The 72,089-nt window shown below is 37.2% G+C and overlaps 3 protein-coding genes across 3 annotated transcripts; 2 read left to right on the top strand and 1 right to left on the bottom strand.

The window, feature by feature from the left end:
• Window positions 1-3,628: 3,628 nt before the first annotated feature.
• On the top strand, window positions 3,629-19,357 carry LOC117971257 (L-asparaginase 1-like). The gene is made up of 11 exons (XM_059016415.1): window positions 3,629-3,695; window positions 4,298-4,391; window positions 8,624-8,750; window positions 10,064-10,189; window positions 13,662-13,757; window positions 13,963-14,089; window positions 14,667-14,827; window positions 17,276-17,455; window positions 18,132-18,242; window positions 18,702-18,750; window positions 18,866-19,357. Exons 1-11 carry the CDS (start codon window positions 3,629-3,631, stop codon window positions 18,880-18,882), a joined length of 1,155 nt encoding a protein of 384 aa, XP_058872398.1. The 3' UTR covers window positions 18,883-19,357.
• Window positions 19,358-20,403: 1,046 nt separating this feature from the next.
• Window positions 20,404-43,408, bottom strand: LOC117432910 (membrane-spanning 4-domains subfamily A member 8-like). The gene is made up of 7 exons (XM_059016788.1): window positions 43,324-43,408; window positions 29,157-29,312; window positions 25,459-25,569; window positions 24,978-25,034; window positions 24,014-24,124; window positions 21,464-21,582; window positions 20,404-21,200 (listed from the first exon to the last, which is right to left on the bottom strand). Coding segments are annotated over exons 2-7 (555 nt in total). The 5' UTR covers window positions 43,324-43,408; the 3' UTR covers window positions 20,404-21,199.
• A 7,019-nt stretch (window positions 43,409-50,427) lies between these two features.
• Window positions 50,428-57,946, top strand: LOC131723211 (membrane-spanning 4-domains subfamily A member 15-like). Its single transcript, XM_059016741.1, has 6 exons — window positions 50,428-50,588; window positions 52,302-52,406; window positions 53,360-53,416; window positions 55,386-55,496; window positions 56,386-56,502; window positions 57,559-57,946. Exons 1-6 carry the CDS (start codon window positions 50,457-50,459, stop codon window positions 57,586-57,588), a joined length of 552 nt encoding a protein of 183 aa, XP_058872724.1. The 5' UTR covers window positions 50,428-50,456; the 3' UTR covers window positions 57,589-57,946.
• Window positions 57,947-72,089: the final 14,143 nt, after the last annotated feature.

Genomic DNA, 72,089 nt, shown 5'->3' on the forward strand with positions numbered 1-72,089 from the left:
CTCCTCTAATTAGTACTTTCTGTTTTCTACATGTTAACCACTCTCTAATCCATATGCATTCATTTACTTGAATCCCTACTGCGTTCAGTTTGAGAATTAATCGTTTATGCGGGACTTTGTCAAAAGCTTTCTGGAAATCTAAATAAACCATGTCGTATGCTTTGCAATTATCCATTGTCGATGTTGCATCCTCAAAAAAATCAAGCAGATTAGTTAGACATGATCTCCCTTTCCTAAAACCATGCTGGCTGTCTCCCAGGATATTGTTTCCATATAGGTAATTTTTCATTTTAGATCTTATTATAGTTTCCGTAAGTTTACATATAATAGAAGTCAGGCTTATTGGTCTATAATTACCTGGTTTGGTTTTGTCTCTCTTTTTGTGGATCGGTATTATGTTTGCAATTTTCCAGTCTGTCGGTACAACCCCTGTGTTAAGAGGCTGTTGCATGATCTTGGTTAGCGGTTTGTAAATAACTTCTTTCATTTCAGAGCCAATCTAAAATTTGTGGCATTACTTGAAGATTGCGGTCCATCAACGCTCCCCAAGGAACATGACAGAGCTTTAACAGTTTTGTAAAGAAGAAAGGTCAAATATTGCCAAATCTAGGTGTGCAAAGTTGGTAGAGACTTATCCCAACAGACTCACAGCTGTAATTGCTGCCAAAGGTGCTTCTACCAAGTATTAACTCAGGGTCGTGGAGACTTATCCAATTATGATTTTTCAGTTTTGTATTTTTAATATATAATCTTTTTCTCAATAAAAACTTTTTTCCCCTTAACCGTGTGGAGTATGGTGTGTAGATAAGTGGAAAAAATTCTCATTTAAATGCTTGAAACTCTGAGGCACTGACACACAAAATGTGAAAAAAGTTCAAGGGTGTGTAGACTTTCTATAGACACTGTATATATTTTTTAAAATACAAATACCCCCCCCCCCCCACCCCCTTAAGTGAAATTATAAAAAAAAAACTTACCTTGAAAAATGTCTGTTAATAATAAATCTATATACTAATACTGTCTTCTGTGTGTAACTGTCGCCAACTTCTGTGACTTCGCTCGAGCACTTTTTTTATTTAAACACTGGAGTCTTGTGAGTTTCTTTTTCTTTCTTTTTTTATATTGAATACTTTGTAATTAATAATATTTAATATAGCCGGGGTTAATTTCATTATATATAAAATATTATTGTATACTGTTATATAATAATAACAACAGCACATACATAATCAACTCCTCACTAATGTTGTTGAAGCTGACACCCTGGGATACTTCAAGAAGCTGCTGGATGATATTCTGGGATCAATAAGCTACTAACAACCAAATGAGCAAGAATGGCCAAATGGCCTCCTTTCGCTTGTAAACTTTCTTATGTTCTTATGTTCTTATAATGATCGTATATAACAAAAATAAACAAACAATCTAAAATTAATTAATTTTTCGAATGCTGATTGTACATAATTCCTTCTTGCGACAGCTGTCTTTTAAAAACACCACCACCACACCTCTTCTCCATAAAATAATAACTACATCTTCAAGGAAAGTTGTGAAAACGTTGGTGCAAATTTATATCTGACATAACCAAACCACAACCTAGCAGCAACGTTGTCTAAATGTTGCTAAGAAGTTGCAGTTGACCAACCAAATACACCTTCCAGCAACATTTTTACAACGTTGCTCCAAAGTTACGTTTAACCCAATCAATTCACACCTTGCAGCAACGTTATGAAAATGTTGCCTCAAAGTTATATCTGGCATAACCAAACCACAACCTATCAGCAATTTTGTGAAACATTGTAGCACATTGTGTGCTAGCTGGGTAAATACTTTCTATTTAAACCATTGATTATTAGGCTACTAAACTGACATGAAGAATAGTTTATTTATATAAACATTATGATTTGGTTGCAGCAAGTAACTGAGCTTAAACAACACAGTTCATCTCCAGTGTTATTAATAATAATAAAGTGCAGGAGGCAACGTACGGTTTTTTCTTATCTGCTGTGCTGAGATATTTGTCAGTAACATGGTGTGGCAAAGTGCCCACCCCTTGTGTATTTATTTATGTATTTTTTCATTATTATTATTATTATTATTATTATTATTATTATTATTATTATGGGGTGGGGGACACAGCTGCTGTACCCTTGAGCAAGGTACGTTACCTAGATTGCTCCAGTAAATGCCCGACTGTATAAATGGGTAATTGTATGTAAAAATAATGTGTAAAAAATAATGTGATATCTTGTAACAATTGTAAGTTGCCCTGGATAAAGGTGATGCTAAGAAATAAATTATTATTATTATTATTATTATTATTATTATTATTATTATTATTATGGGGTGGGGGACACAGCTGCTGTACCCTTGAGCAAGGTACGTTACCTAGATTGCTCCAGTAAAAGCCCGACTGTATAAATGGGTAATTGTATGTAAAAATAATGTGTAAAAAATAATGTGATATCTTGTAACAATTGTAAGTTGCCCTGGATAAAGGTGATGCTAAGAAATAAATTATTATTATTATTATTATTATTATTATTATTATTATTATTATTATTATTATTATTATTATTATTATTATTATTATTATCATCATGGTTTGGTCATGTCAGATATAAATTTGCAGCGATGTTTTCACAACTTTGCTAGAAGGTGTAGTTATTATGCAGCCGGACATGTTTATGTGTGGGCAGCGAGCACCGTCCGTCTTATTATTTACTGTTTGAGACCGGCGAAAAAGCCGGTCTTATAATGTGCAGTCAGTGGGGATGGGGTTAAAACCCCTTCCCTAGAACCCTCGTGGGAATGTGGCTGGAGCCTTAAGGTAATTATTGTATGAAATTAGGTAACTAGAACATAAGAACATAAGAAAGTTTCCAAACAGGAGGAAGAAAAAAGATTGGTGTACACGACATTAAAATAATAATAATAATAATAATAACTTTCCCTTGGTACTAGTGTCAGCTTGTCTGGAAATGCTGGTGATTGATGTGTGGGGGTGGGGAGGGGTCTGAGGTAGCCCAATGTAATAATAATAATTATTATTATTATTATTATTATTATTATTATTATTATTATTATTATTATTATTATTTATTAGCAGACGCTAATCCAGGGTGACTTACAATTTTTACAAAATATACATACAGTATTTTCAAGAATTACAGCACAATAAGAGCAAATACAATAACTTCAGGCCGAGCAAGAGCAAGTTTCAAGCAAGTACAGGATGCAGTAATTATTAAATTAGGGGGCAGAACAAATTAGAGCAGATAATATGCCAGTAGTTACATCAGGGTTAGATAAGAGTGTAGTGGGGTGAAAACAGGCACAATTAAAAGTAACACATACAGTTAACTGATAAGTCAATTTACGTGCAAGATTTAAATACAGATATAATAAGGAGCAGCAAGGTGGTGAACAGCTAAGTGCGGGATAAAAGTGTATTTAAGGTTGGGTGCCATAATGTCCAGAAGTTAAGAGTTAAGGTTTACATGTGCAGTCTAAAGAGGTGTGTCTTGAGGAAACGCTATAAAAGCCGATAGGTTTAAGATTTAAAATACACACACACACATACACATTCGTACATACACAGAGACATTGCTGCCAGCGAGAGAGAGAAAGAATGAATGAGACCAGAGTGTTTGTCTACTACACGGGAGGGACGATCGGCATGGTGCCAGGGAAAAATGGTGAATTTTATTATAAATACTATCATATTATTATTTTTTATGTTTTTTTCATTTTATTGTTATTATTTACACATTTAGCAGACACCTGTATCCAAGGTTTGTTAAACAATTAAATACAATGTACGCTAAAACACTACAGTATAACAACCTCAACATCACTAGAACACATTCATCCACACACAACAGTGAACGCTAAAAGTACAGCGTTTATAAATAAATAATTAGAATAGAAAATATAAAAATATGCAAGCAGACTAAATAGGACAGTTGAAGAATATGATAAAAAAAAACGTAGAAGAGAGGTTTTGCAGGATTTATAAGTGTAGTGTGAGCAGGTGAGTTCTGAAGAGGTGTGGGAAAGTGATGAGACACGATGTAGTCCTGATGCTCACAGGCAGCTGGATCCACCGATCACAAGAGAGGATAAGGAATAAGGAATAAGAATAAGAATAATAATAATAATAATAATAATAATAATAATAATAATAATAATAATAATAATAATAATTTATTTTGCTGTTACGGAATAGGGGTTATTATTATTAGTGTTATTTATTTATTGTTATTTGAATGAATAATTGGTGTGTGCGTGTGTATTTGAGGTGAGGTACCTGCGAATCCGGGAGACTTCACCGCAGAGCTGCGCAGACACCCAGAGCTCTTTGACAAGGAAGATGGGGACTGGTTTGTGCTACCGTGAGTCACACACATATACACTACCACTACTGTTAGAATTTCAAAATATAAAATAAATATATGGATTACAGACTAGCATATATACAAAATATATGCCAAATGCACCATATATTTGTTATGTATTTTTTATACATTACTAATACATTTTATTTACAATGCTCAAAATATATTTACAATATATTTATATAAATATATATTTGTTTTTGCCTTACATTTGTCATACATTTTAAATACATTATTTAAATATAATTAGCCATATATTTTAAATATATTTAATGGATTTTCTTTAAATATCTAAAAATACATATTTAGCAACAAATTGGTGTAGACATTTTGGAACATTAACCAAATGTAAATATTGTAATAACCTAGCATACAACTTTATAAACTGTGCAATGCGTTTGTACTATTATATATACAGGTAGCCTACGTTATCGTTTTATTAAGTCTGCAATATGAAGACATTTCTGTGTGCAAGCTTAAGCCACGGAGTTTATTTGAGGACGGTATGTTGTATAATAATGATGATGATGCTTATAATAACACTACTGTAAATCTAACATCTTCAAATGCAACATTTGCAAGTTAGGTTGGCTGCTGATTCACTATGTAACACAATTTTTGTTCCTGGGTAGTAAGTGTTATTTCCTAATTGCTTATGCCTCAAAAGTATAGAAAATGGCTATTATTCCCCACAAACTTTGCTTTTGTGACCAGGAAATGGAAAAAAAGTGGCGGTACTCTAAGTACTCTCAGGATCCCTGTCCAGCTCTCTCTCGCTGACTCCCTTTCCACCTCTATCTCTGTCTCCCTGCCCAGCTCTATCTTTCTCCCTTTCCATCTCTATGTCTGTCTCCCTGTTCAGCTCTCTCTCAGGCATCCTGTCCAGCTGTCTCTCTTTCCCTCTCCTTGTCCAGCTCATCTTGTCTAATCAGTACTGCGTCTAATCGCGACTTGACCTGGAACATTCAAAATAAATTCCCCCACTCTGTTTTGCAATGCACTCTGGGAGTTGCAGTTGTTTTGTAATGCACTCTGGGAGTTGCAGTTGTTTTGTAATGCACTCTGGAGTTGCAGTTCTTTTGTAATGCACTCTGGGAGTTGCAGTTGTTTTGTAATGCACTCTGGGAGTTGCAGTTGTTTTGCAATGCACTCTAGGAGTTGCAGTTGTTTTGTAATGCACTCTGGGAGTTGCAGTTGTTTTGTAATGCACTCTGGGAGTTGCAATTGTTTTGTAATGCACTCTGGGAGTTGCAGTTGTTTTGTAATGCACTCTGGGAGTTGCAGTTGTTTTGCAATGCACTCTGGGAGTTGCAGTTGTTTTGTAATGCACTCTGGGAGTTGCAGTTGTTTTGTAATGCACTCTGGGAGTTGCAATTGTTTTGTAATGCACTCTGGGAGTTGCAGTTGTTTTGTAATGCACTCTGGGAGTTGCAGTTGTTTTGTAATGCACTCTGGGAGTTGCAGTTGTTTTGTAATGCACTCTGGGAGTTGCAGTTGTTTTGTAATGCACTCTGGGAGTTGCAATTGTTTTGTAATGCACTCTGGGAGTTGCAGTTGTTTTGTAATGCACTCTGGGAGTTGCAGTTGTTTTGTAATGCACTCTGGGAGTTGCAGTTGTTTTGTAATGCACTCTGGGAGTTGCAGTTGTTTTGCAATGCACTGGGATTTAATTAAATATAATTAAATATCCCACGTTTTTTTCCCACATGTGCTTTATTTTAAACTTACCTCTCTCCTACTGTGCTTTATTAAATATAAAGGAGATTCAACATGGAAACCGTGGTTAATATTTATAAATGACCAGCGCAGGATCTTTTCTTTAGAAAAACAAGGGAGTTCTTGTTATGTACTGGTTGGTAAGGACAATTTGAAAGTTAAGTATACCGTAGGTTAAGCTACAGCAAAGAAAAAGAGAGGCCTTGTCAGAATTGCATTGTAATGTGGTTTCTTCAAAACGAAAGTACAGTTATGCTAAATGTTTTTTTTTTTACTATGATGGTTATGGTTATTTTATTTGTATACCAAAACAGGAATTTTTATTACAAGGGAACCATTCTTGATATTGCCATACTGTGCAAATCCAGGTCACAAAATTAATATTTGTATAAATTGTAGTAAACAGATAATATATTAAATGAATTTAACTCAATGTTAATTTTTATTTAAAGACTGTAATGTTGTTGAAGCTGACACCCTGGGATCCTTCAAAAAGCTGCTTGATGAGATTCTGGGATGAGTAAGTTACTAACAACCAAACGAGCAAGATGGGCCGAGTGGCCTCCTCTCTGTAAACTTTCTTATGTTCTTATGTTCTTAACTAACACAGTTTCATTCCTGCTTTTTTCAAAGGCATTTTAACTGGATAACATTTTCAACTTAAGTTTAAACTGCATCAATCATTAAATCAGCAATTTTCCTAGCGTTACCCTAAGTATTACTGATGTAAGTGTTATTACTGTTTCATAAGTTGTATTGATACCTAAATATTGTGCAAAGTGTAATATGGCAAAGCTGTTGAAAGTATGCCAATTTTAAAAGATTGTAAATCTTGATACAACTGCTATTCAGTGAATGTTTTGCATTAATATAAAATAACAAAGAAACACAGAAAATAAGTCTTTTATTTCATACCACCACTCACTTACAGCATAACAAACCCGGCAACAGCAAGCATGACACAACACTCCACAGCATCAGGCAACATGTAACCCAGCAACCACAACAGCACTGAACTGTGGTATTGCTTGGCATGTTGAAAAATACGGGGGTCTGTTCAGCATTTCCGATCTGTCCAAGCTGGTACTGTTTGTTAGATATTCTAAAATTGTAAATGTTTCTCTTGGAATTCCTCAGGAAGCTTGGTTTGTCTTTTCACAGCAGTCAGTCACGTTGCTGTTGTCTTTTGTTGTCTTTTGCTGGCTTGGGAAGCCTATTGTTATTGTTAATGTTTTTTTTCTTTTTTTTATTATTATTTTTTTTCTTCCGTCAACGTCAAACTGCTCCTGCTTGACCACAGTAGAACTGAACAGGGTCTAACTTGGCTGGTATCAACCCAGCTAGACTGCCATTCAGATGCTAAAAACCTGCGCTCCTACGTCAACCAAAATGGCCGCCTGACACATTATTTTGAAAAAGCTATCAAAATCTTCTTCTTGGGAACCGGTGAAGCGATTGATCTGAAACTTGGCATTATGTCATCAACAACCAACCCTTCCTCAAGTTTGCAAAGCATAAGTTGCTGCGATAAATCTGAGTATCAAAATGGCCAAACATCAAACTTCTTTTGTTCGAAAACTGTGTGCCAACTAGCTCCGAACTTCATAGGCATCATCCCAGGAACAATAAAATACAAATATGACAAAATGGTGCTCTTGTGTAAAACAAGATGGCCGCCACACCTACATTTTCTTCTTAAATTTAAAACTGCTTCAGTTGAAAAACGGTTTACTTGATTATCTCCAAACCATAGAATCATCATCCTTGTTGCAATACAATTGACTAACTGAACAGAAAAATAGTGTTTGTCTGGAAAACCAAGATGCTCGTCGATGCATTTTTTATAAAACCTTTCAAAATCCTTTTCATAGGAACCGGTGATGAGATTATTCTGAAACTTGGCAAATATCATCAACATCCAAACCCATTTGAAGTTTGCGAAGCATGAGTTGCTGGGATAAATTGATGTATTAAAATGGCCACTACCAAATTAGCCGAAACATGCTCCAAACACGAAACTGCATCTGTTCAAAAACGGTGTAGCCAACTAACTCCAAACTGGTGGACATCATCCCGGGAACAACAGAATACAAATATGGCAAAATATTGTTGTTTTGGAAAACAAGATGGCCACCAGACCTACATTTTCTGCTTCAATTTAAAACCGCTCTAGTTGAAAAACAGTTTAGTTGATTTTTAACTTGACAAGCATCATCCCTGTGTCAACATAATTCACATTTTCAAAAATGGTGTTTGTGTGATAAACAAGATGGCTGCCTCAAGATGCAGCCCAAACTTCAAACTGGTTCTGTTCACAAACTGTTCAGCAAATTAAGTGCAAGCCTGGTGCGCATCAATAGAATTCATAGACTCTTCCTACAGTTTTGGAACTGGTACTGGTACTGAGCTAGGAAGCCATAACACTGCCTGGCAGTTCTAGTTATTATTATTATTATTATTATTATTATTATTATTATTATTACAAATAATAATAATGACCCTTCTATCCTCAGTTCAAAGGCCACAGCAGATTGCCCAGAACAATTCATTGTGAAGTATCAAGTGGAAGAGGTAAAGAAGCCCATCGACTCTTCCAAAATCACTCCAGAACACTGGGAGCACTTCACCAATAAAATACTGGTACTGTATTCTACTGTGCTGTACTGTATTCTACTGTACTACACTGTACTGTATTCTACTATACTGTACTCTACGGTATTCTACTGTACTGTATTGTACTCTACTATACGCTACTGTACTGTATTCTACTGTACTACAATGTACTGTATTCTACTATACTGTACTGTACTCTACTATACTGTACTGTATTTTACTATACTGTACTCTACTGTATTCTACTGTACTACACAGTACTGTACTCTACTATACTATATTTGTAATTAAGTGAAATCAAGGAGGCTGTGTGGTCCAGTAGCTAAAGAAAAGAGCTTGTAACCAGGAGGTCCCTGGTTCAAATCCCACCTCAACCACTGACTCATTGTGTGACCCTGAGCAAGTCACTTAACCTCCTTGTGCTCTGTCTGGTACTGTATTCTACTGTACTACACAGTACTGTATTCTACTGTACTGTATTATACTATACTGTCCTACACAATACTGTACTCTACTATACTGTATTGTACTCTACTGTACTGTATTCTACTACACTGTGCTGTATTCTACTATACTGTACTCTACTTAAGCAACAGAGCCTGTCGATGAAGGCTCTACCATGTGGTAGATGACCGTGACGAGTTATGTGTCCCGAGCCGTACAGTAGGTGAAACTCTAACAAAAGTCACGCTCATCTACCACACTGTACAGCCCTCGTCGAGAGGGCTTTATTGCTATAGAAATACATTTATTTCTTTAAACTATTTACCTTGAACTAATGATATTTCGTCGGATGAGGAAGAGTCCCTAACATAATTATACAATGCTGTACTATACAATAATATAATATACTCTACTGTACTGTACTATACTGTACTCTACTGTTCAATACTGTACTCTACTCTACTGTACTATACTGCTCTATACTGTACTGTACTCTACTGTTCTATACAACACTGTACTATGCAATACTCTACTGTACTATACTCTAATGTACTATACTGCTCTATACTGTACTGTACTCTACTATACTCTACTGTTCTATACAATACTGTACTCTACTATACTGTACTCTACGGTTATATACTGTACTATACTCTACTATTCCATTCTATACTCTACTGTCCTGTACTATACTGTTCTATAGTGTACTGTACTCCACTCTACTGTACTTTACTGTTCTATACTGTACTGTGTCTATACTGTATCTTTGTCTGCGTCTGTCTGTTTTTCTGTCTGTTTCTCTCTCTCTCTTTCTTTAACTGTGTGCAGTTCATGTATGGTAGATACTGAATTAACCTCTCTCTCCCCCCTCCCTCTCTCTCTCCCCCCTCCCTCAGAAGAAACAAACACGCTACGATGGTTTTGTTCTCCTCCATGGGACGGACACGCTGGCCTACACCTCCTCTGCTCTCTCCTTCCTCCTCAAGGACTTCAAGAAGCCAGTGGTGATCACAGGAGCGCAGGTACCACAGAGCAGCCTCAAGGGGGGGGGGGGAGACCTCGGGTGTGTCTCTGCCTGTGTCTGCACTGCACAAAATTCATATCTTAGAATTGGAACATATATATAAAAACCTAGTCATATCCAAAATAATATAAGCTAAATGATCTGCCAATGGGATAAGATAATTATCTTAATAAGATTTTTAAAAATAAGAAAGTTCAGCTTATTTTGAAAAAAATGTGGATCAGAAGTAAGAAAACTAGCCCAATATTCTTAAAACAAGAAAACTGAAAATTCAAATTCCTAAAATTAGACTTCTGCTCTTATTTTTTTCAGTACAGATCAGTTTAATTGCAAAACAAAACTCACAAAATAAGAGTTAATATCTTACCAAGATTGTTCTTAAATTTGAAGGGGCTCTTATTACCCCTTATAATGGGAGTTGCCTAAAATCAGAAATTGGAGCTAAGCAGGGTTTTATTTTTTGCAGTGTGTGTGTGTGTGTGTGTACAGATATTACTGTCAATGTGGGGCCAAAATTTGACCAAATGTTCCCCACAAAGATAATAACTCCTGACAAAAAGGCAATGTAGGGACATTCCCACTTTGTTAATTCCTTCTTTTTTTCAAACTAAATGCCACTGCTGCTGGAGAAGCATACTCCTCCTCCTCAAGGTGTGTCACTCCTCCTCTCTCCACGAGTCATTTCAAAATACACCCTCCATGAATCAACCCTTGCTAGGACGTATACTATCTGTACCAGGAGTCTCTAACCCTGGTCCTGGAGAGCTACTGAGGCTTCTGGTTTTCGTTTCAACCAATCTCTCAGTTACTTAATTGAACCAATTTTTGGCGTAATTAGTCAAGTTTAACCATTGATGATGTAAAGACACCTATAAAACCTGCTGGATAGGGCTCTCCAGGACCAGGGTTGGAGACCAGATTGAAAATAAATGTGTATATACTGATCGATACAGTACCTTAATTTCAGTTATGCTACTCACCTTGCACTTTTCTGTAAAAATACAGTATCTAGTAATTATTTGTCTCGGTGCGATAGGCTTGTAGAAGGGTGTGGTAAAACACAAGGCAGACACAAAGTTTGAATATGAAACGCCAGCACAGGTGCCCAGGTTTGTTATTCCACGCTCATTTGGCAGATGCTTCTGTGACAGTTCAGTGGCACTCTTCCAGCAATGCTATTGTGCCCCATCTTCATGAATCACACACGCAGGCATGTAAACCAAAAAAAGAATAAGCAAAAGGAAAAAAGGAAAACAAAACACTCTAAGGAAAAACTACAAAATAAAGTGTGCTGGTTTTTAACCATGGCTCGTTGCTCCCTCTAGCGGTGGAAGCCCCGAGAAACAGGCACTGCTCAGTATCCTCTCTTATATACTGTGGGATGGCTCAGTCCCACTAAGCTAACTATGTGAGATAGTGAAAAGAAAACCGGTGCTTGGCTTGCTTGCACCACCGGGTCTGTCTGACGCTGGAGATGTCACACTGTCTCCCCGACTCGCTGCTCCAGAGTTTCTGTTTTGCTTCAAAGTCTCAGAATCCTGCCCTGAAGTCACACTTCACTAGACTTCCTGGATGAGCCAGAGAGGATACAAAACATTGCCTTTTTATTCATTCATTCACCCCATGTAGTCCCACCCCCCCAACCAATGACAGCCGATTCCTTCAAAGCTGACTCCTGTCAATAAGACATTGCCTGACAGCGTGGGAATACATGGGTGTCCTAAACTCCTACAAGCTCACGCCTGATGGCCAGTCAAGATCCCTCCCCTCTCACATACCCTCCCCCTCAGAATGGCACCACCGGTACTCCTACCCGATACCCCAAATACTCTGACTCACTCTTCCCAATTGCACACTTCTTTGGGTTAGCAGTGAGCCTGGCCTCCCGCAAGGATTGCAGCACTGCCGCTACCTTACACCGAAAGCTTGGCCAGTCCTCACTGTGGATAACCACATCATCTATGTAAGCAGCGGCGTACTGCTGATGGGGCCACAAAATGCGATCCATCATCCGCTGGAAAGTGGCTGGCGCTCCATGCCACCCAAAGAGCACGGTAGTAAACTGGTTAAACTCGAAGGGTCAATAACACTGTTCTCTCCTGTGATTCTGGGGTTAGGGTACCATTGATATTTTTAGTCTTTCTTATGCTTTCCTTGTGTACACGCTCAGGTGCTTTATGTGTATATTAGGCCACTGTAAACTGGGCCACATTTCACTGAATAAAAAATGTTTTTTTTCATGTTTCCAGTTTATATAGATTACATTCCACAGTACTGTAATCTGTTTGGAATACATATGTAGTATGTTAAACTTGTTTTAGTCTTGTTGCGAATGTTGTGTTTTATTTCTTTCTCCTGACTCAACCAAGGCACAATTACCCCTCGCATTCAATTGTTGTGCACAAGCTTTCACTTAACTGCAATGATATTAAACTAATCACGTCGACGGAAGAGGAATGGAGTGAAATGTATGTGGGCGGTCATCAATCATCGATATTTATTAAAACAATTTTATTTTGTGATCCCCGGGTTTGTTCCGAAATAATAGTCTTGTTCTTTATACACCCACACAAAACACAAAACACATACACAAGTCCGTTAGTGCGTGAATTAGTGCTCGTGGTGCAAATACAAGATACAAGTGCAGTGCTGTTCTGGGTTTGTGCTGGACCTTGGCAACAGCTCCGGAACGTGTTACTAATAACAAGACACAATTAGAGACAAACAAACAAACACTCACGATATGGATACACAAAACACAGGTCCTTCCAGGTTCTTTTCTCTAACCAAAACAAAGGAACAGATTACGTCGCTCTGTCCCCTACTGTCCCCTACTGTCACTCATGACCCCTTGGTAAACGATTGCAGTGGCTCCTCCAGTCCACGGCTGCCACATCATTCCCCTTTTGGGTCGATGAGTTAATGTACTGAAGCTCCGCCCCTTTTCTAAATGACAACTTCCTTTTAACCCTAGGAACAAAGTGTCAGGCCAGACAGTCCAGTGTACTGCCCTCGCAGTGCAGTGTGTGTGTGTGTTAATGTACTGTAGTGCAAAATGAGGAATATTGTGACAGTATATTTTTTTCAGTGAATAACTTTTATGATTTTGATTATTATTAGTTTAGCCTGTTCAAAAACAAACGTTTTTAAAATGCACATTTCTTTTTTGCATCCTTGTGCCACCTGGCGGTTGACTAGCGAAGGGCACTTTTTTCGATGATCGTCAAGAAAAAGATGCTTTTAAGACTGCGTTATGTTTGCGTCATTGCACCGCAAGCACGAAAACGATTAAACCAAAAAGTTTAGAATAAAATCCAGAACAAAATCAAAATGAGCAAATACAAATATCAATCATTGCAGTGTGAGTGTTAATGTACTGTAGTGTCCCATCAGTGTGTATACACTGTATTAACATCTCTCTCTCCCTCTCTATCTGTCTCTCCCTCTCCATCTGCCTCTCTCTCTCTCAGCGCTCAGTGTTTGAACCTCGCAGTGACGCAGTGGAGAACATCCTGGGATCTCTCCTCATCGCCGGCTGCTATTGCGAGACCCCTGCACTACAACTGGTAAGACTCTTTCTCTCTCTCTCTCTCTCTCTCTCTCCTCTCTCTCTGCTGGACCCCTGCACTACAACTGGTAAGACTCTCTCTTGCTCTGTCTCTCTCTCTCTCTCTGCTGGACCCCTTCACTACAACTGGTAAGACTCTCTCTCGCTCTGTCTCTGCTGGATCCCTCCGCTACGACTTACTCCCCCTCTCTCCCTCTCTCCAGGTGTCAGTGTTATTTGACAACATGGTTTTTCAGGGGAACAGGGTGACGAAGATTGACTGCTCTGCTTTCCATGCCTTCAGCAGCCCCAACAGTCTGCCCCTGGTGGAGCTGGGAGTGACTATCAAGGGTGAGAGGAATCCCCTTCTCTCACTCTCTCTCCTCTTTCAAATAGGAGCTTTTCATTTGTTTACAATTTGGTTGACCATAATTGGCATTGTTGTAGCAGTGCTGTTCTGAAGCTGGTAAGTGTTAGTGTGTGTTAGTGTAGTGAGCTTCAGGACCAGCTCGCTGAGGGGACTCTTTTCTGGGCTGAGCTCTTGGGTTTGAAGGGCCTTGTACTGGAGGGAGTCTGATTCACATTTGTTTAAATGCATCCAGAATTTTCGTGCTCTTTTTTTGAATGTTGATGAGCAGTGGATAGCAGCCTAATTCAGCCCTGCATGCATTGTTAGGTGTTTTTCGTTGTACTTGCAGTATGATTTTACAGAATTCAGCATGCAGGGTTTCCATTGGATGTTTATCCCATTTCGACAGGTATATTTATTTTATAAAACCTACTTTTGATGGCATTAAAAGCTCTGTGGACTTTCTTTCTCTTTCTCTCTCTCTCTCTCTCTCTCTCTCTCTCTATGTGACAGTAGTGCAGTGTATCTGTATTAACTCTCTCCTCTCTCTCTCTTTCTCTCTCTCTCTCTCTCTCTCAGTCAATGCAATGTCCTCTTCACCTGTCCCCTCTCCCTCCCCCTCTCCCTGCTTCTCTCCCTACCTCCCTACCAGCCTCTGTCCCCTTCTCTGTTCCCTCTCGCTCTGTGATGTGTCTGATGTCCGAGTGCTGAGACTCTTCCCAGGAATTAAAGAGGAATACGTGAGTCTCAATTTCTTATTTTAGGCAAATATCTTACATTATCTTGGCCAGATATTTGCTCTTATTTCAGGAGTTTTGTTTTACAATTAAATATATATTTTTTAACTCACAGGAAAACAAAAAAGCGTCTGGGTTGATTTGCACTGAAAAAAATAAGAGCAGATTTTTTGTTTAAAGAATATAATAATAATAATAATAATAATAATAATAATAATAATAATAATAATAATAAATTGTTTTAAGAATATTGCACTATTTTTCTTAATTCTTGCCCATATTTTAAAGTTGGTGATTTTCTCAAAATAAGCTGAACTTTCTTATTTTTTAAAATCTTAAGACAAATGCTCTAACCCCATTGGCAGATCATTTTGCTTAAATTATGTTAAATTATAATTTAAAAAACTCCTGCACACTGCATTCTGCAAAATCTTTTTATTATTAAAACAAAACACGAAGGTCTGATGACTGAAACGTTAGTTCTTTTCTATTGTTTTAATAATAAAAAGTGAGGTTTTGCAGAATGCAGTGTGCAGGAGTTTTTTTTATTTATTTTTTATAATTTTTTAATTGTTATGTGATCTTCAAATATACAGATTTCTTGCAGTGTGTATCACTGTGTTTGTGTGTGCATCACTGTGTGTGTTTGTGTGTGTACTATACTTTCTGTTCTGTTCTGAATGTCCCTTTATCTAATCTCTATTTGTGACCCCTGGTCCTTGTTTCTTTTTTCAGGTCGATAAAGTCCCCTGGCTCGACATTGTCTATACCTTTTAGGATTTTGAATGCTTGAATCAGATCACCGCGTAGTCTTCTTTGTTCAAGACTGAACAGATTCAATTCTTTGAGCCTGTCTGCATACGACATGCCTTTTAAACTCAGGATAATTCTGGTCGCTCTTCTTTGCACTCTTTCTAGAGCAGCAATATCCTTTTTGTAGCGAGGTGACCAGACCTGGACACAATATCTTTTTCATAGTTCCCTTCTTCAATTTCAGTATCTCACATATTATATTTATAATGCACATTTTTATGGCCTGTGTGCAGTACCTTACACTTTTCTCTATTAAATGTCATTTACCATGTGTCTGCCCAGTTTTGAATGCTGTCTAGATCATTTTGAATGACCTTTGCTGCTGCAACAGTGTTTGCCACGCCTCCTATTTTTGTGTCGTCTGCAAATTTAACAAGTTTGCATACTATACCAGAATCTAAATCATTAATGTAGATTAGGAATAGCAGAGGGCCTAATACTGATCCTTGTGGTACACCACTGGTTACCTCGCTCCATTTTGAGGTTTCTCCTCTAATCAGTGCTTTCTGTTTTCTACATGTTAACCACTCCCTAATCCATGTGCATGCATTTCCTTGAATCCCTACTGTGTTCAGTTTGAGAATTAATCTTTTATGCAAGACTTTGTCAAAAGCTTTCTGGAAATCTAAATAAACCATGATCGGTATTACATTTGCAATTCTCCAGTCTGTCGGTACAACCCCTGTGTCAAGAGACTGTTGCATGATCTTGGTTAGCGGTTTGTAAATAACTTCTTTCATTTCTTTGAGTACCATTGGGAGGATCGGTCCAGGGGATTTGTTTATTTTAAGAGCTCCTAGTCCCTTTAACACTTCTGCCTCTGTTATGCTAAAGTTATTTAAAACTGGATAGGAACAGGTCGACATGTGGGGCATATGGCGCTCAATTGGCTGCGGGCCGCCCGGGGGGAGGGAGGGTTAGGTCGGCCAGGGTGTCCACGGCTCACCGCGCACCAGCGACCCCTGTAGTCTGGCCGTGCGCCTGCGGGCTAGCCTGTAAGCTGTCCAGAGCTGCGTTGTCCTCCGATGCTGTAGCTCTTAGGCGGCTGCACGGTGAGTCTGCAGAGTGTAAAAAAGCGGGCGGCTCTGTTTTAGTTATTCTGTCTTCGTTATTTGAAAAGACTAAATCAACAGTGTGTGTGTCTCACTGTGCGTGTGTGTGTCGTGTGTGTTTGTGTCACTGTGTGTTTGTGTGTGTGTGTGTCTTGTGTGTGTCTGTGTCTTTCTCTGTGTGTCGCTGTGTGTGCCTGTCTGTCTGTGTTGTGTTGTATAGTACAGGACAGAACAGTACAGCACATTATAATATAGTACAGTACTACATTACTGTATTGTATAGTAGTGTGGAGTAGTGGTTAGGGCTCTGGACTCTTGACCGGAGGGTCGTTGGTTCAATCCCAGGTGGGGGACACTGCTGCTGTACCCCTGAGCAAGGTACTTTACCTAGATTGCGCCAGTAAAAACCCAACTGTATAAATGGGTAATTGTATGTAAAAATAATGTGATATCTTGTAACAAATGTAAGTCGTCCTGGATAAGGGTGTTTGCTAAGAAATGAATAATAATAATAGTGTGCAGTATAGTACAATATAATATAATGCGAAAACAATTACAAACAGGAGTGTGTTGTGTGTCGTGGCAGGTGCGTAGCGTGCTGTCCGGGGCGGGGGGTGTGATTTTGGAGACCTACGGGTCGGGGAACGCCCCAGATGATAAGTGGTTCCTCGAAGCTCTGAAACAGGCCAATAGGCACGGCGTGTTTCTGCTCAACGTCACCCAAGTACTCCAGGGATCTGTCATGCCCATCTACCAGACCTCGAAGGTAATACATCTACCTCTGTGTGTGTGTGTGTCTCTGCCTCTGAGTGTGTGTGTGTGTGTGTGTGTGTGCGTCTCTCTCTCTCTCTCTCTCTCTCTCTCTCTCTCTCTTTCTTTCTCTCTCTCTCTCTCTCTCTCCTCTGTGTGTGTGTGGGGGGGGATTCACTGTAAACAATAAAATCTTGCTAAACTCTGATTTCTTATTTTAGGCAAATAATTCCCTTAAGGGTAATTTAAAAAGAGGCCATTAAAATGTAAGAAAAAAATGTGGATATAAAGAAAAAAATATCTTGCATTATTTTGGCAAGATATTTGCTCTTATTATGGGAGTTTTGTTTTAGAATTATTTTTTTTGTACTTGCAGAAAAACAAACTGAACTGAAACAAATGTGAGCAGAAGTCTAATTTTAGGAATTAGAATTGAAATGCCATTGGCGGATCATGTTGCTTAAATTAGGTTGGAAATGACTAGGATTTTATAGATTTGTTTTCTAATTCTAATATACAGTGTTTTTGCAGTGTGTGTGTCTGTTTTTACACACTGTCTGTCTGTTGGTAAATCTTATTGCAGTGCTGTGCTCACCCTTTTTGTTTCTCTCTCCTATCCCTCACCCTCTCCACCCTCCCTCACTATCCCTCTCCCCTCTCCCTCCCACCCCACTCTCCTCTCTCTCTCTCAGGGTCTGAGAGAGGCTGGGGTGTTGTCTGGATATGACATAACTTCTGAAGCTGCTCTTACCAAGATGATCTGGACTCTGAAGAAATACACGACCCAGGAACAACGCAAGAAAGTCTGTCTGCAACTCATATTATATTTATTATTGTTAATGTTATTCTATGTGACACAAGAACCAACTCATTATTCCTCTTCAAACACATTTATACAATATACTTATTATTGTTGTTGTTATTTATTATTACTCTCTCTGTGTGTCTGTATTAACCCCCCACTTTCTCTCTCTCTGTGTCTGTATTAACCCCACTCTCTCTCAGCCTGCATTTGCGTATTGCACTCTCTCTCTCTCTCTCTCTCTCTCTCTCTCTCTCTCTCGCTCTCAATTCAAAATTCAAAAAGAGCTGTATTAGCATGACAAGGTTGCACTGGTTTTGCTTAAACGTTTACAGAGCAGTCCAGTGCAAATACAGTAGAACAGTGCAATGGGCAGTAATATAAATACAATAAAAGTTACATTACAGGAACATTATATTAACAGACATATACAACTCTCTCCCTCGCTCTCTCTTTCTAGGCATTAGAGACCAGTGTGTGTGGGGAGATGACAGTGACAATAAGCCCAGGTGAATACTCCACATTACTCTCTCTCTCTCTTTGCACTGGTAATGTACTGTAGTATGCAATGTCTATATATTGCATTAACCCCCCCCCCCCCCCCCTCTGTCTCTCTCTCTCTAGACCCTCCTCTGATCTGAACTCAGGACCTCCCTCCGCACATGCTACCCAGCATTATGCAAACAGACTGCACCCAACCCATCCCTGACACCCCACTCCCCCTTTCTGCCTTGCCTGTGGCCAATAAAGCTTAGTTTGCAGTATAATCTGTCTCTGTCGCTCTCTGTGTGTTTGTTTCACTAATACGACTGGAAGTGAATGATTATTTCTATTTGCAGACTTTTAAAAAGGTCTCCCAGCTATTATTAGGGGTCCAAGCAACACTATTGTTATGGTTAGGATTATTAGACTTCCAAGCCCATGTCCATTTGCTCCAGGCAAGGGAACCCAGATTGCGTGCAAAAAGGAAGGCATGACCGCTCTATTCACATTAATACGGCAATCTCAATTATTAATTTGCAAGTCATACTGCGTGAAATGCTGTATGTGTTACACACACTTTATTTTAGTACAGGGCACTCCAAAGGACAGGTATAAGTCCGGCGCCCACTGCCAGATGACCAAAGTACAACGAATCAGAGCTTTTTAGTTATTTTAAACAATTGGAGATTTCAAGTTAAGTTATAGGAACTTGAATTCTCCAACTTTTATAAGCTACACAATTTACAAAGTCAAATTAAGCAAATTATTATTTTAATTAAGGGTTCTATTAGGTAGAGCTCGGTTGGAACAAACCCAGCAGGGCAGGAGGTGCTCCAGGACCAGGCTTGAGAACCACTGTGTTAGACGGGCAAAGCAGAGAAAAGAATTGTTTAACTCTGCAAATAAATATTTGTTTGTTCACCTTTAGCTCCCTCTGGTTTATTTTGTAATATCAAACGTTACTGAAACACATCACAAGCTCCGTCAATTTAAACATTTTAGTTTTTCACTACTTTTCACTAGTTTTGTTAATGATGCGATGTCGTTTAATTTATTGTATTTATGATTGCACCTCAACTCCCACGCTTTGTACTTTAATATATCATTTTTGGACCTTTACAGTTTCTATACTTTGTATAGATGCGATTGTAAGCATATAATATCATGTTTATAGGAAGGGAGTGGTGGGCTGGTCGAAATACCTTGTGGGAAAGTGTATTTCCAATACAAAGTATGCAGAATGGTGTCAAAATATAAATTTCTTTGGAAACATTGCATTGAAATACAAATTAGAAAGGGGCTGTTTATGTGGAAATTAATTTGCAAGTGATAACATCAGCATTACTGTGTGTTCATTTAAAGAATGTAAAGAAAGGAATCACATCAAAAACAATACTAGCCAGCAAGATATTTGTAATGTGTGAGTGTGGTAGGGCTGTGACCCTGCACGTGTGATTTTGTATATGTTATGTGTGTGTGTTTATTTTTTGTTTCGTGATAGTGCCCGTCGATGAAGGCTCTACAGTGTGGTAGTTGACCACGACTGGAGTTATGCGTCCCGAACTGAAGGCAAAGTCACAGTCAACCACACGGTAGAGCCTTCATCGAGAGGGCACTATTGCTAGTAGAAAACTATTTTTCACGTTATTTCTGTAAAAATAAAAAAAAAATTAAAACATAGATTTACCTTTAACTTGTAATGATTCGTCAGGTACCCTTCCGCTGAGAAACGTTTTAGGAAAATAGTCCCAACAATGTTGATAAAGAATGACATACATAATTAGAGAAAAAAGAAATAACTTTATTGAATATTTTTTTTTACTTGTCAGAGCTGTTTGTAGTTTATCTGGACAGTGGCAGATATCTAAATGGAGCTTTAATACTGAACTGTTCATGTCTCAGTTTATTGAAAGATGCTGTCTGAGCTCCAGGCGAGCTGACAGTCTGTGATTGGCAGTTTTGGGTCCAGGATTGGTTGCTTTCGTCGGTGCAAAGTATTGATTGGCTGGTTTTGGTGGATAATAAAATACTTTTGGACCATTTGTGTCTTTGTTTAGTATTTGCTTCCAATGGATGTGAACTGAGTTTTCAACACAGCAAGAAAAATTAAAAAGTTTGTACTTGCACGGACTGATTATAAATTCTCACACCCAGAGATTTTCATGCAGGTAGGTATATAAGGCTACAAATTATACATCCTGAGGTGTTTTAATAAATTTGCACACTGCTTTATCACTGAATAAAATACAAAACTTGGAAGCAATGTATGTATTTCATATGCACATACATATACACATGTCTTCAAACATTACAGCATCTACAATCTTGATACATTAAACATGTAAATACATTATTAGGTTACATTAAATCATATCACATATAATAGTTTATTATTATTTGGTTTTCTGTCCAAGATTAAGACAATGCAATTCATATCTCCAAACAAATCCAGTTGAAGAGCCTGTGAAGCAGTGATCTGTAAAATGAATACATGCACACATTAATTCATATTGAGGTGGATACTAATGCTTTATTCTATGGTGTCATTAAATCTCAGTACATATTGTTATTTTTCTTAATTTATGGAATTATATATTTTAGGTTATTGTGGGCAGGGCATGATTCTATTTTCAATGTGCTTCAATTTAATTAACTTTAATCTAAATAGATTGAATCTAAACCATCACAACCTACAGTACAACTGGGAGCCAATAACTGTAATCCTGTATACAAGCTTACCATTCTCTAGTGCTGCTGCCATGCAGAAACCTGTACCCCTGAATAATTATGGGTAGAGTGATGCATATCTCCAGCACAGTAAAACTGAGAAGAAGGCCTTTAATCCCAGCAGTCATGAACTGTTAAAAACAAACAGATTTGAATGTATTTGCAGTTTCAAAATAAGAGGTTTAGCTCAACAATCAGCACTTGACTGATCCCTCACACTCAGTTCTACACATTGTCCAATAGATGGAGCCAAAGGACCACAAATACGAACAATGGTGTTTAAAATGCAATGCAATTGTCAGCAGGGAAGGTCACACAAATTAGTCTCACTCTCTAACCTGGATAAATGTAACAGACCCTTGTGGGATCCTGAACTAAGGCTGTTTGAAGTGGGCTTCAGCAGCCAGGTCTGTGGCTATAAACCTTCCTCAGCTTCAACTTGTAAACCTTTAAGGTACAAGGACATGTGTGTCCCACTAATAAAAATGCAACGAGGTGCACGAAACAGGCTTAAAATTTACTGACAGGTTGGATCTGATCATCCAAATTGCCAGTTTTCTTGTCGTGATACTTGAGTCACTCTCAAATGCATTTTAATTAGACACCGCTTGAAAAGCAGCTCAATTCCTTGTGTACCTCAAGGGGTTAAAACAAATAAATTGATGTGATTAAGAACAGACACAGGACTTGGATTTGAAATCAGACAACATGAAGGACATGTGGGTAAGAGAACAGTCCATCACTTTCATAACCCTTTCCATTCTACCTTTAAGGAAGTTTTCACTAGGGGTGTGCCCAAAACTGAATGCAGATTCCTGAATGTATTCACTAGAGGTGTGCCCAAAACCGAATGTAGATTCTTGAAACATCAAGAAAATGTGTTTCTTTATGTCAGTCTTTAAATACATCTATTGTTAGGGGAGACTACTGGGTAACACTTTACATGAAGTGTCTCTAATTACTGTGTATTTACATAGTAGTTAATTAGTAAATACATATGTACTTACACATCATTACAATGTTATTACTCATCGTTACAATGTACTTAATGTCTACATTTTTTGCATGATATAACTATAATCCTAGCTTTAACTCTAAATCTAAACCTAACCCTAGCTATATCCCTAACTCTAATCCTTTTCTGATACAAGTGTGTACTTAGATATAGTGTGCATTGTAACTATGCAAAATAGCATTGTAATAATGTGTAAGTACTTGTGTATTTACTACATAACTACTATGTAAATACACAGTAAATAGAGTCACTTAATGTAAAGTGTTACTGACTACTTTCCTGGCTGTAAGTAAATATTCTTCTGTTGGAATTGTAAAGTCAGTATCAATCAGAACTTGCAAAACAACTGTGGCGAGACAGTGTAGATTGCAGGGAGAATACAGTGAGATGGAGTTGGTAAAAGTGTGTGATGGATTTCTTCAATATTTTTAAATGGGATATAGTGCTGACCATTGGTTTAACAGGAGCAATAGATTCATTGAGCCTTTATACCACCAGGTAACCCCCCCAACCATGCAGATTGGATCAGACCTTTATTCTTAGTGTGTGTGTGGGGGGGGGGGGGGGGGGGGCAGTGCTGTAAAATGCTCTAAAAATCCAGCTGTGGTTTATCCAGCAGTATATACATTGATCGAAAACTTTGAGATAATGCCTTTATCAGTGAATGGGTTTAAAAGTACCGTGGTGTTGTTTTTGAAAGGAGTGGATGAATAGGGTGTAGAAGACATCACCAAGAAAATGAAAGCTAATATAAAAGCAAGTAATACAACCTTGAAAGTGGAAGAGGAGTAGATGAAATCAAGTGGGGTTAGAATTCCCTGCTTAGTTATTTCAAAAGGGATAACAGTCAAACTGTATGATTAGTTCCAGCTCTTTTTGTTTATTCGTATAATTCATAATTTCACTATATTCAATCATATTTCGAAAGTAAAACTAAAAAGACAGATGATTCAGCGAGGGCCTTCTTCAGTGTACTGCTATAGAGAGTTTGCATTTACTGCTGTGCTCTGCCCCACGAGGACAACTGAGGATCGGAAACGAAAAGAACGGGAAATAATCAATCTGCTTATGACTCATTATCCCTATGGAATTAACACAATCACACTGCATTAAAGAAAGATATTCCCAACCTAACTTAATTAACACTTTTTTCATTTCTTTACTTTCTTATTTCCATCTCTCCTTTTTTTCCCTAAAGTTTGTAGAATGTATACATTTTTTATAGTTTGAGACTTTGTAGAGAACAGAAATTAACAAAAAAATAATAAACACATAAAAGGGTAACACTTTATATGGTGTCTCTAATTACTGTTTATTTACCCTACCCAAACCCTAACTCCCTAAACCTTAACCTAACCCTTTTCTGATACAATTGTGTACTTACATATATGGTGCACAAAGATTTACACATTAAGTTTATTGTAACTGTGCATAATAACATTGTAATTATGTGTAAGTACACATGTATTTACTATGTAACCACTATGTAAATACACAGTAATTAAAGACACTTCTGTAAAGTGTGACTGAAGAAAGCTTCCACTTACACTTAGCTGATCCTTGTTGCTGTATGAATTCCAAAAGGACAGATCCACAGAATACAAAACTATTCCGATTCCAGCAGAAAGAGAACTTCCTAAGCTCATTTTTAAACAGACCTGAGCAAAGAGACAATAGTATATTACTGTGACATAATTTTATATAGGAAAATCCTACAGCTGACCTGGACCTTTGTGATTGTTAACAGCATACTGATCAGAATATTATCAAGGACTGTTATCCAATTAATATGGATAAGTAGTTAGACAACTAGCAAGTTGTATACCCCCCCCACCTGAACTGCAATATATTCCCACTTATCATATCTCATTTTACTTCACAATTCTCAAAACATGTGTGAAACAGACCCCCAGAGATCTTACTCCTGAGGCACTTGTGAAACACAGGCCACCAGAGGTTTAAGTCAAGGTATTTGTGAAACACAGATCACCAGAGGTTTAAGTCAAGGTATTTGTGAAACACAGGCCCCCAGAGGTTTAAGTCCTGAGGCACTTGTGAAACACAGGCCCCCAGAGGTTTAAGTCAAGGTACTTGTGAAACACAGACCCCCCAGAGGTTTAATTCCTGAGGCACTTGTGAAACACAGGCCCCAAGAGGTTTAAGTCAAGGTACTTGTGAAACACAGGCCCCAAGAGGTTTAAGTCAAGGTACTTGTGAAACACAGACCCCCCAGAGGTTTAAGTCAAGGTATTTGTGAAACACAGACCCCCGGAGGTTTAATTCCTGAGGCACTTGTGAAACACAGGCCCCCAGAGGTTTAAGTCAAAGTACTTGTGAAACACAGACCCCCCAGAGGTTTAATTCCTGAGGCACTTGTGAAACACAGGCCCCAAGAGGTTTAAGTCAAGGTATTTGTGAAACACAGGCCCCAAGAGTTTTAAGTCCTGAGGCTGTTGTGAATTTCCTTGCTGTGCCACCTGACCCACTATTCATACTTAATAATCCACTTACCCATAATATTTTTGGATACTTCTCTACTGCAGCATATAGAGATCCACACACCAAAAACTGCCAAAAAAATACATTTATTTATTTTATATTTTATTATGTATACAAATACACAAATACAAGTAATACTTTAGCTCACAAACAAGCATTAATGCAGAATGCAATGGAAATTGTCCTGGCTGACTGCATTCTGTAACCTAAAAATGAGCTTTTCAACATAAAAATATACTGCATGTGTACATATGTTTTAAATTATGAAGTTTAATAATAATAATAATAATAATAATAATAATAATAATAATAATAATAATAATAATAATAATAATAATAATTGAACACATCATTGAAAATAACTTGCTCTGCCGAGACTTAGAAAATGCATTAAAACATATATAAAAGATATGGACATTTATATGGTAAAATTATAAATACATTTGACAGGGATATTATGTAAATATTTAGAAATAAAAAAATATATATTTACCAAGAAACCAGTCAAAAAGGGTAATTTGATAATGATAATAAGTGAAGGGGGAGACATCGCTAGAACGATGCCAAGTCCAATGGTTATCAACCCGATCACGATCTGAGCAGCCTTTAAGAGAAAGAACAAGCAATGCAATGAAGGGATGAAGACAGAGTACCAATGCTGAACCAGAAGGTAACCTGCTCTCCTGAGGGTCCCTGACATTAGAGACGTTCAATAAAACTCACAATAGCATATCATGTGATCCACTGAACCTATATAACTGTTTGAGAGCTGTGTGCAACTATTCAGCAACAGGGAAATCAGAAAGATCTCAGTGACTTCACAAGGGGCAACCAGCTCTTCCCTCAACACAGAGGCTGCATTGACCAACTGATTAACACTAGAAGGACAGGAGATATATTCATACATAGAAGCCCCGCAGCAGTATTTCTGACAGCTGTATTCAAAACACTGTAAATAGTATTATGAAAGGAGAAACAGTCAGATGTAATTCGTTTTTTTTCATATTGAGTAATCCACATTAACATCTGAACAACCGAAGCATATTATATATATATATATATATATATATATATATATATATATATATATATATATATATATATATATGAACATTTATTTTACAAATCAAAACACGAAAATGTAAATAAATAAACATCTGAACAGACATCGGTTTACAATATACATATTTATAAAACTGAAACTATAGCAATACATTTTTAACTTTTCAACAGCAATCAGTTTATTATCAGATGAGCAAAAGCAACTGAACAACGTAGATAAATAAACTTAGAAAAAAACATTTTACAGAAGTGCACAGCACAAGAAGTTAGAATAACAAGTCTAATTTCTTTTTGTTTTTTTTGACAAAAGGGTATTCCTTTACCTTGAGTCTAAGGCTCAATCAACACAGATAATGCGCCTCTCCACGCCGTCTTTCTCCACAGGACACAGCTGTCCAAAGTTTTATTTTTATTGCACTTGCCAACCTGGCATTGGCGTCTCTTGCTGCTCTTAGTGGGTTTGCCAGCTTCAGCTGTGGCTACATGCTTGGCAGTCTCCCACTGTACCAAATGCTTCTTGTGAAGTTGCTGTGCTAACTGTAAAATATATTATCTCCTTGGTAAATTCTTCTCCGTGCATTCTTTGTAAAGTATCCAGGAGTTGATGGCTGCGAGGTCCAATACATTGTAAAACACTTGAACGGACCACCGTCGGGAGCCAGCTTTCACGGAATACTTCCGTGCCATTTGATCCAAAACATCAACTCCATATTTTTGGTACTCTCCCGCCTAGACTACTGCAACTCCCTCCTGGCTGGCCTCCCTGCGCCCGCCACCCGTCCGCTCCAGCTCATCCAGAACTCCGCTGCCTGCCTGGTGTTCTCTCTGCCTCGCTTCTCCCATGCAACTCCACTACTCCGCTCACTCCACTGGCTCCCGATCACCGCTCGCATCCAGTTGAAGACTCTTGTACTAGCCTACAGATGCCTTGACCAGACTGCACCCAGCTACCTCCAGACCCTCATCTCTCCCTACACCCCCACTCGACCTCTCCGCTCCACCTGCACTAGAAGACTGGCTCTACCTCATCTACGCTCCCCTGCCTCCAGAGCCCGCTCCTTCTCCACCCTCGCTCCGCAGTGGTGGAATGACCTTCCTACAGATGTCAGGACTGCCCAGTCCCTGATCACATTCCGGCGCCTCCTTAAGTCTCACCTCTTCAGACAACACCTGTAGAACTCCTGTTTTTCCCCTGGGACACTTATCACCCTTCCTTAAATGCGCTTTATTTGCTCTTATCTGCCCCCTATTTTACTGCATTTAATCCTGTACTTCAGAGTACTGTAATCTGCCAAGTGTTTAATCTGTAGTATTTTGTATTTAATCATATCCTGATGTAACTATCACTGTTATCTGCTGTATTATTGAATTGTATTTTGTCACACTTGTACTTGCTTGAACCAAAGTCATTGTATTTATCTTGCTCTTAATTGCATTATTTCTTGTACTGTAACACTTGAAATGTATTTGCTTACAATTGTAAGTCGCCCTGGATAAGGGCGTCTGCTAAGAAATAAATAATAATAATAATAATAATTTTGTTGCATTATCTCTGGTATTTATTTTCACTAGTCCCTATGCTAACTGACTGACCAAAGCAGCGCAGCTGGCAAGCAGGCGCCAGCCTTCAAAAGGCTGATTGAAAACAATAGACTGTCAGTCATTCACTCAGGCAGAGAGTAGAGACTAATCTGATTACAGTTAAACACATTGCGGACTGGTAAATAAAAATAATAAAGTAGAATACCGTTCTGTATAATCACAATATAATTGTTTTCTGTGTGGCCGTCAATGTGACTGCTCCCGGGGCTTTTAGGTATAATGTAATATATCTCCTTCATTTCTGCACTCCTGCTTTTCATGCTTTGTGAGAATATTTAATACATATGGACAGAAAGGTACACGAACGCACAGCCCCATATGTGTTACACAACTGGAGAAAATTACATTTTAAAACCAAAAACCGCCAAAATGACTGCCGCAAGGCTTCTAGTGTTAAATAATACCCTTTTAATATTTAAATATCAGTTAGTGCTTTAAAGGAATCAGGGTTCCATAGATCAGAACCATGCTGAACTCCCTCTAAACCCAAGAGTTATATAGATCAGAACCGTGCTGAACACTCCCTCTAAACCCAAGAGTTACATAGATCAGAACGTGCTGAACACTCCCTCTAAACCCAGTCAAGAGTTACTTAGATCAGAACCGTGCTGAACACTCCCTCTAAACCCAAGAGTTACATAGATCAGAACGTGCTGAACACTCCCTCTAAACCCAGTCAAGAGTTACATAGATCAGAACGTGCTGAACACTCCCTCTAAACCCAGTCAAGAGTTACATAGATCAGAACGTGCTGAATAATCCCTCTAAACCCAGTCAAGAGTTACATAGATCAGAACCGTGCTGAACACTCCCTCTAAATCCAGTGTTAAAGGTTCTCCCTTTAGCAATGCGGTAGGGCCTCTTTAGTGAAATGCATCAAAGCTTGTATTATAAACTGTTTAGTGGTCAAAGTTTGCCACCTAACATGCTAACAGTATTGTAAAAATGCTGGTTGTATATATTATTTTCATATAGAAGAGCACATATTCCTTTTGGCATTACAGTCAGACAGGTTTTTGTGAATTTATCACAGTACCACAACTGTCAAACAACTTAAAGAATTGACAGGGAAAAAAACAATACTGTGTAACACTTTAGAAGAAGTTGGTCTTTCTCTTTGTAAACATGTTCTCATTAAATTAATGGATAATTTATTATCCCCTTTGCTTCAGAATATTAACTAACATTAAATACCATCATCTTGCTGTTTTTAATTTGGAGACTTCGCCACTAAACCCATGACCCAAAAATAATGGGTAACTCTTTACAATAAGTGTCTCTAATTACTGTGCATTTACACAGTGGTAATATAGTAAATGTATGTACTTACACATAATTACAATGTACTTAAAGTGTAACTCTTTTTGCACAATATATGAAAGAATACAATTGTATCAGAAAAGGGTTATGTTTTGGGTTATATCATGCAAAAGTACATTTTAACTATGCATAATAACATTGTAATTATGTGTAAGTACTAACATAACATAAAACGTAAACCATATTTAAAAACAGTGGGTATCTTACACCCAGGGCTGTTGGCTCCACCTTGAGAAATTTCCCCAATGTTGCTGGTTTCTTTGGAATCAAACAAGCTGGTTCATATCGTTTCAGTATGTTCTCAGAATCTTCTTCATCCTGGGTATCAATATCGATGCTGCTGTCCACGAAACTTGCCATCATCTGAAAAAAAAGCTGTTTTATTCTATTGTAATTTCATGAGCTCTCTGTTAATTCAGGGATCATGAAAAGTGAGGTGCATTGTTTTTACTCATCTCATTGTAGAAATCCACTTTGCTCAGTCCCCTTGCTGGTGACTATATTAAATCTGACAAACATTCAAAACTGTCAAATGATTAAAGAATATGTGTTAAACAACAAACCAATTCACCCCTTGAGTTATTTATACAGCTTACAGTGTTACAAAATACCCTGCAAAGTATACAAGAAATGAAATGCGTTACCTTTGCTGTGTTGTCCGTATCACAGAATTATACTTTTAAACATATTGCTGACTCTTTTTATATTGTCTGTGACAAAGTGTTTTGCAGTGTACAGGTGCAGGAGTGATGCGTGCGTAATTAACAGACAGAGATTTATAATCCAGTTGGAAAGTGGTTTCTTTTTATTTTATAAATTCCAGGTCTGGTGACCAAATAAAGATCCCCTCAATACACAACAATGTGTAATGCACGGGGCAAATAAACACGGGTATGCAGTCCCAAATAATAAACACACGTATCCTTCCCACAATGTACTAACACAGTCACCAGTCCTGGGTGCGCGCTGTAGTGCTCATGGTGGGTGATACAAGTTTATACGTGACAAAAGTGCAGTGCTGTTCCGGGTTTGGTGCTGGCCCTTGGCGACAGCTCCGGAACGTGTTAGCCGTCTAATAATAGCAAACAAGAACAATTATAGACAAAACAACCAAACACTCACGATACTTTTATCAAAGGGTTTAACGGTCCTGTTATATCTCTTAACCAAAGCGAAGGAACAGATTGCGTCTCTCCATCCCATTTTTATGCCGTCACACATGACCCCTTGGTAAACGAGTGCAGCCGCCCCTTCAATCTGCGACTGCCACATCGTTTCCCTTCCGGGTCGATGAGTTAATGTGCCGGAGTTCCGCCCCCTTTCTAGCTGGCCGACTTCCTTTGAACCCTGGGAATAAAGTGTCTGGCCAACTCGCCCAAGGTACTCTGTTCTCTCTACTTAGTGCCATCGCAGGTCGGGAGGGAGATTTACCACCAAGAATCACTGTATTTCTGTCACATGTCCATATCACAGAATTATACTTTTAAGCCTTTGCGGTCCTATGTCGGACCTGGTCCGACATTGCAATTATTCCTATCCGGTCCAATGTCGGACCCTGTCTGACATCATCAAAAAGACGCAAAAAACGGGTTTCTAGTCGTTTTTTCTCTGGAAAAAGCTGAGAAAACCATTCAATGGCTGAGTGGGAGCGACAGGAGCCGAGACAAAGAAAACAAATAAAATAAAATAAAGGACGTATCTCATGAATAGTCATACTTGCCCCCGGCATCAGATAACGGCGGCCATAAGGAAACAAGCTGGCTGTAACTGCATCGGCGCTCAGAGAATTTCACAGACATTTGCAGAGCTGTTTTGAGATGTTATAGTAATAAAATAATGACTTGGATCGCATTATTGAGGCGTTTGGTGATAAAACAAGTGATCAGGAGATGATTGATCGGTATTTACGACTATTATTATTATTATTATTATTATTATTATTATTATTATTATTATTATTTATTTCTTAGCATATGTGAAAGCTATAGCGAACGAAAGGGTGGAGCAGGACTGGAGATGCCTAGTGAGTGCTTTTTTGATATGCAGGGCCTTTTAAACCCGTTTGACTGTGAAAAAAAAATACTTTTAAACAGCGTGTCTAAAATTAACTGCGCGTGTGAAAATAAATTGGACCTGACACGCACTTAATAAATGGACTGCAAAGGGTTAAACATAATGCTGTCCCTTTTTATATTGTCTATATCACAGAACTATACTTTTAAACATATTGCTGACACATTATGGGCCCGATTTTGGAAATGTTTTTCATTTTCGGTGGAAACAGCAACATATGCAGAATTTTTCCACCTGTTAATCCATTAAAAAATGCCCTCCTATTTTCTCTGTTTTATCCACTGGCAGATTGCATTTCATGCATCATTTTCTGTGGTTCTCAGGAGCTTTAAATGAGTAAGTAATGACCATTGAAGCGGTGCAATCCGCCAAAGAAAAATGCTTCTGGTTCAAATGTTATACAAGCACAATCGAAACATGCCCCTAAACAGCAGGGTAAAAAAATCAAAACGCAAATGCAAACATATATATTTTATTAGTTTATTTTTGTAGTATTATTTTTCTTATTATTTGTGTTTGTAAACTGTTAAAATAATCTGTGAAATTGCAGGACAATGCAACAGTGTAATCTTAACAGAATGTTTGTAGTAAATGTAAATGGTCACATATATAATATACTGGCAAATGTACTGACATTTACCAATGACAATGTGTGTGTGCATTATATACAAATGAGCATTGCTGTTCATTACTCTGGCAGCCAGAAGCAATGTTGCAATCCACATTAACAATTACAAAACAGTTACAGTATTTTAATCAAATGAAGGGTGCAAATATGTCAGGTAGCAATATTTGTCTACATTTAAAATATTTAGGTTGTTAACTGTGCAATATTTAAAATTAAAAGTGTGATCGTAAAGCAGCTGCTTTCACTCATTCCTGTCAAAATTACATCTTGTTCAAGTAATGGTTATTAATTTAGATGCACCAAGAACCAAAAAGTTATGTTTCAACTTTTCTACTAAATACAAATAAAATATGTAGGAAGACTGTATACACATATTTGCATTTCACATACGGTCCGACTGTGTCTGATAGAGCATCTGAAACATTTATTTATAGGTTCTATATGCTCACCCTTGGATGTGCATCAGTAACTTTATAGGCAAACAAACAAACAAGCATGCATATTAAAATGATTTGAATGAATTCCTCTCTCTCTCTTTCTCATATTTGTCTGAAAAGGCTCCTCATATGATAATGATTTATGAGATTTTTAATAACTGTTCTATACAAACTTCTAACACGCGTACACTGTCATTCTGGACACTCTAGATGCAGTGCTTAATTTGTACAGAAAGAGGTTCCGGGGCGAAGGCATTAACAATATTACCGTTCCTAAAAACCATATTGTATGTACTAGTGTTAGAGGTTTAAAACAGTGGTGCGCAAAGTGTGTGTGGGGGGGGGGGGATGGTGAGTCAATAAGGGGGGTGCTACTGTGACTAAAGGGCGGTTCTGTAATTTAGTTTTTTTAAAGGATAGAACATTTTAAATAAATTATAAAGGTTATAAAGACAATAAAGATGGTTATAGAGACAATAAAAAGAAGGATGCCACATGGCAAGAAACAGCAGAACAAAATACGCGATTTACATGAAATTGTTAAGTTCTAATGTTTTAATATATGTGTGTGTGTGTGGGGTGGGGGGCAACAAAATGTATGCTAAAAGGGGGGGGAGTAGCATTTAAAATGTTTGTGCACCACTGGTTTACAATCACGTATTCTACACCATCTAAAAATACAATAAACCACACCCTCCAGGGTTACGGTAAGTAACGTTCCCTTCCAATTCGAAGATGACCACCAACCAATACTTTTGAGAAAGTATACCAGCGCCGTCGCAAGGGAGCATGAGCGGACAGCATACGAGGGATGCCTCGCTACTGCCAACCGGACCCTTGTGCTTAATGAAGGCATAAAAGGATCTACCACATTGATTCGGTAGAACCTGGTGATTGTATGCGGAGTAGCAAAGCTAGCTGCTGTACAAATATCAGTCAATGATGCACCTCGAAAGAGCACCCATGACTTGACCACCCCTCTGGTAGAATGCGTGGCCACCCTCCCGGCCTCATTATACACAGTCGATACTGTGTCCACAATCCAGTGGCCCAGTCGCTGCTTCGAGATGGCTTGCCCCAGGGTCCTTTCAACATAGGAAAAGAAAAGTTGGTCACACTGACGCAGCACTTCTGTCCTATACATATAACCTCTCAGTACACTCACTCGGCAGAGAGAATTTAACGATAGCCTGTTTCCATTATCCCAAATGCGCATAAAGGAACTATGCACTCACTGACCCGCTTAGCAGAGGTAATGGCCAATAAAAAGTCTCAAAGAAATGAAAGAAGTTATTTACAAACCGCTAACCAAGATCATGCAACAGTCTCTTGACACAGGGGTTGTACCGACAGACTGGAAAATTGCAAACGTAATACCGATCCACAAAAAAGGAGACAAAACCGAACCAGGTAACTACAGACCAATAAGCCTGACTTCTATTATATGTAAATTTATGGAAACTATAATAAGATCTAAAATGGAAAATTACCTATATGGTAACAATATCCTGGGAGACAGTCAGCATGGTTTTAGGAAAGGGAGATTGTGTCTAACTAACCTGCTTGACTTTTTTGAGGATTGTGGCGGAGTGTCCTGCCCCTATTTATTATCATTTGTACTTTTGTTTGCAGCGCGGATAAAAGCGCTGCGTCTTTTGTTATTGTTTTTTATATATTTATAATTTAAAAACCCCGTGAGGATGCATGACTGATCAGCTACTGATTATTTAACTAGCTGACAGTCATGCATCCTTACCAAACACGTGCAGACTGTGGCCAAGGGGTAATAAGATAAATTAACAGCCAGTTAACCCCTCGGCCAGAGTATAAGAACCTGCAGCTGTCCGTCCTGCGGGGTTGGGTGTACAGAGAGAAGGTACGGGGAGATAGAGAGCAGACAGAATTTAACAATTGCTAAAACGTTAAATTCGTCAGATTCGTTTGGCCCTCGTGTCCTTTGTTTTGTTGATAGTTTAAATCTTTTGTTTTGTTTATTTATTTATTAAATACGCGGAGTGCAGTAGCATTCAGCTTCACCCGCCCATCCACTGTTTTGATTCAGTTACTTCCTGGTCCGTGACGTCACCACACCTCACCACTGCGAGCCATCCTGCCACAGGATGCAACATTGACAATGGATAATTGCAAAGCATACGACATGGTTTATTTAGATTTCCAGAAAGCTTTTAACAAAGTCCTGCATAAAAGATTAATTCTCAAACTGAACGCAACAGAAAGTACTGATTAGAAGAGAAACCTCAAAATGGAGCGAGGTAACCAGTGGTGTACCACAGGGATCAGTATTAGGTCCTCTGCTATTCCTAATCTACATTAATGATTTAGATTCTGGTATAGTAAGCAAACTCGTGAAATTTGAAGACGACACAAAAATAGGAGGAGTGGCAAACACTGTTGCAGCAGCAAAGGTCATTCAAAATGATCTAGACAGCATTCAGAATTGGGCAGACACATGGCAAATGAAATTTAGTAGAGAAAAGTGTAAAGTATTGCATGCGGGCAATAAAAATGTGCATTATAAATATCATATGGGAGATACTGAAATTGAAGAAGGGAACTATGAAAAAGACCTAGGAGTTTAGGTTGATTCAGAAATGTCTTCATCTAGACAATGTGGGGAAGCTATAAAAAAAGGCCAACAAGATGCTCGGATATATTGTGACAAGTGTTGAATTTAAAAGGGAAGTAATGTTAAAACTTTACAATGCATTAGTAAGACCTCAGCTAGAATATTGTGTTGAGTTCTGGTCATCTCGTTACAAAAAGGATATTGCTGCTCTAAAAAGAGTGCAAAGAAGAGCAACCAGAATTATCCCGGGTTTAAAAGGCATGTCGTATGCAGACAGGCTAAAAGAATTGGATCTATTCAGTCTTGAACAAAGAAAACTACGCTGCGATCTGATTCAAACATTCAAAATCCTAAAAGGTATAGACAATGTCGACCCAGGGGACTTTTTTGACCTGAAAAAAGAAACAAGGACCAGGGGTCACAAATGGAGATTAGATAAAGGGGCATTCAGAACAGAAAATAGGAGACACTTTTTTTACACAGAGAATTGTGAGAGTCTGGAACCAACTCCCCAGTAATGTTGTTGAAGCTGACACCTTGGGATCCTTCAAGAAGCTGCTTGATGAGATTCTGGGATCAGTAAGCTACTAACAACCAAATGAGCAAGATGGGCTGAATGGCCTCTCGTTTGTAACTTTCTTATGTTCTTATGTTCTTATGTAGCCAGCCACCTGGTCAGCGTGCAGCATGCACCAGGGGAGACACACAGGCCAAAGCTTGATCAGACGAGAGCTCAGTTAGTTGAGAAAAGAACAGAAGGAAGAACACACTTTTTTTTTTGAAGGCCACACGCACCGAGGTGGGCGGGCTGAAGCAGCCAGGGAGGTCTATTCGACAGCGGGCCAGGCTACAGCAGAACTCCAGGAGCGGGATAATCCGTAGTATAGCGAGGGCCAATATAACAAGGGGTGGGTGTAGTAGTAAGCCTAGCTATATGTAAAATTAAATGGTAGTGGAATTCCTTTGACTGAAATTTTGAGAAATGCAAGAAATATTTAAATTCCATTATAAGTGGTTATAAACAATAGTAAAAACAAAACCATGGCAAAAGTGTATAATAACTCATGACAGAGATCAAATTTTTCTTGGTGTTAGATCTCCCCCTGACCTGTGAGGGCGCTGTGTAAAGGGAACAGAGTACCTTGGACTAGTTGGCCAAACAATCTATTCCTAGGGTTCGGTGGAAGTTGGCCATCTAGAAAGGGGGTGGAGCTACGGTACACTAAACCATTGACCCGGAAGGTTAACGGCGTGGCATCTGCGGATTGGAGGAGCAGATGTGCTAGTTAACCAAGGGGTCAAGGTCAACGGTATAAATAGGGGATGTAGCTGTGCAATCTGTTCCTTGCAATTGATATTGTTATGATATTGACCAAACTGGACCCGAGTAAAGTAACCATGAGTGTTTTTTTGTTTGTTTGTCAGTGTGTCTAAAGTCTACTGTTTGTCTTGTTTGTTAGACTAGATGGCTAACACTGTCTGGAGCTGTCGCCCATGGCCAGCACAAAACCTGGACAACAAAAGCACTAACTGTTTGTCACGAATAATTGTACCTTCACCACCCACACTGCAGCACTCACTGGGAGAGGTGACCGTGTTTGTGTGTGGTGTTCTGGACTGTATTATTATTTACGGGACTGCACCCCTCCATATTCCTAAGCAATACACATCGCTGCTGTGTTGCCAGTTCTCTTGTTTGTTTTCTGTTTGGTCATCAGACCCCTGGATTTAAAATAAACAGAACCCATTTTCACCCATACTCTGTTGTTTGTCTCTTCATTACTGGATTACTACACTGCAGCTGCACGTACCACTTTCCACATAACTGTATTGCAAAAACAATGCAACCCCATACAATTGGTGAGACAGACATAAAGACAGACAGACAGAGAGACACACAGGCATAGAAATACAAACAGACCTGTAAATACAGACAGACTATATCCGTTATAAGCGATTATAAACAATAGCGCAAAAAACAATGACAAAAGTGTGTAATAATACTCTTATTTCTATTTCTATATTCATATTATTGAATTATTCTATAATTGTTAATAGCATAATTAATAACATGTTTATAGATTGTTTATAATCACTATATCAGATCCCTAAACTAAAGTGTTACCAACATTTCTTAGTTGTTACCAATTCTGTGGCTGCTGAAAGAAGTGTTTCTTCATATGACAGACACATTTTCACAGAGCAACGTCAATCCACGAAGGAAGACCAGCTTAACCAGCTGATGATGCTTAATTTTAACAGCAAAATATATAATGCACAATATTATGGGCTCCTTACGAAACACCCTTTTTTACATTATATATTCAAAGAACAAAACTACAAAAATAATAAAACACACATCTTATATATGTTACATAATCTATCAAATGCCAGATCATTTTCCCCTTCTGTTGACAAATTACATATTTGTGCCTGGTGAGATTAAGATCAAAGAAATATAATCAATTTTATTAACAAATGATTTGCGCAAAAGTGTACTGGTAAATTTGAACCTATAAATAATTCTATGAAATAATGTTGAAAAAAAACTTTATAAATCTTATTATGCATTCACAGGGATGTGAGGGTTAAATAAATGTCAGTAGCCAGCATTTTGTATATTAATCTGCTAATAAATACTTTGTAGTACTAGGATGAGTAATTCAAATGGTTAAAGTAATGGGATGATTGCTTAATGATTGCTCAGTACGTGGTTTACTGTGGAGGCTATATCGACATCGAGTTACTAGAGGACTAAATTACAGGTTAAAAAACATGTAAAAAACACAAAGCCCTGACTCTGAACTGTGGGTTCACACACAGTGACAGGCTACATTGTAAATAAGACAGTGAAAACTTCTTCATAAAAAACAGCAATATGATATGAATGAAGTCGTTTTTCACAGCCTGTACTGTTTAAAAAAAAAAATACACTATAACTATCATGAAAATGGGACATCCTGAATTTTGAGGGGGGCATATTGGGTGCCTGAAAAAGTTAAGGGGGGCACGGTAGTGATCTGAAGTGCTGTCACTCCTTACTGGTGGAAAGACTATTGACCATTCTGAAGCAGGTGAAAGCAAACTGGTGGAAGTTTAAATTTTCCACCACTTTGATCTTTGGAAAATAAGCATGGATTCTTAGATTATGTAGTCCGCCATCAAGAAAGCGTCAGAATAACTAATTTTGGAAAATAGAAAATCGGTTGGAAAAATGATGGCATAAAGCATTATCCTCCAGCGGATCTCCTTTGAAAATAACACCCTATGAGCCATAAATCAACTGGGCAATACATTTCTCAACATTTACTGTGGAGTGTTCACCAGGAGAAAGAAATCTCTTTCAGGATCGCATTGTATCCAGATCACACTCCCCCCTGCAACATGCTGCTTTTCTGTTCCCACAATACTGCATGCCACTCATTTGAATCAGAGCACCAGCACTGATGCAGGAGGGAGCGTGACCGGGATACACTGCAATGTTCCTGAATACTTGTTGAAAAAATGTATTCCCTAGTTTATTTATCTATGATGTGTGAATAATAAAATATAAACAACACAGGATTCTATAATACTTTAAAATATTTCAAATTCATTCAAAATGCCATTGTCAAATTAGGAATTAATACCCCATACTGCATTTCATATTACAATCAGCAATTACATATTCAATGTGTTGATGTTTATATTTTTTATATCTCTTAATAACTGATGACTTTTTTTTAGATCTGAAAATATAATCGTTATTATATAGTAAGTGTAGTGGAGACCTGCTGTAACTGGACTCTTCTTTGGAACAACAGATTGTACTAACTTGTGTATTAATTGTTTATAGCAATTTGCAATTTCTTGCAACAACTCGTCCTTATCTGCAGATTGACAGTTACTACGAAAACAGATAATTTATCTTCTTGACTTGATTTTAAACCTCAGCTACTGAAACATGCTCTTTTAACAATGCTGCCATATAATTAACAGCATTTTCTTTATTAAAACCAATTAACCTGTTAATACACAGATTAGTTATAACATGTTAATGAACTTGTTTTCAACATGTCTAGACTATCTTCCAGCTTTTGGTTTCTTCATCTTTCTATACTATTTTCAGGCACTAACAGTTACTTGTGCTCTTGTTCTAATTTCTATAAATTAATATTGATCAATATTTCTAGTCAAAAAGTTACTATCTTCAACAAATTATATATATATATACATACAGTGTGAGTGTTTCTGCAGGAGATGACATAATAAATGGTTCTTTCTGAAAGCCTTCACTGCATCGTACAGTAAACATTTCAGATACACTTTAGTTTAGGGATCCGTTATAAGTGGTTATAAACAATAGCAAAAAAAAAAAGGCAAAAGTGTACAATAACTGTATTGTAAAAGCAGCCCTAAATAATTGGTGAAACTGACATATAAACAGACACGCATAGCAAGGCAAACAGATCTGAAAAGACAGGCAGACAGACTATATCCGTTATAAACGATTATAAACAATAGCAACAAAAAAAACAATCACAAAATGTATAATAATAATCTTAGTATTTCCAATCATGTTCTATCATTGCTAATGACATAATTAATACCATGTTTATAGATTGTTTATTATCACTTGTATCGGATCCCTAAAGTGTTACCTTGGAATTGACAACAATTCCAAAACAGAATTTTCTACATGTCCCCCAGTAGTGTGATAATGTATACCTCAGTACTGTAAGAGCTGGTTTATAGATAGTAATAAATCATTTTCAATGGTACAATATAAATCTGCTTGAAGAATTTGGTAACATTAAGTGTCTCTACTGACCGTGTGTTTACATGGTAGTTACTTAATAAATACATGTGTACTTACACACAATTACAATATTATTATGCATAGCTACAATGTACAATTGTGTATTTACATATATTGTGCAAAAATATGTACATGTTAAGTACATTATAACTATGCAGAATAACATTGTAAGGACACATATATTTACTATGCAACTGCAATGCAAATACACAGGAATTAGAGAGATTTAATTTAAAGTGTTACCAAGATATTTTCCTATTTTCCATGTTAAGTAAAAATGCAAAAAAAAGTTTCAGAAGTGCACTACCAGATTTAATCAAGATTTAATAAATACCACTGCCTGAAAGATAATCGGTCATTTAAATAAATAATTATGCAATAATTTGTAGCATAAAATGCTATGGAAAGCACCCGTGTCCTAAAGACTTTGAGAGAATATTTGTGATGATACATTGAAAACTGTCACTCATTACAAACTATTTAACATAATTTGACAATGAAGATATTTTTACAATTTAAATCATTGTTTCTGAATACATGTATTTAACGTTTTAATATTCATAACACATATTGAAACACTGAAAGAAACTAATTACATTATTAAACAAATGCCTGAAAACTTATTTTCAAAACATTTGCCAAATCATCTTTCTTTTTTTTCTTTTAGTAATTTTGCCTAGTGTACAGTGGAGTGTTTTATAATTACTGTTTTCTGTGCTCAACTTACTTGAAGTATGTTATGGATGTAAAAATGTAAAATGTAAAAATAGAATCAATTACATGAAACTGTTGAGCTATTATAGTGTACGGTATTTTAATAAATAAACCTCGATCAGGTCTTAGGAGAAAAGATCTGTTTCTTTTGAGGAGCTTAAAGGTAAGGCTTCTATAAATGCGTTATAAAGGGTGTTACACACAGTAATATATGGGTATTATTAAACAGGCTGCAGCAAAACATATAACTAGAAAAACTGCAATACTGTAACACAAGCTGTTCATTAAAACATATTAAATTATGTAATGAAGTGATCTCTTATAGGCACTGACATCCTTGATAACCTGTGTTGTTCAATTAAAAACAAAACAAAACAACCAAAAACAAACATTAATGAAGAATGTTTTTTTTAAAGATGACTGAAGGAGGGTAATTGAGTAGCAGAATGAAAAGCATCAGATGGTTCTGTGTTTGGTCATTCTCTATTTTATTCTTTGGTGTAATTCGGGGTTAATTTGTACCGGATCACACGGATCCCAGATCCGGTACCTTTTTGTCTCAAAGCTGAGAATTATATAGTTTGCAAACGATAAACCTATACCTATACGATAATAATCATAACACATATTTAAAATCAGTCGTATGTTATTTTTTGAATATACAATATTCTTCTATGCAGACAGTGATAAAAACTGTATTTTTGGCCACATGAGATCCTTTTTGTCTGAAAGGTGAGAATTATATAGTTTGCAAATGATGAACCATATTTAAAACAGAGCTCTATATACATAACATGCAATAAAGCAAAGTTTTCCTGTTCCATGAATTGAATAGCAAAAGTGTCCTGTAACGATATATTTTAGGATGCGATGTCTATTATTAAACTACTAGTTTTTTTTACACCCAAATGTCAAAACAACAAAAAAAACTAGCATTCCTGTTCTTCAAATTCGCCGGCCCGACACTGGTATTGTTCAAACAATAAGACACGAAACCCCGATCCACAAGCAGATGAGAACTGCAAAGTTGATGGGCAGAGCTCTCCATAGAAGAATTGCCAGACTCCTGCTTCAATCTGCTCAATCGAAATCACGCATCGTACAGGTGGAAGATCATTTCTGAAAATATACTAGACTAACCTTGGAGATGCTAAACAAAAATGAAATATTTATGCACAGTGGTTTATAGATAATATAGAATACTGTTAAAAAAATAATTCAAGATCATTACTTTTCTTTTTCTTTCAATTACATTGATGCATTTCTGAGCCTTCCTGCGTAATACAATACAAAACAATAGAACATTATTTTTATTAGCGCCCTTCACGCCAAGGTACCCCAGAGTGCTGTACAAAGTTAAAAACAAAATAAAACAGCGCATGTATACAATACATTCCAGTTATAACCAAGCACATTAAAAAAAGTATGTTTTCAATTTAGATTTAAAAGAATCCAGTGTTTCAGCCTGCCTAATGGTAACCAGAATAGAGTTCCACAACCGAGGAGCACAACAGCAAAAAGCTCTGTTTTAGAGGACTTATTGGAACAATTAAAAGTTCTGCATTTTCTGATCTCATAGAACGACTAGAAACATACATAATTAATAGTTCTTGGAGATAGGATGGTCCTAATCCATGAAGGGTCTTAGAAGTTATTACAGCAACTTTAAAATCAATTCGGTAGCTCACTGGTAACCAATGTAAGGACATAAGCACTGGAGTAATGTGTTGAGAACGACCAGTATGAGAAAGCAGCCTGGCAGCTACCCCCTATGACCCTTAGAAAACCCCCGGCTTAGGTGGTTTTCTTTTTGAAAGGGTATGATCCAGGAGTGCAAGAAATAATTCAAATCTGAAATCTTAAAATTACAACAACCCTTTATAAAGATGTTACATTGAGGCTTAGTACTACAGCTGTGGTCAAAAGCTTTGCAGCACTTACAATTTCAGAATTGGGACATAATTAAATATATATATATATATATATATATGATCATAATTTTGATATTTTATTTAAAATCATGTTATCAAAGAAAGTACAAAACGAGAAGTCGCAAAAGTCTGCAGAAAGCCATAATATAGTAATTTTTGTCAGTTTTCCGCTAAGTATATTTGAACATTACAAAGCGATATGTAATTAAATATGTTAACATAACATTATACAGCAGGTTTCTTTCGATTTTGTGAAGCAAAATTAGTTAATTGTACAGGGTGATGCTAAAACTTACATACTTATAGCTGTACATATAAGCCCCCACGTTATGGCATGTCATTCATTTTCAACTAGACACAATGCAATTCATGTACCTTCTATTTTATTGTACAGTTTTACTGCTTGAACTTCATCATTGAAATTAATGATGGCTAGTGTTGAGCATCTCAAAAAGCAGTAACCGAGGGAAGTGAAGGGTAAACAGTACTGATCAGACCCAGTGGACACTGAACCCTGAGTGTTAATTTGTTTTGAATACTAATCAGAATCTGTAATACAGTAAATACATGCCTTGCCTGGTCTTCATGGTCTCTAAGTTGTACTGTACTGTACTGTACTATATAGCTGTGGCCAAAGGTTTTGCCTCACCCTATATAATTAACACATGTTGCTTCATAAAGTTGAATGAAACCTGCTGAATAATGTTACATTAACATATTGAATTACAAACTGCTTTGTAGTTTTCTATATACTTAATGAAAAACTGATACAAATGTAACAGTAAAAACACACTGTACTACTATTATGGCCTCCGGTAGACTTTTGCAATAGAATTGTGTAGTTTCTTTGATTACATGATGTTAAATAAAATATTTAAATTATATTCATGTATTTTTTTTTAAAATTATGTCTTAGTCCTAAAATTCAAAGTGATTCCAAATTTTTGGCCATAGCTGTACATGTGCAGGTCAGTGTTTGCAGTGACACCTAAACTAACCTGTGTGCACATTCAGTATCTTCAGCTATCAGCATGGGTTTACAAGGTCCTTCATAAGCAAGTCTACTGTGTGTTTTATTTCATGCTAACATAATGTTTTGATCCATAGGTCACATTCCAGTATACAGCATGGACTCCAAATACAATTGAGTATGACATCTCTGAGGCTGGAGCAAAAAACTGAAACTTGAAAAAACAGAACACTTACCGGTTAGAAATGATATTCACAGGATCACTTCTTTTCTGTATCACAGCATACTGAACCTGCAAACCAGAATCTATCAAACAATGGTACAGCAAACAGTAGGGCTGTGTGTAAAGAGGGAGGCTGGAGCTTCTAAACCACAAGACAACCTCAATACAGTACTTCAGTATGTCAGATACAGGTAAACAACTACTTTGAAATTGAACATCCTTATATCTGTTAATCATTTTGAAATTTAATAAAAGTTACCTTTTTTCTGTTTGTTGTATTAATACCTTGCAAAACAAAAGACGTTTAAACTATCCACAAAAGCAAACACAATTCAACAGGGCACCTAACTTGGTCGTATACTGTTTCACTGTTCTTTTGTAATATTAATGCCCTAGACACATTCACAGTACAATATACAATATAGTGAAGATTTATAAAACTCCTTCCGTGAAGCAATGTACCTCATAAAAATGTCTTTAAACTTGATTTAAAATATATGTGCTGGTCCCTAATATATTATGATTTCCATTAATAGGGAAAACGAGTAGAAGAATTTATACCCTCCTGGGGTTTAGAGCGGAAGGATTTTGGTAGGTCAGTGATCAGAGTTAAAACATAAGAACATTTATGAATGAAAGGAAGTCAGTCGACCCATCTAAGCTCATCCAGTTCCTAGTAGCTAATTGATCTCAAACACGTTGTTAAGTTATCTTAAAGGATCCAAAAGATTTTGCCTCAATGACTAGGTAGCCCATTCCGTACTCTCCCACTCTCTGTGTGAAGAAGTGTCTCCTTCTCTCTGTCCTCAGTCTATTTCAGCTTCATCTCTAGCTGTCCTCTGGTCAGTGGCCGGGTTTCCATGGAAAAAAGAAAAATCAGTCTCACCTTTTTCTCACGCTATTTTGGTAGTGCCTTTCGGGTAGCGTGGGTTTCCATGTAGTTTTCATTTAGCCAGAGAAATTCTCCTTCCAAAAGAAAATAACCTAATTCATATTAAAATACAGGAGGGTGTATTTAAATGTTTCTGTCTGAGTTCCAATTTGTCCTTATAGGACTACAGTTTTATTAAACTGGCATTCCGTAAAGTTATTAGTTTGTGTTGAAGCACCGCAACTTATACCCCCCCCCCCCCCCCCCCCCCGCCCCCCAAAAAAAAACATTCCATAAGAAAGCATTGTGTACTGTGTGTACTATACTTGCTAAACATTTTTTGGCTCCATATATATTTACTTTATACCTATTATACACCTAATATAATAATAATATTAATAATAATAATATGCTCTACATATCATTATGTGCCTGTATAACTCCCCACCTCCCCTTTCTTCATACATATAGAGAATGGACGGCCCTTGAAGAGGTGTGTGGACAGCACTCCCAGGTGAATCTACAGTGGCTCTCAAAAGTATTCACCCCCCAGTTTCTGAGGACAGCCTGTTCTAGACAGATTCACAGTTGTGCCATATTCTCTCCATGTCTTAATAATGGACTTTACTGTGCTCCGGGGGATATTCAATGCCTTGGAAATGTTCTTATATCCTACCCCTGATTGGTGCTTTTGAAGAACCTTATTCCGGATTTGCTTTGAATGTTCCTGCGTCTTCATGATGTAGTTTTTGTTAGGAAATGTACTAACCAACTGTGGGACCTCCCAGAGACAGGTGTATTTAACCTGAAATCATGTGAAATACCTTAATTGCACACAGGTGGACTCCATTCAACTAATTATGTGACTTCTAAAGACAATTGGTTGCACCAGAGCTTATTTAGGTGTGTCATAGCAAAGGGGGTGAATACTTATGCAATAAATTATTTTCTGTTTTATATTTGTAATTAATTTAGAACAATTTGTAGATTTTATTTTTCACTTTGACATTATGGACTTTTCTTATGTTGATCAGTGGCAAAAACTCCTAATTAAATCCATTTTGATTCCATGTTGTAACACAATAAAGTGTGGAAAAGTCCAAGAGGGGTGAATACTTTTGAGAGCCACTGTACTCCCCCTCATAACCAGGGATATTACCCAGCTCTCACTGTACACGCTGTGTGCTGTCACGGCAGTACACTGAGACACAGATACATCTGTCATCCAAGCAACTACCAGCTACTATCCAGACAATTCAATGTAACTATCTAACCAGGAGACTGCAATGATAGGGTAATGACAGCTTCAATTTGCTGGCAATTTGATCGTCAAGGTGGTCACTAACTAAGGGGTCTAAGGTCGCGTACCGGTAGCTTGGTTTAAATCCTCCTGACTCCATGATGGCTCCTCTCTCAAACCACACCAGATCTCCAAAATAAATCCAAACTGTTTTGCAGCTGCATAGAGCCCAGCTGCCCCCCTCTCAGCTCTGTCTGTAATGACATTTAAACACCAATTTGTGACCAGATTGTGTAACTGACCTGCAGTGTTTATTTTCTCAAAACCCCATGTATATGAGAACATGGTCTTTTAAAAAGCAGGCATTGCATGTGTTAAAATCAATTATATATTAAAAAAGATCTTACCAATTATAAAATCAATAGATTTCAAAGAAATAACCTGGAAGCAGTGCTTGTGTGTTAGAGATGTGTTTTTAATATATTCACAATAAGCCCCTGCACTTTGCAGGTAGATACGCTTATTCTCAAACAGCATGAAACAGCAACAAGTACTTTTTTTTCCCACCGCAGAACAGAGGCCTGAGCAGACTGCATTGAGGAGTGTGTCAGGGTAACAATATCACATTGATGCAGCTGCACATTGAATACATGTGCACAGTGTGGTCACAGCAGTGTGCTGCAGAGTGAGAATATAATGGTGTTCTATCAGTATGTGGTTCCTAACAGCACTGCCTCAGCCCTGCAGCAATCTAAGAGTCACATTAACCACTAATGAGCTACAGCACTGAGAATGTGCACAGTGTGGTCACAGCGGTGTGCTTCAGAGCATCGTGTCACACTAGGGAGACATCACGTGAGGCTCTCTGCTCTCATGGTCAGTTAACCAAACTGTGAGGCAGGGCATATTTTAGGCCTTGCGGTTTCACAAGAAATATGCAAACCCCCTTGTGTACAAAAACCACATCAAGAATCAACACAAATAGCGTTTTGTCTCAGGAATTAGCTGCACAGTTGGTTTTATTTTTTATATATTTACTTTTAACTGAATGTAGATGTATGTTTTTGTTGTAGTTTATTAATAACTTTAAACAATAAAAAGATATTCAGTAGTAACACAAAGAAACTTAATAACAAACACATGATATATATGTCATGAAAAAGTCTATGTAAAGTTGTAAATGCCATACATGACATAAAAAAAGTTATAATTACAGATAATTCAAACCTTGTGGATTTAGTCCTTGTGAACTACTGTACATTGAGAAAGACAGTATTAATGTTAAACACTCAATTCAAAAATAGTCAGTGCGTGTCCTTCTAAAAATACATTTTAAACAAGCAGTATCTTGAAGCAATTGTAAATCGCCCTGGATAAGGGCGTCTGCTAAGAAATAAATAAATAAATAAATAAATAAATAAATAAATAAATAAATAATAATAATAATAATAATAATAATAATAATAATAATAATAATAATAATAATAAGCAGTTCTACAAAAAAAATCCAGCAGACAGAGGCTTTTAGCATAAAGTTTTAATAATGTCACAATGGACTGAATTTTAAATGTGAACTATCCCTTTTAGTATTGTTCTCTATAGTAAACTATCTCATCCACAGCACCTACACGACTGCACTGTGCTTTTAGTTCATTGCAAATAACCGGTTAACGGGACCAAAGATTGAAGGCTAAGGGTTCTGATTTTCAAATAGATGCTTGTGTTCACAGACCTTAATCGCAATAATCTTGGATTGCCTTCCCTAAAATAACAAGAGGTCGTCCAAGATTAGTGCTGATCAGGGGCTGTGAAACCAGACGTTCATTTTTCTTTTTTTTTAATTCTGGCTTTTTTTTGCGCAAAAGAAAAATAATAAATAGATGCAAACACATTCCAATAGTGGTTTCATGGTTTGAATGGAATTCCACAGCGCTGTTTAAAATATCCTCTCTCTGGCATTCCCTTCCATTGGGATTCCAGATCGTGTTGTCCTGTGATAAAACAATACAGTTTGGATGAATAAGCGTTCATTCTTTATCAAACTCTAGCAAAAGAGCCACTGAATTGACTTTTATATAGAAAATCAGCACCTTCACACCAAAGAGAACGCATCAAGTTCCCTGCAGACCCTTGTCTCCCTCGCTGTTGTTAAAACATAATGATGGGTCTGTGTTGTTTGGTTCTACTTTTCTAAAACAATATATATATATATATATATATATATACATATATATATATATATATATATATATATATATATATATATATATATACTGTATATATATAATTTTTGATTTTTTCTCATTCAGATAATGCTTTGGAAATCTGCCTCCAAGCTTGTTAATATGATGTGGGATTTAAATTGTAATTATTTTGTATTAATCGTGCTTTCAACATAATTCTTTTATTTTCTGTGTAGCGATTTTTTTTTCAAAATGTAAATATTGTTAAAGTCAGTTATCAGAAAACATAACAGTAATTCATTAAAAATTCATTTAAATAAGGGAAAGATTTTAAATCTTAGGAATCATCAAAAAAGATTATATTCACTACAGAAAACACACAAAGAAAGACAAAATACCCTTAAATACAGTTTAATGAAATATACTGTTCACATTTTACGTGTTTAATGTATTAAACCAAATGAAGCTGTCATCATTGTGACTCCCCTCCCACTTGCGTGCAGCAAAGAGCAGAAACGAATACAAAGGTGTGTCTCAAAAGGCAGTCAGGAGAGAGGTAAGCTGCTAACTGCATTTCTCTTACCATATTATCAATTGAATGAAATGATTAGTCTGTCAATTAATTTATTTGGTAAAAAACTCATTGATTTATATACAGCACTGTACAAATGTATCAGAACACCTCAAGATGTGTCATTTATATCCTTTATATATCTACCTGCATGAACACCTCTGAGTGTGAGAATTTCATTTTCCGCTCAGTAATCATTGATATAGAAAGAATAGACACTTGTGTGTAAACATGTTAGATCACGTTATGCTTTAATTAGGCATCTTAAACAACTTCTAAAAAGTCTGTGTTACTTTCCTCTTACTATTTAAAATTAATTGCATGTGCGGCCTATTAACGTTATCGATTAAATTAGACAATCACTAATTTGCTTATTTTAACAATTTCCCCAGATTTTCAGTTACAGTGGTTTGATTTCATATGCACAACAAATGAAAACTTAAACAGCAATGGGGTGTTCTAATACATGCGCACCCTGCTGTATTATATACAGAAGCAATGGGGTGTTCTAATACATGTGCACACTGCTGTATTATATACAGAAGCAATGGGGTGTTCTAATACATGTGCACACTATTGTAATTGTACATTAAAGGTCTCCATTAGACATGCACCAGTACTTGTATTGTGTGCATCTCAAACAGCCTCACCAATCGCTGAGATGGACAAAGACAAGTATGCAATATACTAAGATATATATAGAAGTATGTAAGGTAAATGGCTTTACTGTACATTGTGTTGAACTAGTATAACGACAATGTAAACAGATTATGTTGTACTGTTTTCAGAGGATGCTATTGTTTGAATATTAGTATGTCGAATTAGTATGTAGAATTAATCTACAAATACAGTTTTATTAAGTAAACAGTATTTTTTACAGTGTTGGTATGTCAAATTAAAGAGTGACTTATTAAATAAATCTCTAATAACACAAAGACACTCATTATAAAACACTTTTGCTATTGCTTTATTTCAATTTCCTTTATATAACAGTCCAAAGAACTTACGCCTGATTGCAAGCTAGATTCTTTAATTTACAATGCATCCGTATGAAGATCCAATTACATATTAACTATAAAGAAATGAATTCACATGAACTAAACCATGGTGGTACTGTGTGTGCAGTGATACTAAAAGAAACATATAACATCATAAATAAAACGTTTCAACTAGAAGTCTGCCTTATCTATAACTTCAAAACGCTCAATAAGAATTCTACAGTAAAACTACTGAAACGACTCAGTCAAGTAGACACACATTCTAGCCAGTGCCGTCTTCATTGGAATAAAGCACCAAACCTTTAGCTGAATGTATTAATATTAGAGGTTACTTAGGGGTTCTGGACATTTCCTTGACACAATTAAAGTATTCAGTTGCTTCCCAAAATTAATTTGAGGTTAAAAAAAATGAATTCATCTGCCAATAACATATATGAATAAGATATTCTTCTGTCATTGTAAATGCTGTTTGTTCGTGTAATCACCATATTCTTTTAGTTTGACTTATATACGTAATTCAGCTCTGCAGACACACACACAATAGGCGATCATTCTGAATACTTGAGTATTACATTATGATACACTTTTTAAATTGTATTTTACATCCATATTACATTTAAGAGATATGTTTAAGTTTATATATGGTATTGTGTAAGATATAACAAAAGAATATAAAATAAATACAAAAGTTCATATATCACATAGCATATATCAAAACATAACAGCAGAGCTCAAGGAAGAGAGTCATTGTGCATCCCTGTCGACTGAATAGAATACCTGTTCACAATGGGACATCATTACAATAGAATAATGTCATTTAAGTGGTTGATTCTAACTTGTTTTTCCCCTGAACCTTTAATTAATGATGGATTATAGAATAATCATTTTTATTTTGTATGAAGTGTTAATCGTGGTAAATTCAAGCATTCACTAACTATTAAACAATCAACAGTGGTGAATGTTGAAATACTAAAAGAACTTCAATTCAGTGACAAACGCTTCGACTATAGCAGTCTTTTTTACATTGAATGATAAAGCAACTTTTAAAAGGGTTTAAATAGTGTTGAAAATCCTGCTTTATAACAAATAGTGATCCCGTCGGCCTGGAGTTCACAGTGAGTAATTAAAATAGCCTGCCCTTACCTACACTGAACCCCAATATATGTCTCAAGCCACTGCTAACTTGACTTCTTGTGCGTTTTTCTTTTCTTTTTTTTTTTTGTAATATTTGATATGTTCTGTACATTTAGATCATGGCTCCAACATACACAGCAGACGACAGAATGATCATCACAATCCCTTTGGGAAAGCTGAAAGATCTCCAGAGAGGTGAAAAATACATGCCTGAGACATTCAGCTGCACATTTAGTGATTCCTACAAGTTATTCCTGAAAGGACAACCGAAAGCCTTGGGGGTAAGTCCGTCCGGAAACTTTACTTAAGATGACTTATTGCTTCTTAAAATGAAACTGGATTTAATATATGTAGGAACTGCTGGAAAGGTACGTCAAAGTCACATTAAAGTGATACAGAACCCCCTGCAGTGTTTATAAGAAACACATTACATTACCTTCGCTGTGTCCCAAAGTTATATTTGAGTCCATACCTTGTAGTGAATATCGTACACCGACTAATTTACAATACAATTATTTCCATTACTGGGTGTTGTCTCCGGGATCAGTTTCCCAAATATCCCAGCATTGATCACAATCGATGAAAAACGAGGTGCAACACCATAACACTAGATCATAGGTCACATTTCCATTCTTTATTATTAATTATTGAAAAAGAACAAGGTTAAAAAGGGAGTTTAGATAGTCTTCCGAAATAAAGAACCTTTGTCTTTAATTATCTTTAGTACCGTGCCTATTTAAACATAGACAGACAATCACAGTATGTGTTTATGTGTATTTGTACATGCGTGTTTGTGTATGTGTGTGTGGGTGTACATATTATCTGTATATACATGTTGTGTGTAAACAGTCTATAATATTACTAGACCACAGTTTTACAGCAACTGATTATGCAGCAAAAGATCTGACCGGTACATCTTGATATTTTAGGTTTAATAAAGACTGAATCAGCAGAACAAAGCACATACAAATAATCATACTAAATGAATTGCGCAATGTGAATATCGTTTCCTGAATCAATTGTAAATGCTAGCTTGCAGATCGATCTTCTGAGTCATTGCATAACACATTTTACAATGCTATAACATAGACTCACTGTATTCCGTACACTTGAGTGAAAAAGATGATCTTGCATACAAAATGTAGTTTTTTTTTTTTTTTTTTTTTTTTTTTGTATTTATTTATACAATTGCAGATCTCTGCTGTACGATTACTGACTCAGGTATATGATTATATAGGTATATGATCCTCTCTGTACCAGAAATGGAAAGAGAGGAAAATTGGTTTAACATCAGAATTCATTTCAACCAGGATGTATTTATATATACTTTATGTAAAGAAAAAAGGAAAAAAGTGTACAGAACTCTATATAAACAACACATCAACACACAGTATATGAATCAGACAGGGATGTCGATAATTCACAGTAATGATTGAAATAACTCACCAGGAATCTCCATCTCCAAAGCATGAGTCTCCAAACTTTTTTTATGTTTTCTGTATCCTTGTAGCTGGCACTGGATAGGCTGTGTAATACAGAACATTTTTGTACTTTAGTAGTTAATATTTCCTCCATTCTTCAAAGTTTTTCTGGCAGTTTTTTATTTCTGTTGACGTCACTCAGTAGTTGACTGCTATTGGTCGATTCGCGTTGGACGAGCTGCGCATCCAAAATTGCTCTGGGAGAAATGTGGACGCGCCTCTCCTAGATGCGATGCAACGCGACGTAACGCCCTAGTTTATGAGGGTACATAGAAATCCATTATATAAAAAAAAATGCCGCTATGTGCAGCGACGCAACGCGATGTGCTGGTGTGTCCAGGCCTTAATGTGTTTCTTGTAAACACTGCAGGCGGTTCTGTAACACTTTAATACCTGAACCGATAACAGCAATCTTTTTAAATGTTGCTATTGTACTATATTACCATCACAGTCTTTGTTTGGAACCAATACAACAAATACATAATGAAACCCTTTTCTTTTTCCTTGTTTCAGGCTGTTCAAATTCTGATTGGAATAGTGCATCTCGCGTGTTGTATTGTACTGTACCAACAACCCCACCAGAGTGGAAGTGCTATATTAACTGTGCCTAGCAGTGTGGTAAGCAGAGTTTTGTTGTGTAGATTTAAAATAGTAATTGACATTTGGATTTCTCTCCACAGAGGACCGTTCACAAAGACATTTACTCCATTCAGGACATGTAAACATTGACACATGGGATCCTCAGCAAGTCCTATTACTAAACAAGCGCTTTCAGAAATCTGGTCACGCAGACTGTTCGATGAGATTTGGGGTCATTGATCAGATTCTTTGTGATGTGATGTGATTGCAAGACCTGGTTTACCCACTTCAAACCTGCTCCAACTGGATTTCAGAGTCCTGTAAACTCTGGGGTGTGAACCAGAAGGTTGAGCTCAAGCATAGTATAGACAGAACAGTGAGGTGGATTCCAGGACAGTATAGACAGAGCAGTGAGGTGGAGCCCAGGCACAGTATAGACAGGACGGTGATGTGGAGCCCAGGCACAGTATAGACAGGACAGTGAGGTGCAGTCCAGGCACAGTATAGACAGGACAGTGAGGTCCAGGCACAGTATAGACCAGTGGTTTTCAACCCGGATCCTCGGGGACCCCTGTGTCTTCTGGTTTTCATTCCAACTGAGGTCTCAATTACTTAACTAAGCCCTCAATTGGGCTATTAATTAGCTTAATTAGACCCTTTTAATTGTTCTCAGCTCCTAAAAATTGCAGATTTCAAGTTATTTATAATATTTTATAGTTAAGTTGAAATCTCCAACTGTTTAAGAGCTGAAAACAATTAAAAAGGCCTAATTAAGAAAATGATTGTTAAATTAAGGGTTTAGTTAAGTAATTGAGAGCTCAGCCGAAATGAAAACCAGAAGGCACAGGGGTCCCCGAGGACCAGGGTTGAAAACCACTGGTATAGACACAACAGTGAGGTTCAATGGTGGACTAGAACAGGCTTTGTAGTCTTAAATACCTTACTTGTTAAAGCAAATTAATAGGGTCCAATATCCCTGTTCTCTTTTTCAGTTCATTATTTCTGGACTTCTGACAGTTGCAGCAGCAAGTACTCCAGACATGTGTTTTGTAAGTATTTATCAATGTATTGAAACATTTTCTATATATATATATATATATATATATATATATATATATATATATATATATACAGACATGCTCAAATTTGTTGGTACCCCTCCACAAAAAATGAAGAATGCACAATTTTCTCTGAAATAACTTGAAACTGACAAAAGTAATTGGCATCCACCATTGTTTATTCCATATTTAATAGAAATCAGACTTTGCTTTTGATTTTTTATTCAACATAATATTGTAAATAATAAAACAAATGAAAATGGCATGGACAAAAATGATGGGACCGCTAACCTAATATTTTGTTGCACAACCTTTAGAAGCAATCACTGCAATCAAACGTTTTCTGTAGCTCTCAATGAGACTTCTGCACCTGTTAACAGGTAGTTTGGCCCACTCTTCCTGAGCAAACTGCTCCAGCTGTCTCAGGTTTGATGGATGCCTTCTCCAGACTGCAAGTTTCAGCTCTTTCCATAGATGTTCGATAGGATTCAGATCAGGACTCATAGAAGGCCACTTCAGAATAGTCCAATGTTTTGTTCTTATCCATTCTTGGGTGCTTTTAGCTGTGTGTTTTGGGTCATTATCCTGTTGGAGGACCCATGACCTGCGACTGAGACAGAGCTTTCTGACACTGGGCAGTACGTTTTGCTCCAGAATGCCTTGATAGTCTTGAGATTTCATTGTGCCCTGCACAGATTCAAGGCACCCTGTGCCAGGCGCAGCAAAGCAGCCCCAAAACATAACCGAGCCTCCTCCATGTTTCACTGTAGGTATGGTGTTCTTTTCTTTGAAAGCTTCATTTTTTCGTCTGTGAACATAGAGCTGATGTGACTTGCCAAAAAGCTCCAGTTTTGACTCATCTGTCCAAAGGACATTCTCCCAGAAGGATTGTGGCTTGTCAATATGCATTTTAGCAAATTCCAGTCTGGCTTTTTTATGTTTTTCTTTCAAAAGTGGAGTCCTCCTGGGTCTTCTTCCATGGAGCCCACTTTCGCTCAAAAAGCGACGTATGGTGCGATCAGAAACTGACGTACCTTCACCTTGGAGTTCAGCTTGTTTCTCTTTGGCAGTTATCCTTGGTTCTTTTTCTACCATTCGCACTATCCTTCTGTTCAATCTGGGGTCGATTTTCCTCTTGCGGCCGCGCCCAGGGAGGTTGGCTACAGTTCCATGGACCTTAAACTTCTTAATAATATTTGCAACTGTTGTCACAGGAACATCAAGCTGCTTGGAGATGGTCTTGTAGCCTTTACCTTTACCATGCTTGTCTATTATTTTCTTTCTGATCTCCTCAGACAACTCTCTTCTTTGCTTTCTCTGGTCCATGTTCAGTGTGGTGCACACAATGATACCACACAGCACAGTGACTACTTTTCTCCATTTAAATAGGCTGAATGACTGATTACAAGATTGGAGACATGTGTGATACTAATTAAATCCAGTTATTTATTATCTTTTCTAAGGGGTACCAACAAATGTGTCCAGGCCATTTTAGAATATGTTTGTAGAATAAACAATAATTCATCTCTTTTCACAGCTTATTTGCTTTATTCTATGACATACCAAAGGCATGCAAGTATACATGATAAACTAGCTTTTAATTTCATCACTTTTCCGGAGGAATGAAGCATTATTTCAATGAGCTGTAAGGGTACCAACAAATTTGAGCACGTCTGTATATAGTGAGGCTGTGTGGTCCAGTGGTTAAAGAAAAGGGCTTGTAACCAGGAGGTCCCCAATTCAAATCCCACCTCAGCCACTGACTCATTGTGTGACCCTGAGCAAGTCACTTGTGCTCTGTCTTTCGGGTGAGACATAATTGTAAGTGACTCTGCAGCTGATGCATAGTTCACACACCCTAGTCTCTGTAAGTCGCCTTGGATAAAAGCATTTGCTAAATAAACAAATAATAATAATAATAATATATACAGTATATGTGTGTGTGTTTTTTTTTGCCTAGATGAAGTTCTCTTTTGTCTTGAACGTTATCAGTTCTCTTTGGGCAGCAGTTGCTTTTTGTCTCATTATAACATTTGCTGCCAATTCATCCAACCCACCCCCATTGGAAAAGGTGAGTGCCAACTATTTCATTAGTATGTTTCATTGTATACTTAAGTATATATAAGCTCAACTTAAAAAACAAAAATAGTTCAAATATTGTTTGAGGTTGTGGCGAGTTCCTATAAGAAAAGAAGTACCTTTTTTGGAACATAAAAAAAGATGTAAAATGTTACATTCAGTGTGTCTAATTACTGTGTATTCAGGAGGCTGTGTGGTCCAGTGGTTAATGAAACGGCCTTGTAACCAGGAGGTCCCCAGTTCAAATCCCACCTCAGCCACTGACTCATTGTGTGACCCTGAGCAAGTCACTTAACCTCCTTGTGCTCCGTCTTTCGGGTGAGACGTAGTTGTAAGTGACTCTGCAGCTGATGCATAGTTCACACACCCTAGTCTCTGTAAGTCGCCTTGGATAAAGGTGTCTGCTATATAAACTCATAAGATTTACTTAGTTACTTAGTAAATACATGTATACTTACTAATAATTACAATGTTGTTATGCATAGTTACATTGTACTTAACGTGTAAATATTTTTGAGTGATAAGGTTTGTGTTAGTGTTAGGGTTAGAGTTAGGGATAGGGTTAGGGTTAGAGTTCGTGTTCTTGTTAGGGTTAAGATTGGGGTATTATCATGCAAAACAATTTACACATAAGTACACTGTAACTATGCATAATAACATTGCAGTAATGTGTAAGTACACATGTAGTTACTAAGTAACTACTCTGTAAACACACAGTAATTAGAGACACTTCATGTAAAGTGTTACAAGGAAAGCACAGCATTTGTTGCATTAGAAAGACTTCCTTTTCCCTGGACCCCCTCTTTACCAGTCAGGCGACTCTCTCTATTTTTAAATATTCCACTGCCTAAAGATGTGTGTGTGTGTATATTTGTTTCCAGACAATCAAAGGGATAGAAGCATTGATTATAATTTTCCACGCCTTGGAGCTGGTTGTCAGTGGATTGACGTTGCATTTTGAAAGCAAGGCCTTGTTCCGTGACTATTTCAATGTTCTGGTATGGTATTTTAACAATCTATCAATAAATCTATTACTGACAAAATGATTTGTAAATCCCAGTTTAAAGACATGTTTGTACATTGTAAAAAAAATAAATGTTTCCACTGATATTAGCTGCCACCAAAAAGTATTAGAACATAAGAAGGTTTACAAATGAGAGGAGGCCATTCGGCCCATCTTGCTCGTTTGGTTGTTAGTAGCTTATTGATCCCAGAATCTCATCAAGCAGCTTCTTGAAGGATCTCAGGGTGTCAGCTTCAACAACATTACTGGGGAGTTGGTTCCAGACCCCCACAATGTTCTGTGTAAAAAAAGTGCCTCCTGTTTTCTGTTTTGAATGCCCCTTTATCTAATCTCCATTTATGACCCCTAGTCCTTTTTTCTTTTTTCAAGTCAAAGAAGTCCCCTTGGTCGACACTGTCTATACCTTTTAGGATTTTGAATGTTTGAATCAGATCGCCGTGTATTCTTCTTTGTTCAAGACTGAATAGATTTAATTCTTTTAGCCTGTCTGCAAACAACATGCCTTTTAATCCTGGGATAATTCTGGTCACTCTTCTTTGCACTCTTTTTAGAGCAGCAATATCGTTTTTGTAACGAAGTGACTAGAACTGAACACAGTATTTTAGATGAGGTCTTACTAATGCATTGTAAAGTTTTAACATTACTTCCCTTGATTTAAATTCAACACTTTTCACAATATATCTGAGCATCTTGTTGGCCTTTTTTTATAGCTTTCCCACACTGTCTAGATGAAGACATTTCTGAGTCAACATAAACTCCTAAATCTATTTCATAGCTTCCTTCTTCAATTTCAGTATTTCCCATATGATCTTTATAGTGGAGATTCTAATTGTTATGAGATTATCTATTCTAATTGTTATGAGATTCTCTATTCTATTTGTTATGAGATGCTCTATTCTATTTGTTATGAGATGCTCTATTCTATTTGATATGAGATTCTCTATTCTATTTGTTATGAGATTCTGTTTCACGTGTTCTAGATGTGTGTCATGCTGACCTGACGTTCCTTGTTTATATTGTTGGTTTTCAGCCTGTGATTTACCTGGAACAGGACGCTTGAATGTACTGCAGGACCCAAAGCAACTGAAGCAACTGTGTGTGTGTGTGTGTGTGTCTGTTCATCAGAATATATTTTAAAAATAGATGCAAACAACTTACATTATTCTTCCATTGCAAAAAGTGTAATAACCTTAAAAAAATAAAAATTACTGACTTAATAGTTAATATTTGTAAGAGCGATTTTCTTTACCTCCACCCAATTAGTGGGTAGAGTTACCAGACTTAGTTATTGCTTGTTCCAATTGTGCCTTGTTTTGCCTGGTAACTTTTTTTTTTTTTAGATTATTACACCTTTACATGGCAAAGCCTGTTTTGTATATACTGTAACTGCTCCTTTTTGTAGATACCTTCTTATGGTTGACCCGTCAACTTGTAACTTGGCATTTTTTGAACATGTGAAATCTTTTTTTAAACAATTATATATATATATATATATATATATATATATATATATATATATATAGTGAGCCAGCTCACTGCTTCTCTGACAGGGGGCGCTCAAGGCGGGCTGGACCATAGCAGACCACTGGGGGAGTTCCTTGTGGGCTTGGAACCAGCCTGCCATGATAACACAGAGTTAAGTGGGGTTATAGGCTGCAGGTGCTGGGGCCTCTTATCTTGTCCCGACCCAAGTGCTGGAGCTGTCTTTGCCAATGCTTGTTTTATACAGAAACGTTGTTTATTTCTGAGCTTTGTCTATGCTGAAGAACATCTGCACCTGCCTCACCCTTTGGGACTTGTTTGCCTGGACTGCCTGTTCTACAAGGTTTTCCCCTTCCTGTCATTGTTATTTCTCCCATTTACATTCTTTTGGATGGTTTGTATTTGTGTCATGGATGGTGTCCTTACCTGAACTTTTGTGTTGAACCTCTCACAGACCAGTGGGAAACCTGTTTTGTGTAAATAAACACATATTATTTTGTAAAACGTTTGTGGTGATTATTCAGCGTCTGCCATCTTGTTCGCACAATTATTTATATATATATATATATATATATATATATATATATATATATATATATATAGTAACACGGTCAGCACTCACGGTTGTTCATTGTCCCTTTTAAAATAGACCCAGGACACAGAAATTGATTTTTCAAGCACGGTTGCACTATTTTTAATAAGCCAAACACAAACAAACAAAAACAAAATAAACACCTAGCTCTCACGAGCACTAACTAAAACACATAGGAATACACTAAGGTATAAAACAGGACTTCTAAGCTGTTTACCTGCCAAAAACAAAACACTTAGTTTGCCAAAAACAAAACACTTAGCCTCCTTCTACTCAGCAGCCCCGTGCAGACTAACTGCACCTCTTAAATATCCTGCCACCATATGTGAACTATGAGTCCTGTATTTGATGTGGTAGCCAAAGTTTTGCCTTCGCAAAGAGGAGTCGGGTCGACAGAAGTACTTAATCAAAGATACGTTTTATTGATACAGATTTCAGTAAATGCAAATGAAAACAATAAACGAAAAGAAAACCTTCCCTCTGGGCTCTAACTACACTTCTCTGCTTTCCCTGTCTAGCCCTGCTGAAGCTAACCGGGCAGGAAAAAACAATTACATTCACTTCCAATAGCAGGGTGTAGATTACTGTGGTAAATTTACTTCAGTTAATTGAAAGTCCCATATATTTGGCTATTCAGTATAACAGCAACACCGTTATCCTTATTAATGTTTGTAATGTTCAGGGCTCCCACTTAAGTGATTGTACAGGTTTTAATTGTAATGTCTTTGTTGTTTTTTTCTTCCACAGGTAAGCTCTTCAGGTGTGGCCACGGTAAGTAACCCAGGTTTGATGCAAGCGTTGTGTAAGTGACCTGAAGAAGCGGTTTCTTTAAAACCAGGTAAGTATCGTCGGTTTGGATTACAGTATTTAATCACTCATGCCTGCTTTCTCACACTGTGTATCTTTATTTCCAGAGGAGCGCCCTCTCCTGGAAGTACTGTTCACCTGAATTGTATATTCACGTGACCAGCTGGCCTCCTGTCCCTTTACACAACACCAACCCAAATAATAACAGTCCCAACGAAATAAAAGTGTATTTTTGTTTTGTGTCTGTTTAAAACAGCAGTACACAGTCCTTGGGGGAATTACACTGCTTTTATCAGCCACTACTTCACCACTCTAGGTCCATATCGTCCCTTTTTTCCCAGTCACAGTACAACAAATCTTTTTGTTATTTTCAAATCAAGCAGTGTTTTAAAGAGTCCTTTACCGAGGTAATAACACCAGTGTTCTTGCTGCCATGCGCAGCTTAAAAGGAGTTCTAGGCCCGTTTGTTTACTCAGTGCTTTTGGAATCAGTATGGCTTAGTAACGCAGTCCATTTATCAAACGGCCTTCGCTTAGTTCAAAATAAAATATATAACCACTGCAGTTTTAAGCGCTCCTTTCTTTTGGTAATGCTATGGTTCACAAACAAATAAAAAGGATTAATAAAAGACTGTTGTACTCTCTATATTCATGTTCACTCCCAAGCGATGTATTTCTACCTGGGATTAAGTTTTAGTTGTATTGATCCAATAAGGTGAGTACTCCACTCTATTTCAACTGGATCCACACGTAGTTCTTTTGTCTCCTTCAGTTAGTTCCAAACACACTAGGAATCGTTCCAAAGACAAAACCCAGACAACCAGACTATTTTGGCCCAATACTGGCCCAGATTCGGCTGCCAAACTGGCCCAAATCCGGGTGCCGGTATTGGCCCGGTGTCTTTATGCACTCTGGGCCGATATTGGCCTATATGTGTTGGCCCAAATGCGGCAACCGGCTTAGAGCCATATTAACCACATTTAGCCCACACTTGGCCCAGTTTTGGAAAATTAACAAATATATCCATAAATTTGCAGCCGCCACTGGTAGCTGGGGTTTGAACTGGTCCACAGACTTTTTAGTATATTGTTGCTTAAATTAATTATCCCTGAACGTATTACAGCCTATTAGGGAGGTTGTGTGGTCCAGTGGTTAAAGAAAAGGGCTTATAACCAGGAGGTCCCCGGTTCAAATCCCAACTCAGCCACTGATTCATTGTGTGACCCTGAGCAAGTCACTTAACCTCCTTGTGCTCCGTCTTTCGGGTGAGACGTAATTGTAAGTGACTCTGCAGCTGATGCATAGCTCACACACCCTAGTCTCTGTAAGTCGCCTTGGATGAAGGTGTCTGCTAAATAAACTAATAATAATAATATTAAATAAAATTAAACCACTGCAAATATACCATTAACACAAAAGTTGGTCTTCATGTATTACTTCATTTATGGGAGATTGTCACCACCATGTAAAATAATGTCTGAAAAGACAAGAATGCAGATACAAAATCTTACTACCGTAATAACCTTTCTTTGTTAAATGCATTGCTTTGATGGCTTTTTAAAAGTGTTGTCAGCATCTGGCGTAATGTCAATTCAACAGTCTCCTGCATTATTCACCAAGAAAATGTATTATGTTCTGTCATGAATATGTAATTATTTAATAATTTTAAACTTATTTATCCATAACCCTTAACCTACAGGATAATGCAGAACTCTAAACTAGTTTGAAATCTCTAATAATAATCTCCAATAAATAATCCAATAATAAATCTCCAATAATAATCATAACAAATAATGGGTTTATGTGTTTAATAAGGCAAGTAAATCAAATTCGTAACCTTAATGCTCTTTATTGATATTTTACATATTATATATATATATATATATATATATATATATATATATATATATATATATATATATATATATTCATACATACATTAAATAACAACCAACCAAATGAAATGAACAATCCTGACCAGGGGTATCACATACAAGAACAGAAAATGAGATCATAAACAGACAGGGGAGGTACACAGAAAAGTTCATAGTACATAAAATGTAGGCAATCAGCTGTCTCTTGTTTAAAATCCACTCACTTCTTTCTTCAAGTTGAAAAAAACAACCACGTTCTTTTATAAGTTAGTGTTTGCTATACGCACTGGCTTACTCTGAGCCCCTACACCCACGTTTGCTTAGGGCACTGCTCCCTTTTATATCTGCCTGTTGGTCTATCAGGTCAGCTACATCCTACTTCCTGTTGAATTATGGGAGTTTTAGTTTTTTTTTTCTCTTTGTAGTCTAGGTTTATCTATGAAGATTTTTTTATATGAGGACATTTTTTCAGGAACCCCACACTCCTGATACTCTCTCCTCACATCCCACGGTCTCCATCCCTCACAATATATATATTGCAAAGGTCCAAAAGGTTAGGAAATTGCAAGTTACGCAACCTTAACTCTTTACATATTTTACATACGTGGTGTGTGTCTCTTTCTTCTGTGCTGTTTAGTGTCTCAAGTTGTGTTTTCACCACTGCATTATGTGGCAGATGTGATTGTTTTATTTTCCACAATGCCTTCTGCAAGAAGTGGAAATTCAATGGCAAAAACTTTATTAACGTAACGTTAAGGTTTGGTTGCTAAAGCCCAAAAGGTTAGGAGATTGCAAGTTAAGGTAGCCACGCAACCTTAGATCTGCACCCTTATGTGTATGTTTCCCATTACACTTGACATCACATACGACATCATCAATGACATCGGCAATGACATCACTAAGCACATGACAAATTCTCCCCAAAGACTGGCCATACAGACACAACACTGGGAAATCATAGTCCTTGTGATTGGTAACATGTTCAGTAACTGCTAGCTATATGCTATAGGTTGCATCCCAACCCCTTTAATTTAATCTTAATTGTATAATAAGTAACACTATACACAGGGTCACTTTCATTGTTCATGTTTTATTATTCAAAAGCACAGAGGAGTTAACAGTTTTACTACAGACAGCAACATAGATGTGTTTGTGGAATGGAACGGTATCATTGAACTCCCGACTGTACCATAACAACAAAAGAGAGAGGGGGGAAAATGAAAATTGTATTTCCAAAATTAAAAAAATGATTATTAGTTGTCCAGTGCTGAAGGCACAAACACAAAAAATATTATCACTGATTACCAATTTTAATCCAGACAGAAACACAGATGTGACCCGTATGTGCTGAACTATATATTCCATGTCTCCCTATTCAGTGCAATGGAACGGTCGCAAGTCACTCTGCCTAGACGTCAGACAGCAGTGACGTCAGACCGTTGTCTTTGGGGTTCAATTTCTGTAAAACTAGGACCCCCATAAAAATATTAATACCCCATTGCACATCTACACCCCTGGGTATGCCAAGCGTGCTTCCTTAATTTGCTATACTTTTTGAGATACAGGTGTATAAAAAAGCCTCTTAATCATTTCTAAAAAAAAAAAGAAAAACAGCTGTTTTTTTGCCACTCTGTATCTCAGAAAGTATTCAACCAAATGCTACCCCATTCACATGGTTTGTTGAGCCTGCCAATAACCACACAAAACCTGCATATTGGTGGAGTTTTACCCCCCTTTCGAGCTGGTTGTAAAATTGACTTTAAACAGGACCTTCGTTCAAACCTTAACTATGTCTGAGCGCCACTGTGCCCTTACCTTACTCATGTTCTGACAAGGCTTTCCAGCACACACTGCTTCACTGGTACAGTAGGTGGGATCCCTTCAGATACAATTAGAAACCTGTCCTTCATCAAGATGTGTAGTGTTATTCGGTGGGTATCTCTGGTCTGTTTACTCAAACTGAAAAACAGAAGTAGTAATGAGAAACAGTAAGCAGAAGGTTCTTTTTCTGCCATCCCTGAGATTACTGTACATATTTCACTCATACCCAGTGAGGGCCATGCACTATAAGAACAGAATATCCTGACAGGATAACTGGGATCTGCTGTGGATTGCCAATGCTGACACCAAGGTGAATAAGCTGGTTCAGAATGTATTTTTTTCTTGGGGATTTACTCTGAAAAGTATTTACATTCACTCGTATGGCCAGCAGCTGTCACTCATGTGTTATTTATGGCTATTTGACAAGTATAGAAATCAGTTTCTAACAGCATGTTCCTGGAACTACTGTAACATCAGGTGTGAGCAGACAGCTCAACGTGTCAAGTTATGTGAATATTACTATATCTGGCCTAAATATGATATAATGTTAGTAATAGCCAAAGCATCCATGATATTGATAAAACATAAGCTTCAAAATTATTATTATTATATTTATTTCTTAGCAGACACCCTTATCCAGGGCAACTTACAATTGTTACAAGATATCACATTATTTTTACATACAATTACATTATTTTTTACATACAATTACCCATTTATACAGTTGGGTTTTTACTGGAGCAATCTAGGTAAAGTACCTTGCTCAAAGGTACAGCAGCAGTGTTCCCCACCTGGGACTGAACCCATGACCCTCCGGTCAAGAATCCAGAGCCCTAACCACTACTCCACACTGCTGCCCTAAAATGACCCTTAGTAGTGTGAAAGCCAGAACTGGAACTGTAAGATTTGCTCTCCATATGGTATTCATTAATACAACATATATTCTCTGTTAGAGGAACCCAAAAGCTGAGGCAACACACAACTACTTTTTCAGGAACTGTGGCTTGAAACCTGGTCCCAGGAGATCTAGTTTGAGGTAACTTTGCTGTGTCAAACCTCAAGTCTCCCTTGGTGTGCCATGCAGTGGTCTGAACCCTAGTCTACTGAAACCAGAGGCTTTGTGTTCCCTCAGCTTAAGAAACATGACAATCACTAATGTGGACTTAAAAAGTGGTGCAGGTTCTGAGATATCACCTAATGTATAACTCCGACCTCCATGTGACAGCCAGCTCTAGAGCAGGTGTGAGGTAACATATGGGCTATGTAACTGGGGTGTTCTGTTACTGTGTGGGTATTCACTGACAGGTGAGAAACAAAGAGGGTTGTATTTGAAAACACCACTCAGGCATCCAGGATTTATTGATGATCACTCAGGCAAGTGCAGTGGTTGGTGGCCGCCACTAGTGTTGACAGACATACACACATGTGTACATAATTACAAATACAAAAAGGCAAAAACAAAACCTAGTGAGAAAACAGCTAACAAACAAAAGGTGGCCAAGCTCGGGCCGTGCGCTGCTCCCACTAAAATGGAGGTCCCACTTCAGGAACCTTCTCTGCACAAACTAAATCAACTCTGTTGGGAATAAAATTCCCTTAAATGAATCCTGGCTTTCCACACCCATTTTAAAGGCAATTAATACTAAGTTGTTCAATTGACGCCTGGCCACCTGCTGCACATTCAATTTCAATTATGCAGGGAGGGAAGTGTGACCGCCCAGCCCTGCCATATCTAGCACATACTTTAATTTACAATTTTTTTTAAATTTCATTTTTAACCCAAACAAAAAATACAAAATTTACAGGCTATAACTTTGGTTTCTCTTGACATACCTGGACATATTTGGTGTAATTTTTCTTCATCACCACTGTTCTGTGGTGTACATCGCAATCTCATTCGTTAATATGTGTGGACACCAGAGGTCAAAAGTTAATTATTTGGAACATTCCCTCAGCATTTAGCACCTTGTGCATGACCTTAGCTTTGTTTTTGCTGTTGTCAAACAATTATCCAAATGAGTAAATAGATTATGGTGAGAGCTGTATTTTATTCAAAGTGAAACAGGGCTTATTTCACAGTTTGATGGTCTTAAAATTGGTACTTCGAGATATTTTACAACTAATGAGACAGGCTGCCCTTGCAGTGCTTCAACACAAACTTAACAATTGGTGGAAACTCAGTTTAAGCAAGCTGTACGATATCAGAAGTCGCTCAAGGTTAAATTGGAACTCAGACACAAACATTTAAATATACCCTCCCATATTTTAATATTAATTTGGTTATTTGCATTTGGAATGATAATTTATCTGACTAAAGGAAAACTACATGGAAACACACACTACCCAAAAGTACTGCCAAAATAGAGTGAGAAAAGTGAGACTTATCTTTCTTTTTCCATGGAAATTGCCCCCAATGTCTTTTAATTTACGCAAACATCAACAGCATTTTCAGGAAGTATTGCAAGGTCCCTCAGGTCATAGAATAACAGATGTTTTTACACATATATCTTTTTGAAGATATATGTGGAAGATATATTGGAATACACAACAATAAAAAAATACTTAATGTTTAAAAGAAAATTGTGTTGTTACAAATAGTGTTGACAAAAAAGCCATGTGTTTTATGGTTTCTAAAGTACTTTATAATGTTCCTCAGGTTGTTCCGATAAAAAGGACACCAATTCCAAGATGCTGCTGTAAAATATAGATTTGTAGTGAATTTTTATAGGAAAAGTGTCAAAACAGCCTAAAAACGGCTGGTCCTGGGGGAACATCCTACTGAAAAAATGCTGGGTATCATACTTTTATATAATTGCACATTATAATCCTAAAACACATTTTTCATCCAGTACCTTCATTGGTGTAAATTTTCTTTTTTTGTTTAATAAGAATTGATAGAAGCATTTAATATAAGATACATTTGTATGAATTAATGATTAAATCGTGCGGTTTGTTGACTGAGATGGGATGATGAGAACAAGGAATGTAGTAGTATTGCTGTTCCAGTTAACATTTTATCTAGTTTTGCACTATAAATGACTATTGATAAGTGTAATGTGATTGAATCAGTCCCGCACACCTGCTGCTGTTGCAAAGCACACAAAGAGATCATCGAGTACGGATTTGCATTTGAACATGGCTCATCAAAGTTACCAATGAATTAGAAAACATGCAAAGTGTAGGATTTTTTTATTTTATTTTTTTCACTGTAAGTAGTAAATAATATATTTCTGTGTAAAGTGTCTGGGAACACTGAAAACAATAATCAACCCTTTCCCATTTGAAATGCCTGATTCAAATGTTGCCTCACAGCTGCAACTTCTTCATCAGTCAGGAGGACTGCAGATGACCAGGGCCATTTGCTTTTATAAACTCTAGTAATGATTATTGCAATGCTTTTTTCTCTGGTATTTCAAGTTGTGTTTTTTCTTGATTGCAGCTTGTGCAAAATGCTGCTGCCAGAGTTTTAATCAGAACAAAGAAGCACACACACATTGCCCCTGTGTCAGCAGCCTTACACTGGCTTCCTGTAAGGTTAAGGATAGATTTTAAGGTCCTGTCGCTAACTTATAAAGATTTAAATGGGCTTGCTCCCTGTATCTCAAAGATTTGCTGAGAACATATATCCCTAGTTGCTCTCTTAGATCATGGTGATGGACACAGAGAAAGAAGGCAGGTGGCAGAGCATTCATCTGTAGAGCACCAAAAGTTGTGGAATGATCTGCCATGATTTGTAAGGGAGGCCCCATCTCGTGCTGCTTTTAAAATAAGATTAAAAACACATTTTATAATTTAGCACATATATCATGCTATTTTATACTACTTATTCTTGTGACTGCTTGTGGCAAGATGGCTTGCGAGTGACAGACCGGGATCTCCCTCGGAGACTGGTGCAGCTCTCCTTTTGGCTCTGACATGGATGTGCCTACTGCCTGTGGTGCTTGAGTAGGCATGGCTCCTCCCGATGGGACTCGAGATAGTGGGGTCCATCCCATATCTGCAGCCAGGTAATCGCAAAAAGACACCAATTACAAGATGCTACTGTAAAAAATAGATTTTTAGTGAATTTTTATAGGAAAATAGTCAAAACAGCCAAAAAACTCCTGGTTCTAGGGAGCATTCCACTGAAAAACACTTGGTCCTTAAAGGATTAAATATGTATTAAATGTTTATATAATTGTACATTATAATCCTTAGGAGATGTTTTGTCAAGTGCCTTCATCAGTGTTATTTTTTAGATAAGAATTGATATAAGCATATTAATATAAAATACATTTCTTTGAATTAATGATTAAATCATGAGGGTTCTTGACTGAGATAAGAAAATAAGAACATAAGAAAGATTACAAATATAAGAACATAAGAACATAAGAAAGTTTACAAACGAGAGGAGGCCATTCAGCCCATCTTCCTCGTTTGGTTGTTAGTAACTTATTGATCCCAGAATCTCATCAAGAAGCTTCTTGAAGGATCTCAGGGTGTCAGCTTCAACAACATTACTGGGGAGCTGGTTCCAGACCCTCACAATTCTCTGTGTAAAAAAGTGCCTCCTATTTTCTGTTCTGAATGCCCCTTTATCTAATCTCCATTTGTGACCCCTGATCCTTGTTTCTTTTTTCAGGTCAAAAAAGTCCCCTGGGTCGACATTGTCTATACCTTTTAGGATTTTGAATGCTTGAATCAGATCACCGCGTAGTCTTCTTTGTTCAAGATGGAATAGATTCAATTCTTTTAGCCTGTCTGCTACGACATGCCTATTAAACCCAGGATAATTCTGGTTGCTCTTCTTTGCGCTCTTTCTAGAGCAGCAATATCATTTTTGTAATGAGGTGACCAGAACTGAACACAATATTCTAGGTGAGGTATTGTAATGTTCTAACATTACTTCCATTGATTTAAATTCAACACTTCTCACAATATATCCGAGCATATTGTTGGCCTTTTGTATAGCTGCCCCACATTGTCTAGATGAAGACATTTCTGAGTCAACATAACCTCCTAGGTCTTTTTCATAGATTCCTTCTTCAATTTCATTATCTCCCATATGATATTTATAATACACATTTGTATTGCCTGCGTGCAGTACTTTACACTTTTCTCTATTAAATATCATTTGCCATGTGTCTGCCCAGTTCTGAATGCTGTCTAGATCATTTTGAATGACCTTTGCTGCTGCAACAGTGATTTCCACTCCTACTATTTTTGTGTCGTCTGCAAATTTAACAAGTTTGCTTACTATACCAGAATCTAAATCATTAATGTAGATTAGGAATAGCAGAGGACCTAATACTGATCCCTGTGGTACACCACTTGTTACCTCGCTCCATTTTGAGGTTTCTCCTCTAATCAATACTTTGTTAACCACTCCCTAATCCATGTGCATGCTTTTCCTTGAATCCCTACTGCATTCAGTTTGAGAATTAATCTTTTTATGCAGGACTTTGTCAAAAGCTTTCTAGGAACCTAAATAAACCATGTCATATGCTTTGCAATTATCCATTGTCGATGTTGCAACCTCAAAAAATCAAGCAGGTTAGTTAGACATGATCTCCCTTTCCTAAAACCATGCTGACTGTCTCCCAGGATACTGTTACCATATAGGTAATTTTCCATTTTGGATCTTATTACAGTTTCCATAAGTTTACATATAATAGAAGTCAGGCTTATTTGGCTGTAGTTACCTGGTCCGGCTTTGTCTCCCTTTTTGTGGATTGGTATTATGTTTGCAATTTTCCAGTCTGTCGATACATCCCCTGTGTCAGAGATTGTTGCATGATCATGGTTAGCGGTTTGTAAACAACTTCTTTCATTTCTTTGACTACTATTGGGAGGATCTCATCCGGCCCAGGGGATTTGTTTATTTTAAGAGCTCCAAGACCCTTTAACACTTCTGCCTCTGTTATGCTCTGTTATAAAGTTATTTAAAACTGGATAGGAACAGGTCGACATGTGGGGCATGTTGTCCGTATCCTCCTTCGTAAAAACTTGTGAAAAGTAATCATTTAATATATTTGCTATTTTTTTTTCTTCGTCTATGATTTTGCCATTTGTGTCTCTTAGACTTTTAACCTCCTCTTTGAATGTTCTCTTACTGTTATAATATTGGAAAAACATTTTGGAATTGGTTTTAGCTCCCTTAGCAATGTTCATTTCTACCTCTCTCTTGGCCTTTCTAACTTCCTTTTTGACTTGCGTTTGCAGTTCCAAGTACTCTTTCTGTGTACTTTGTTTTTGGTCCCGTTTATATTTGCTATTTTTTTTCTTTGTCTATGATTTTGCTATTTGTGTCTCTTGGATGGGGTGATGAGAACAAGGCATGTAGTTGTATTGCTGTTCCAGTTAACATTTTATCTAGTTTTGCACTATAAATGACTATTGACGAGTGTAATGTGATTGAATCAGTCCCGCACACCTGCTGCTGTTGCAAAGCACACAAAGAGATCATCGAGTACGGATTTGCATTTGAACATGGCTCATCAAAGTCACCAATGAATTAGAAAACATGCAAAGTGTAGGATTTTTTATTTTATTTTTATTTTTACACTGTAAGTAGTAAATAATATATTTCTGTGTCTGGGAACACTGAATACAATAATCAACCCTTTCCCATTTGAAATGCCTGATTCAAATGTTGCCTCACAGCTGCAACTTCTTCATCAGCCAGGAGGACTGCAGATGACCAGGGCCATTTGCTTTTATAAACTCTAGTAATGATTATTGCAATGCTTTTTTCTCTGGTATTTCAAGTTGTGTTTTTTCTTGATTGCAGCTTGTGCAAAATGCTGCTGCCAGAGTTTTAATCAGAACAAAGAAGCACACACACATTGCCCCTGTGTTAGCAGCCTTACACTGGCTTCCTGTAAGGTTAAGGATAGATTTAAGTTTCTGTTTCTCTTATGAAGATTTAAATTGCCTTGCTCACTATATTTACAAAATTTGCTGACCCCTTATGGCCCTAGTCTCTCTCTCAGATCACTGGATGGTTTACTTAGTATCCCATGGATACAGAGAAAGAAAGCACATGGCAGAGCATTCAGCTTTAGAGCCCCAAAGTTATGGAATGATCTGCCACGATTTGTAAGGATGGCACAATCTCTTGCTGCTTTTAAATTAGATTAAAACACATTTTTATAATTTAGCACATGTATTTTATAGGGATCATCCTATTTTATACTACTTATCCTTGTGACTGCTTTTTAAAGTAAGAATTAAAATGTATTTGAATGTATGTAATTTAAATGGGTACTTTATCATCTTATATTTTACTATTTTTTTATATCGTTTTGTTTATTTAGCAGATGCCTTTATCCAAGGCAACTTACAGAGACTAGGGTGTGTGAACTATGCATCAGCTGCAGAGTCACTTACAATTACGTCTCACCCGAAAGACGGAGCACAAGGAGGTTAAGTGACTTGCTCAGGGTCACACAATGAGTCAGTGGTTGAGGTGGGATTTGAACCGGGAACCTCGTGGTTACAAGCCCTTTTCTTTAACCACTGGACCACACAGCCTCCTGTATATTAATAGCCTCCTGTTTTGTATATTAATTTGAGTTATTCCTATCTGTAAAGTGCTTTGAGGAGGTTTATCACAAAAGGTGCTATATAATAATGATAAAATAATGATAAAATAATGATAAAATAATGATAAAATATGATTAATCCCCTCAGCTTGTGTAATATTGCTTAGAAGCAGAGACACTTTTTCACATTGAATTGATCTGTGTATATTTTTGGTGATTTCTCATTTGAAAATGTCCACTCTTGTTCTTGACGTTTGTTGCTGACAGAAGACCCAGTGCTGATTTAATGATAAATTAAATAAATACCAAACAGTATACCTGTACCTAAGTCAATCGATTTGAAGAAAGTCTTTTGAATATGTTTTTATTATTATTATTTAGCCTGATAGGTCTATGTTGAACGTCATTACCTTGAAACACAATCAAGACATGGGGGCAGGATTTTCATAAATGATAACTCCAGTGTTAATCAACAAATCGGTATGTAGCATTGGTTTTGGCATTTTCAGGATGTCGTTATGCCTATTTTGTTATGTTGATTTAGAAAATATTGTTAATATCTGAACACTAGAACAGCCGTGGTTATACTCATGCCTAAAACCGCCGCTATCAGTCATTATGATGGTTACATTTTAAACAACATCAATATTAAAATGAAAGAGAAACTATCGGATACAACTCAAAAGTTTTATTCAAGCACATCGTATCAAACATCTGCACAGCCGAAACGCGTATTTAAATGAACAATAAAACATTAAAAGGTTTATTTTCTAACTTACCACGATAAAGCACTACTTCAAAAAATGAAAAACTATAATAAAAGAAACTAGTGTGTAAACAGGTACATATACATACAAAACTGTAAAAATGAAAGTAGTTTTTAGTTTTAAATGAAAGTAACATACGTTTTCTCTTGCATATGTGACTTGGTGCAGCACTGAATCCAGGTTGAGCTTCATTTGCCTGCTGCTTTGTAGTTTTCTGATCGAAATGATTTCGAGATGAAATCTCTCCTTTTCCCTGGTGCATTCCTTGTTCAAAACAAAAGAATTGATCGCTGCCAGGTCCAGTTGAGATAACAACAGGCTTGTATATAAAAATAAAACAGAATATTGTAGGTTGTATTCAAAATAAAATCATGCATTGTAAAAGGCAGTCAAAATGACTACTCTGGCAGTGGTGGGATTATAGCTTTTTATTTTTGCGATCCTGTCTTTCAAACACCATCAGGGTATTTAATACATGTGTTTAGGGAAAGTCAAGAACGACAACTGCGTATCTTTCACACATGCAGGGTAATTAAAATTTTAAAAGTGAAAACCGTCAAAATGACTGCCGTGGCAGTTCTAGTGTTAACGAGCAGGGCTTCTTGCGACTATTTCTTTTGTTTGCGTGGGAATTTAAAAGCAAATCCGTGTTACTTGTCATAATTTATCAGGAGTTAATTTGCATTTGGGAAGGGA

Source organism: Acipenser ruthenus, chromosome 53 (assembly GCF_902713425.1).
Source record: "Acipenser ruthenus chromosome 53, fAciRut3.2 maternal haplotype, whole genome shotgun sequence".
Lineage (NCBI taxonomy): Eukaryota > Metazoa > Chordata > Actinopteri > Acipenseriformes > Acipenseridae > Acipenser > Acipenser ruthenus.

What these genes read in the sequence shown, in the direction of transcription:
- LOC117971257 (XM_059016415.1), top strand. Translation starts at nt 3,629, where the DNA reads ATGAATGAGACCAGAGTGTTTGTCTACTACACGGGAGGGACGATCGGC. An exon ending in GGGGACTGGTTTGTGCTACC is followed by an intron (nt 4,392 to 8,623) that starts GTGAGTCACACA and finishes TTCTATCCTCAG; the next exon opens with TTCAAAGGCCACAGCAGATT. An exon ending in CCATCTACCAGACCTCGAAG is followed by an intron (nt 17,456 to 18,131) that starts GTAATACATCTA and finishes TCTCTCTCTCAG; the next exon opens with GGTCTGAGAGAGGCTGGGGT.
- LOC117432910 (XM_059016788.1), bottom strand. Translation starts at nt 29,312, where the DNA reads ATGATGGCAAGTTTCGTGGACAGCAGCATCGATATTGATACCCAGGAT. An exon ending in CCTTTTTGACTGGTTTCTTG is followed by an intron (nt 25,035 to 25,458) that starts GTAAATATATAT and finishes TTTTTTTGGCAG; the next exon opens with TTTTTGGTGTGTGGATCTCT. An exon ending in AGTATCCAAAAATATTATGG is followed by an intron (nt 24,125 to 24,977) that starts GTAAGTGGATTA and finishes CTCTTTGCTCAG; the next exon opens with GTCTGTTTAAAAATGAGCTT.
- LOC131723211 (XM_059016741.1), top strand. Translation starts at nt 50,457, where the DNA reads ATGATCATCACAATCCCTTTGGGAAAGCTGAAAGATCTCCAGAGAGGT. An exon ending in TAACTGTGCCTAGCAGTGTG is followed by an intron (nt 52,407 to 53,359) that starts GTAAGCAGAGTT and finishes TCTCTTTTTCAG; the next exon opens with TTCATTATTTCTGGACTTCT. An exon ending in GTACTCCAGACATGTGTTTT is followed by an intron (nt 53,417 to 55,385) that starts GTAAGTATTTAT and finishes TTTTTTGCCTAG; the next exon opens with ATGAAGTTCTCTTTTGTCTT.